Source organism: Juglans regia, chromosome 2 (assembly GCF_001411555.2).
Source record: "Juglans regia cultivar Chandler chromosome 2, Walnut 2.0, whole genome shotgun sequence".
Classification (NCBI taxonomy): Eukaryota; Viridiplantae; Streptophyta; class Magnoliopsida; order Fagales; family Juglandaceae; genus Juglans; species Juglans regia.
The window spans coordinates 10,265,370-10,337,458 of record NC_049902.1 but is presented as its reverse complement, the minus strand read 5'-3'; the positions used below and the strand labels follow the sequence as shown (position 1 = coordinate 10,337,458).

Genomic DNA, 72,089 nt, shown 5'->3' with positions numbered 1-72,089 from the left:
ACAGCCACAAATATATAACTCAAAATAATTTAAAAAAAAACATGTACTTACTTAAAAATTGCATACCTGTAAAATGACAATCTGTGACCAGGCACTAACATAGACTCTATAAAAACTGTAGGCCACTCGTGATGTTGTTATCTTCCGTTTGTTTCTTTGTCTACATTTGAATATATACATTTTCTTAAAAATCAAATTAAAAACTTGACATATTAAATACAAATGAGAAATACCATTGAAAGAAAAAAAAATATAAGAATGGAATACATTTCTTCTCTTTCTATTGCCACCAGCATCAAATTGGTTATTTTTAGTACGTTGCTTTCTCATAATCTTCTCAATTGGACGTGCTCTTCTCTTCGATGGGAGGTCTCCCTTTGCCTTTAACAACTCAAGGACTCAAAACAATTTTTGCACTTCCAACCTCAACATCATGTCCCTCAGTACTAGCTTGCGCAAGTACGTGTTGGGTCTTCATTTTTGTGTACTGCAAATTCAATGCTCATAACTTTTGTACCATATCCGTTGCATTATCATTACATTATGTTGCATTTGTAGCGACTTCATAGCATAGCTTAATCAACATAGAGTACATGCTAGCAGCTGATTTACCACTCAAATCATCGTAACTACTCCGAATGAGAGCATACCTACGATTAATGTCCTCCCTCCATCTGTCCATAATGTATTTTGAAGGCAACACTCGGACATCCCGCACTGAGAAAATTACAAGAATGTGCCTACATAAAATGCTTCTCATCTCAAATAGGCCACACATGCACTTCGCCTCACATTCATCCTCATTGAAGTATACCTGATATGTAACCTGCTTAATGCAGTCCTCAACTTGCAGCTGGTCATTAACTTGATATGTCGAAATTGCCCCTTCTGTCTTGATGAGAATACAAGACAGAATTTGGGACTGTACTTCCTTAAACTTAGAATTTGTATACAATTCTTGAATTTGCTTCTCCACAAGTAAATGGGTTATAGACAGAATTGTGCAGTTAAATGAATAAAATTTTGCTACCATCTCATTCTCTACTTTCTTCCTCAATGCATTGTCAAACTGACCAACAAACTCTTTCAACGTTGTTCCCAAATGCACAAATCCATCAAAGAATGCATTCATGCTTTCACTCCTTTGAGTTGTGCTCATCTCAGCCCAAAATTTGTCTTTTAGATACACATGAATCCAATACATTCGCTCACAATACAGATTTTGAAGCCATACATGCTCGTGCAAGTTGTAAATATCAAGAAACACCTCCCAAAAAGCTTCAAACTCGTCAAGAGTCTGGCAATCATAAACACATTTGTGCAGGGCATTCCCAATACCACAGTTGTATTGGAAATGTGAATCCAACTTCTCAGGTAGGTTTTACATCACATGCCACAAACAATATCTGTTTCGGGTGTTTGGAAAAACCATTTCAATAGCATTTTTCATGGCTCTGTCTTGATCAGTGATGATAGCTTTTGGTGCTCTCTTATTCATGCATTTCAACCAAGTTTCAAATAACTAGACAAATTTTTTAGTATTTTCACTTGATATCAAACCTGCATCCAACAATATGGATTGTCCATGATGATTAACACTGACAAAAGGGCAAATGGCATGCCATATTGATTTGTTAAGTACGTGGTATCAAATGTCACAGTGTCCCCAAAATACCTTATGTTACTTTACTCCGTGCATCAGCCCAAAAAATATTTTTTAATCTTCCGTCGTCATCTAAATCCATCAATGAGTAAAAACCTTCATTCTTATACTACATTCTCACGAAATAATCCTTAAATGCTGCAGCACCTCCTTTGTCAAGTCTAAGGTGACGGGCTTTGTCAATAAAATTGTGTGCATCTTTATCAATAAATGGTAGTTTATCGAATCCACCAGCCTTGACAACCAATGCGCTGAAACTTTTAGCCATACCTATGCCTGCCTTGTCATTAATGTCTAGCTACCTCTTGACAGAATCATCAATAGCTCAATTACATCTAAAGAATCTTGCCTTTCTTAGTCTTAAGAGTCATGTTTGTGTGCATTTTCAACGATATTTATGGGCAACAACCCACCAACCAAAATTGCATTAATTCTCATCTTACAATTAGTCTTGGTTGTCGGACGTGGTTTAGCTAGATACTACGATTCCTTGCCTTCCTACCATGCGCACAGCCAAGTGTTACATATCTAACACTCTCATCTTGATCCATTTTACTTCGTTGGGTCATTATTTCAAACCCAACATGTTTCCCATATTTCTTATAGTACTCAATGAGTTCCACCTCAATTTTAAAAACCATCCCAATCGTTGGTTCTGAAACCTCCTCATCATCATTATAGCCTGATGTTGGCTTTAACACCCCTTCATCAGCATTAGAGCTCGACGTTGGCTCTGAAACATTCTCAACAACATTACATCCCGGTGTTGGCTCTAACACCTCATCTTCAGTATTAGAGCCCATCTTCGATACTAAAAACTCATATTCAAAAAATAACGATCACTGAATATATGAGGTGGGTTCAACTTGATTACTTTTGCTACTTTCTTCCATCCTGTTCATGACTACAATATTTGATTGAAACATTTAGAAGTGCATTAAAATAATATAAACATGAGGATTAGGAAGAGCATGATTGCAAGAACAACAAATTAAAGTAACAATGTTGATCATGAATATTTAAGCATACAAAATATATATATATATATATATATATGAAGCTAGCTTGATATAATACTCAGGTTCTTCTGATGATCTCTAAGGTTGTAACGCCAACATAAACAGGAGGATATGAAGTTAGTTGTTAGATAAGATCCTTATTGTTTTTTTTAATTTATTTCTCATTTTCAAATATTATTTTCATCAAATCCCTCGTATAGTAAATGGAATTAGAAATCAAAATGTAATCAGAATGAATTAAAAGAAACAACGTTTTTCAAGAATCTAGATTCTCCCCCAAATCATTGAAAGCTCTAGAATCTGGGTGTGGAAGGCTGGGTTCGGATTGGCTATTACACTATTTTTTCAAAGTTGAAGACTACTTCATAGAGAACAAATAGCATAGCTTAATCACAATGCCTATAAATCTGCCAAATACAATAAATCTAAGAAAAAGTTGATTAAAAAAAACTTGGTTTGTTCAAAGGGTTTACGTTGCCGGCGGCCAAAGATGTTGGAGGAGAAGCTGACGTCAACTTTGGCGCATGGAGCTCGAAGGTGGCCAACAGCATTGGAGTTGGCTCTGTAAATGGAGGCATTTGAGATATCTATCGGGAGAGATAATTGTTGGAGGGAAAATATGATAGGGGTAGTTTTGATATTTCACCACAATTAGAGATGTAAATGACTGAAAACCCCATTCGTCCGCATGCAGTTCCCCCAACATGGATTGTACGTATCAGTGCTCTTTATTAAAACATACCTAAGCTTCTGTCACATTTTCCTAGGCCATGTCTGTCATGATGATTCATCCTCATTTCATTCCTGGGTGGGCACATAAAGTCAAAATGAGTAGAATACTCGGTTAGCATTACTTCATAATGTAAAAATATACTAACATAGGTTTTTATTCATTTAATTATCATTCATCTACATACTTTACATAAAACATTTTCTTTAATTGAAAACATTACAAGGTGTGATTTTTCTTTAAAAACGTTTTCCTTGCTCATAAAAACATTTTCTACACTTTCCAATGACCAATACACACTATTACACGATATGTGTTAGGGATAGTGGTCTTTTGGACTCGGATTCTGTCTATTGCCACAGGTTGAGAATTATTTCAGCCAATGAGCAGCAAAGGGTGCACTACCGGTATTATTTACTTGGCATTGCAATCTGTCTATTTCATTGGTACCATCATTTCTTTAGTCATGGCCGTTACAAACCTTGACACATTAAAACATTTATTTGTTTCCATTCCTTTCAAACTTTTCATTTTCATTCATTTTGTTTATCAATCTATTTCATTTCATAAAATATTATTTCATAACATAAAGTATAAACATCATCATTTCATTTCATGGAACATAAAAATAATAAGTATTTCATATAACATTCATTTCACATGCATACAATTATTCTTGAGGTGAATAAAAATGAGATCTCAAAGAGCGTTATTACATACATATACTTTAAAACATTAATATCATAGCATACTTTCATAAAACATATTTTCATTTCTAAGAAAACATTTCATTTTATTTTCATAAAGAGAAACATTTCATTTTCATTTTCATATCATTTAGAAAACTCTAAAATAATATGAACATAATACTTACTTACACTCCATGCCATTCTCATTTTATCTAGTCCATTCGAGTGCATGTCATATGACAACTTACATTCATACATAGCTTTATGTCATATCCTTTTCATTCACAAATGCAATTTAAACTTAGAACTTGCATAATAAAAATACTTTTAGCACTTAGAGCCTTCTCTTCCACATGGTCTTAATCTTTAATTGATGTTTTACTTAAACCTCCTTCACTTGGACCCATTATTATCCAATTACTTTCATTCAACTATCCACTTGTATAATTCTTCATAACATTCCTAATTGTACAAATTTACACCTATATGTATTCACAACACTCCTTTAATTTCACTTATACAAGCCACCATTCAATTCTTAAAGCATAATCATTTTCATAAATCCTAAGCCTAAATCATGAACCTAAAAGCGTAACTTCATTTCTAACTAATGATCTTACCATGTTCTAGTCCTAAATCTGCTTCCCTTCCTTAACTTGAGTTCCATTCATTTCCTTACATCCAATTGTATAACACAAACTAAACCAAGGTACATATACAACCAACCAAAAATACACATTGACATGACTTTCCAAATTTCATCCATAAATAATACATTCAAAGTATACAAAGTTGTCCAATACATGTAACCAATCAAATTACACATGTATCACGTTTATTTATAACCTAAGATTAACATACAATTAATCAAAGTATCCACTTGTTTTATAAGTTTCATCCACACATACAACACATTTAATTTATACAATTACGTATACCATTTAGAACACAACAAAATCACCATAGTCCACAATCTTTATGCTTTTCAAGTTTATCTCACAACTCTGTTACAATCTCAACCAACACATCACCTTTCTAATTTATCATGTTCAATACATTACATTGTGTAAATCTTTCCATATCATAAACTCTTGCATACGTAACTCAACATACACCAACACAAATACAAAGTTTTAAAAGCTTCATACAAACCAACAACAATCCCAACGAAAATATCACTTCACGTGGCATGCTAAAACTACATAGCTTATCCCAACACTTCACATGGCATCCAACCATTTCACAAACTACACAATCATCACATCACTTCACACAGCACACAACGACATCACAACTACACATTTATCCCACCACTTCACGCAAAACATGGACACATCACAATTACACCATTCACAGTTCACAATAATAGCGCACATTTCATAATTCACACGATAATACAGAGTTTACAATTCCATCAAGAATTATTTTCAAGGTCAGTCTATAGAACCACTTACAATGCAGAGGGGGAAGTCCTGAATGATCGAGGCATTCAGAGCTCTATTGCTAGCCATTGGTGTTCCCTTCAGTGGGTGACGCGATGGTCACACAGCTGGTGGTGTGGGTGACTCAGGCAGAGGATGAGAAACAGTGTGTGTGCATGTAGTGTTCCTTGTGGCTATCCAATGTAGTGGAAAGAGATAGTAATGGAGGGACTATAGTTGGCCATGGACGGTGGTACGGGACTAAGGAGCAGAAGACTTACTCTGTTTAGACAGGGAGAACCAGAGGCAACAGAGGTTACATGAAGATTTGGGCGACTAATTGGCTTCTCGTGTGGCACGGTGGTGGGATTTAGAGCGGTGCTCGATGGAGAGAGAGAGAGAGAGAGAGAGAGAGAGAGGAGATAACTAGAGAGAGAAATGGAGACTCAAGGGCTTACTTGCCTAGTCTCACTGTCTGACAACAACAACAAACGGTGGTGATGGGGTAGGGTATAGGTTACGATAGTGACTTACAAAGAATCGAATAGATGGGGTGGGTTGTTTAGCACAGGGGAAATATGAGAGAGGGAGGCAAAGGTGCTGCTGGCAAGATATTGTGTCCAGGCATGGAGGATAGATGCGACAAAGCGCTAATCGAGGGAGGAAATGGAGGGGAGGGAGAGAGAGAGAGAGATCTGATAGGTGAGGCCAAGTGGGAAGAGAGGGGGTAGTCAGCTGCCAAGGCTTGGAAGTGGCAGTGATACCAAAATAGAGAGAGGGGAGAGAAGAGAGAAAGTGCGAGAAAAGGAGGAGGAACCAAATTGAGATGGAGAGAGAGATATGATAGAGGAGGAAGGGAGAGGGGCAAAGGTTTGAGGCAATGCTAACTAGGGGTGCTACCTGCACCCCCTAGATGGGGAGGGCCCCTGTCCCACCCCACGTCCACACATAGGCTTGGGGGACAGTTTGGGCCCCTTAGTCTTGGCACCATCCCGAATGGGCAAGTGTCCCCATCCACCCACTCCACCCCGCCCACCCCTAGTGTTATCGACAATAACATGGTTGGTTTGCAAAGGAGGCATGCAGGTAGGTCATGGGAGGGAAGGGGAGACAACACCCAAGGGCGGGGGAGAAGAGAGCATAAGAATAAGGAAAAGAAAGAAAGGAGGTTAGGGTTTTGACTTTTAGGGGCAAAATGATGTCGTTTCATGAGGGACTTGGGCTTTTCTCCTAAGGCTTTGGGCCTTATGTGAGCTGGGTTCATAACACATATGGGCTAGTTTTAATCCAGTGGTTAAGATTAGTCATAGAGAAAATAAAATAAACTAAAATCTAACATGTTTTCTTGATCCGAAAATAATATTTTTTTATCATAAAATAAAATTTTGAATTTTGATAAAAATTTTTAAGAGAAATAAATTTATCTAGATAATTAGAGTTTTTAACATAAATAAAATAATTAATCTTAATAAGTATTTCTAAGTGATATAAAATCATTTAAATAAAATGTATTTGTAAAACTATATTATTTTCGAGGCTCCAAAAATAAAGAGGCTAACTTCTAAAAATAGGTTTGACTCAATAACACTAAAAATACCCCATTTAAAAATAATTTTGGACTTGTACTGCCTTCCTTCAGCTTTCAGAGGTAGTGGTTGCATCAATTATCGTCCAGTGAGCTATTTATTGCCACCAATAGCGTTTCACTTGCATGCAAGGTGGCACGCCAGGTATAGCTATCGCCCACGGGTGTAGGAGATGCAATTATGGTACTGGTAGTACTGGACAAGCTCTCAGGGAATAATCTCTTTCCTATTTCTGCCTTTCTTTCCGACTACCCTTAACTAAGTTAAGAAAGAGATGTCTTTCCCTGTTAGGCCCACTAAAATGAACTTGACACACTTTGGCCTAATTAGGGAGTGAGGCCCCTCAATAGTAAGTTGCTGCTACGTTTGTTGTCGTAGGAGGACTAAGGTTGTGTTTGGATGTTGAAGTGAGTTGAGTTGAGATGATAAAATATTGTTAGAATATTATTTTTTAATATTATTATTATTTTGAGATTTGAAAAAGTTGAATTGTTTATGATATTTTGTGTTGGAATTTGAAAAAGTTATAATGATGAGTTGAGATGAGTTGAGAGTAGTTAACTAATCAAACGAAGCCTAAGTGTTATCTTTATTGACAAAGCTGAAAGATAAGATGTGCTACTAATGCATCTTGACCTCTCAACACGCCAATACTCGCAACTAGTCACACTAAGGAACAATGATTACTGACTACTTTGGCTTAAGGCTAGATAACGACATTGGGTGTAATAGACAGTGCAAGCTTGAACAAACAACAATTTATCACTTTTTTAATAGCACGTCTCATTCATGTTCAAAGCAGACTATCTTAGGATCAGTTTACGAATTTATGGCACTGTAGTAGAATCATTACCAATGGCACGTTGTGCGCCTAGGTGTGAAAAGACACTGCAAGCTTTGTTATGTTGAAACCTAAATGTTAAGTCAACAACACTTCCAAATGCCACTTCTTCCTGTTGCATCCGTCTTCAGGACAATCTAATCACAGGTTTTCACTTTCTTTATAGTGTTGCCCGCCCCCTGCTTCATTCATTCATTTAGGCCTGAAATTGACCCACAACACAGAACCCATTTGCTTCACGAGTAGGAAGGCAACAAAGTTCAATTCATGTGACAGCAACGGAGTGGAACAGCCATGACACGAAGTTCCATACCTTAGCTGGATCTCGCTGGTGCCACCTAAACAACAGGTAGGTGATGGATGTGTGACATTTGGAGTTGTTGTTCCCCCAATGGAAGAATGAGTGATATGTTCCTTACATATCATAGCCTTACCACTCAGTCCTTGATGGCCAGTGGGGGATTCCGCTACCCCACCTCAGCAGCTGGGACTGGAACTGCTTTCGCATCTGGCATTCCCCAATCTCTTCTGTCTATCTTTATAAGTAGGGCGAGTGTCTAAAGACCGGGTTATCTCTCTGAATCAGGTTATTTACTGGACTATTAAGCCATTGAGTATTCAAGGGTTGATCAACCTTTTTCAATAAAATTTATCCAAGATTCTAGATCTCATTAATTCTAAGAAGGAGCCCATTCCATAAGGAAGATGAGAGGCCACGATAATTGAAGGCATACATGGTTGGCTGGTTATATGTCTTTCTCATCCCTGCTGCTACTGCAAATGCTCGAAATTCATGGATTCTCTAGTAAAGGGGAGTCAAGGTGGAATTCTTTGGTGGGCTGGCTTAAAAGAAGTCTCAATTGCAGTATGAACTTAAAAATACTTGAAAGATTTTAAAATACTTGACTCGATTTAAAAATCATCCGTTAGATTTAAAATAAATATGTGATATATAAAACATTTAGCCAAAAATTGTGACCAACCTAATAGGAATTCAGAGCAGTTAGTTACAGGAACTCATAGTTTTGTTAAGTTTTATCAATACTTGTCTTTTAGTCAATGCATTGTTTTTTTGGAACAACACTTAAGATCTGAAAAGTGGATTGTATGAGGCTTGTACTTGTGGATGGTAAACAAAAAAAGTAGATTGTAGGAGATTTGTGGTTGTGAGCACAAAAATATTCATAAGCTATGTGTTGTTGGAACACATAACTTTGTTTAAGTTTTATCAATGCTTGTCTTCTAATCAAAGCATTGTTTTGACTTTGTTTCACTCTAATCTCACTCTATTCATGAGCTATAAATGTTGTTGGAACAACACAACTTTGTTTGATGATTAAAAGGCAAGTGAGACTAGACTGTTCAGATAAATATGAATAATAAAATCTACCACCTTGATAAGTGGGCCACACTCTCCTTTGAAATTACACTGCTAAAGGGTTGTCAAAACAGTGCAACAAATTGGCAACATTGTTTAGATGTTGAAGGAAAAAGTCCAAAAAAAGTGGATTGTTGGAGGCTTGAACTTGTGAGGACAAAAATATTCATAAGTTATGTATTATTGGAGTACATAGTTTTATTTAAGTTTTATCAATACTTGTCTTTTACTCAATGCATTATTTTGACTTTGTTTAAGTATAATCTCACCATATTCATAACTTGTGTGTTGTTGGAATACTTGTCTTGTTTATGATCAAAAGAAAAATGAGATTAGACTAGTAAGAAAAATATAAATGATTAAATCTAATCGTTTGATAAGTGGGCCACACTTCCCCATGAAGTTAAATTGCTATGGGGTTGTCAAATAATGCAGCGCAACATTCGAACAAGAACGGTTAAATATTAAAGAAAAATACCCAAAAAATTGGATTGTAGAGGCTTGAACTTTAGAGGAAAAAAGATATTCATAAGCTATGTGTTGTTGGAACAAATAGTTTTGTTTAATTCTTATCAATGCTTTTCTTTTTGTCAATATAGTGTTTTGATTTTGTTTAAGTCTAATTTTACTATATTCATAAGTTGTGCGAATTGTTGGAATAGTACTACTTTGTTTGATGATCAAAAGAAAAGTGAGATTATACTGTTAATCTAAATATAAATGATTAAATCTGTCTCTTGATAATTGGGCCAGACTACTCTTGAAATTAGATTACTAAAGTGTTACCAAATAGTATAGTGGAACATACGGACAACAATGTTTAAATGGCAAAGAAAAAAACCAAAAATGTAGATTGTATGAGGCTTGAACTTGTGAGCAGAAAAATATTCATAAGCTATGTAATGCTAGAACATATAGCTTTATTTAAGTTTTATCAATACGTGTCTTTAAGTCAATGTATTGTTTGGATTTTTTTTAAGTCTAATCTCAATATATTCATAAATTGTACATGTGTAGCTGGACAAAACTGCTCTATTTGATGATTAAAAGACAAGAGATATTAGACTATCAAGATAAAGTAATTGATTAGATCTACCACCTTAATAAGTGGGCATGACTCTCTCTTGGGATTAGACTACTTAAGGCTTTCATGTAAAAATAGATTGTAGGAGACTTGTGAGGACAAGAATATTCATAAGCTATGTGTTGTTGGAACAAATAGCTTTGTTTAATTTTTATCAATGTTTTTCTTTTAGTCAATATAGTGTTTTGACTTTGTTTAAGTCTAATTTTACTATATTCATAAGTTGTGCTATTGTTGGAATAGCACTGATTTTTTTATGATCAAAAGACAAGCGAAATTATACTGTTAATCTAAATATAAACGATTAAATATGTCTTTTGATAAGTGGGCCAGACTACTCTTGAAATTAAACTACTAAAGTGTTACCAAATAGTCAAATAGTGTAGTGCAACATATGGACAACAATGTTTAAATGGTAAAAAAAAAAAAAAAACCAAAACGGTGGCTTGTATGAGATTTGAACTTGTGAGGACAAGAATATTCATAAGCTATGTGTTCCAGGTTACTAGAACACATAGCTTTGTTTAAATTTTATCAATACTCGTCTTTTTGTCAACACATTGTTTTGACTTTGGTTAAGCCTAATCTCACTCTATTCATGGGCTCTGTATGCATGTTGTTGGAACACTGCTTTGTTTGAATATGAAATGGCAAGTGAGATTAGACTGTTTAGATAAATATTATAAATAATTAAGTATGCCCCTTTGAGAAGTGGGCTAGACTTTCCTTGTAATTAAACTGCTAAAGGATTGTCAAACAAACAGTGTAGTGCAATATAGAGATAACACCATTTAGATGGTAAATATTCATATTCAATGTTATTCAATATTTTGATTTGGTGCAAATTAGTTAATCCAAAATTTAATAAATAGCTATTAAGCTTGGAGCAGAATTAAGTTGGGCAAATACCCGTGACATATATACATCTTATATATACTCTCTCTAAAAATATTTTAGGATCAAATTAGTAATTTCTCCCTTCTGATTCAGATAGATTGGTTATTTTAATAAATAATCCCCTAATAAATAATCTTTCCCATTGTAAAGTAGTTTCAAGCATCCATGTCAATGGCTATGAGAGTACAGGGGCAATGACTATCACCCCCCACTAAACCAAACCAAACTCTATAGGCTTTAGGTAGCCATAGAGGTCTACTTCAAAAATATGGGTATTGTATTTCTACAAGTACAAAGACTTAGGCCTCGTCTCGATAGTAAGATGAGATGAGATTATCTGTGAATAATAATAAAATAGTTTGTGAATAGTAACGAAATTGTTTGAGTTAATATGCTTTATAGGGTTTTGAAAAATGTGAGAGAAAAAATTTAATAAAAATATTATAAAATTAAAATATCATTATAATATAATTTTTTAATATAATTTTTATTTTGAAATTTAAAAAATTTGAATTATTTTTTGTGTTTTGTTTAGAAGTTTGGAAAAGTTGTAATGATTAGGTAATGATCAGATTAAAAAGTTGAAGATTTGAAATTAAAAAGTGTTTGTATTTGTAGTGTTTGGATATTGAAATGAGATAGAATGAGATGAGATGAGTTGAGACGATTTTACTATCCAAACCAGGTCTTAAGGCCCAATACGACGTGACGTATATGCCATGTAAAATGTTACATTAATCAAATCTCTAATGGTTTTTGTAAATGCAAGAGTTTGGTTAGGACTAGTTGACTAAGATGATAAGTTTGGATACGACTATGTGACGAATATGATAGATTTCAACAAATGTTGAGTTTTGTAATTTGGATTATTGTAAAACACTTTGAGTTTATCTAAATTTGTTTTGATATTATCTAAATGAAACTATCACTGTTGAGAAGATAAGTATCAGGCGCCAGCAAACCGTTAGCAGAATCCGTCGGTAGAGTTTCACTGTGACTTGGAAATTGCTTACAAAGATATATTTAAACTATCCTACTGATTAGGCAGTTGAGAGATTCAATTCTGGAGAATTTTTTAGGGCACTTTCCAATACTTGTTTTGGAGAGAAAGATTCCAAGGGAATTTTCATATTATTTCTCTCAAAAAGTGTGATCGTTGAACTAAGATTGAGATAGCGTGGTAGTGATTTAGCCACTAGAGTTCTAAGAGAAAAACCAATATTTGAAAATCAACAGAGGTACTGGTTGCTACTGCGGTAGAGACAAATGGGTCGTATGTCGTGTCAAGTAAGAGAGTCAATTGACAAAGATTTCGTAATTGGGACTTACTTGTACTTGATTTTCAAATAATAAAATTGATTTTTTTGAGTTTGACTGTCCTGTAGGATTTTACCTTTAAAGAGTTCTTTAAAGGGTTTTCCTTCATTACCAATCTTGATGTTATGCAATTGATTTATTTTATATTAATGTTTTCTTATCATATAATTGCATGATTAACGACTAATCAATTTGTTGAGTAAATTGGTAGAACGTTAATATAATTTACATTTAGAGAGGCCCAAATATTTGAGTTTCTGAATGCACAAATTAGTGACCTATATTTTACATTTAGAGAGGCTCATTTATAAACCTTAGTCACAATAAACATTCTCATCCAACCAATAATATTAGAACATTCATAAATCCCAATTAACATTTTCTCGACTTTGTTAGTTGACTATACAAAGTAGGGGTATAAATTTAAACTAGAAAATTGGACCAAACCTGACCGTTTGGATTGGTTTTGAATCGGTCCGGTCCAAGACCGGTTCTTGTAATGTCATGCAAACCAGCCGGAATCGGTCCTGTTCTAGTTTTAGGATTTCCCAGACCGGACCGAACCGGTTGATAAAAAATATATATAAATTAATATTTTATATATAAGTTTTATACAAAATTAAAATTATACAAAATATTATATATATATATATATATAAGTTTTACATATAATCTATAATTATATGTGAAATTTTTATATATAATATATATAATTATATATCATATATGAAATAATTTCATATTATAATATATAAATTATAACATAAAATGTTCATCTTAAATATGAATATTTGTAATTTGTTTGATCATATGCTATTAATATAATTATATATAAGATAATGTTATTATAAAATAAAAGTTTAATTTTAAAAATAAAAATTTAATTGATCATATATTATATAGCTATACTAATATATAGTTTATAACTAATACTAATATATAGTTATACTAATAGTCTAATATTAATACTATTATACAGTCTAATAATTTATATAGCTATACTAATTTATAAGTTTATAACTAATACTAATATATAGTTTATAACTAATATTAATATATAACTATACTAATAGTCTAATATTAATAGTATTATATAGTCTAACATATTATATAGCTATACTAATATATAAGTCTATAACTATTTAACTAATACTAATAGTTTAATATAGACTACAGTTATACTTATACTAAATCACTATAACTAATATTAATATATAACTATACTAATAGTCTGATATTAATACTATTATATAGTCTAATATAATATATAGCTATACTAATATATAAGTCTATAACTATTTAACCAATACTAATAGTCTAATGTAGACTATAGTTATACTTATACTAATATAGTTATACTAAATCACTATAACTGATACTAATATATAACTATACTAATAGTCTAATGTTAATACTATTATAGAGTCTAATATATTATATAACCATATTAATATATAAGTCTATAACTATTTAACGAATACTAATAGTTTAATGTAGACTATAGTTATACTTATACTAATATAGTTATACTAAATCACTATAACTGATACTAATATATAACTATACTAATAGTCTAATATTAATACTATTATATAGTCTAATATATTATATAACCATATTAATATATAAGTCTATAACTATTTAACTAATACTAATAGTCTAATATAGACTATAGTTATATTTATACTAACATAGTTATACTAAATCAATATAACTGATACTAATATATAACTATATTAATAGTCTAATATTAATACTATTATATAGTCTAATATATTATATAGCTATACTAATATACAAGTCTATAACTATTTAACTAATACTAATAGTCTAATGTAGACTATAGTTATACTTATACTAATATAGTTATACTAAATCAGTATAACTGATATTATATATAACTATACTAATAGTCTAATATTAATACTATTATATAGTCTAATATATTATATAACCATATTAATATATATAAGTCTATAACTATTTAACTAATACTAATAGTCTAATGTAGACTATAGTTATACTTATACTAATATAGTTATACTAAATCACTATAATTGATACTAGTATATAACTATACTAATCGTCTAATATATTATATAGCTATACTAATATATAAGTCTATAATTATTTAACTAATACTAATAGTCTAATGTAGACTATAGTTATACTTATCCTAATATAGTTATATTAAATCACTATAACTAATACTAATATATAGCTATACTAACAGTCTAATATTAATACTATCATATAGTCTAATATATTATATAGCTATACTAATATATAACTAATAGTAATAGTCTAATATAAACTATAGTTATACTAATCAGTAATCACTATAACTAAATCATTATTAATCACTATAACCAAGTCACTATAGTCTATAACTATTAACTATGTATTAAAAGTATTACAAATATATATAAATTATAATTATCAATTTCCCAAACCATCAATTTTTTTTAAAAAAATTATCATTTAAAAAAAACAATTGAAAATAGAAATTAAAGGAAACAACGCCGTTTCCTCTCACAATTCCAGTTTATACCATAAGACATAAACCCTAAAACAATTTCAAACGGCGCCCCTCTCCTGATCATTCTCGTCTCTCATCTCTGCCTCTCTAATCTCCCTCTCGTCTCCGTCTCTCTACCTCCCTTCACCGGCCGTCGCACATACCGTGACTCATGGCATCACTATCATCGTTGTCGAACCTCCACACACAGACTTACGGCCTCTCCTCACTCTCATCTCTCGTCTCCGCCTCTCTAGTCTCTGCCTCTACTCTGCCCTCTCGTCTTCGTCTCTCTACCTCCCCTCACTGGCCGTCGCACATACCGTGAGCTCACGAAATCATTGTCTTCGGCGAACCTTCCCGCACGGTATTACGGCCTCACCTCATGTCTCCGGTCTCTATTTCTTCAATTCCTCACGGTAATCTTTTTCCATTATTTTTTCATTTAACTTATTTAAGTTATTTGAAATTAATTCAAGTTATATGAATCATTAGGGTTTTGTGATTGTGTTTGTATTATTAGGATTTTGTGATTGTGATTGTAAAATTACTTGAAAGTACAGTTTATTGTTGATGGGAAGCTTCTGTAATTCCCCTCCATATGCATGAACTAGAAGTCTGTGTTTGTGTATATGGATTAACTTTTTTGAATTTATATGTGTTTTTGTGTGTCTGTGTGTTTGTTTATATGTATATGTTTCTGTGTGTGTGTTAGTGTATTGGAACATTTGAAACTTCCGAAGATAATTGAACATTTGAATTTATATGTGTGTTTGTGTGTGTCAGTGTATATATCTGTGTGTGTGTGTGTGTTTGATAGTTTGTGTATATGGATTGCACTGTAAAACAGATTAGGTGTTTTATATATGTGTTTGATAGTTAGTTTGTGTATATGGATTGCACTGTAAAACAGATTGTGTGTTTTATATGTATATTTGATAGTTTGTATATATGAATTTTTTTATTAAAAAACCAGAAAACCGGACCGGAAATCGGTAAAACTGGAGATACCGGTTTAGGAGGATAATCAGTGCGTAATCAGTTTTGAAAAATACAAAACCGGTACATACCGGTTCAGTCCTAAATTTGGTCTAAAACCGGACCCATTACAACCCCTAATACAAAGTATAGAGAGACACAATTTTAAATATATAGTTATGTGGGGTTTTGTCTAAAAATATTAAAACTGGCAATATTTTATATGCTACAGGGCCCATATAATTTGTGTCTCTAAACTTAAAACCGTACCTTACAACAAATTAGTATATATCAACCCTTGTCAAAACAAGGTGGAGGTTTTTGTTCAATGAACAATGAACATGCACCGTCCGAACAACAACGCGGAAAACCGACCATTTCAAAGACAACAACTTTCACAGCCAAAAAGAAATAGTTGGGTATTGATCATCTTTTCGATGCAATAAAAGATGAAACGTGCAAGATTCGACGACAAATTCTCCAGTCATGGTCATCAAAATGATCGTTACAAAGCAACCATACAAAAACTGTAGCCATTATTTTATGACAGACACTACTATATAGTATATACTCTTCTGAACTTTACTATATATACATATGATTGAAAGACAATTTTCCAAAGTACTCTTTTTTGTTGGTTCCTAAGATACTGATGCATGGAAAGACCATCACAATGGACTGAAGCATATACCTTTTGGGAGTGATGTACAGAAAATACTGTCTTTTACGAGAAACCAAGGCTGGCGGGGCGGTTCACGTACATATCATCAAAAAGCATAAAAATCCAGAATTTCTCAATATTCCTTCCTTGGTGGTAGCTGTCAATGAACAAGGTTTTGGGGCTGTTCCTCATTATTAATACAAAAACATCATGTCCAATTAATAATACAGTGTCCTGATGAGTTCTTCATGTATTCGATATTTAATTTGTTGTTTGTGAAGTTATTTTTGAGTAATTTTTAATAAAAATAAAGAAAATATTTTAGTCACAAAATAATCACGCAAAAGTAAACTCACAAATTTATGTAGTTTAATGTGATACGTCAGATTGTAAAGTTATTTTTATTATAAAATAGACCTAACGAGTTCCATAAACCCACATCAGTTTGTAGGTTTACATTGTACATACGTATAATCTCTTTGCAGTGTCTATACCTATACAATTTTTTTTATATAATTTTTTTTATTTAAATAGAGGATAATTATATAAAATTTAAAATTCGAATAAACCCCAACTAAATGAACTAATTATCAGATAGTTTCAAAATTATTAATATCATTATCATTAAAATCACATATAGGTGTACTGAGTATTACGAAGGAAATAAGCTGATGACAAGTGGCTGTTTGTTATAGATCATTGCTATGATGATAAGTGGCTGAGATTTGTGTGTATACATGCAAACCGAGGCAATAGAATAAAGAATGTAACACTCGATCGATACGTATATACGTGTCCCTCTCTCTCTCTCTCTCTCCCTCTCTCTCCTCTAAGTGGGAGGAAGTTACAAGCTTTGTAGTAGTCTGAGACTGCAGTGGAATACGTGTGTGTCTGTCTATATAAAGGAAGTTTGAGAGGCAAACTATATGTGTGTGAGAGTGAGAGAAGCATAACACTTGTCAATGGAGGAGAAGTGTGGAGTTCAAAGTGATCCAACATGTACTGGAGATTGCAGAAGGGAGACGACGACGATTCTGCAGCCACCGGAAGCCGAAACTGCCAAAGCGTTGAAGCGCCAGAAATCCTCATGGAGACTCGACGTCAAGGAGTTCCAACTGCCCCAGAAAAGAGCCGATGATCATGATCACGATCATACTCCCTCCACTTTCCGACGCCTTCTTCGGAGTAACAGTAAGTCTTCTTTTCTTCTGCGCTTTCGTTACCGACTACGTACGTTTCATGAGGAGGACTGGATTTCATAGAAAATAAACATAGAAGAAAGGAAGTCTTGTGGATTTATCGAGTTTTTTCAATATATTAAATGCTGAACTTTGCCCAAGGCACGCCATTGGAGCAATCTCTTGGAATCCCATACAGCCTTTCCCTGACCATGAATTTGGTTTCTAGAGTTTTAATGACTTTATGATCTAGGGTGAGAGATAAATATATATCATGACTCTATGATATGGATAACTATCTGAATGAACGTTGAATAAGGTTTTGATGGTGAGATGAGATGATCATGATTTTAAATAAAAGTTGAAAGTTAAATAAATATTATTATAAAATTCATAACTATTTGATAACTTAATTGTTTTAGCTTCTTGGTATATGAGGGAAAAAAAAAAGTGTACAGTTGAGATTAGATACATGAATTGCAAGTTTATTTGAAATAAAAATTTTATATACAATTATTTTTGCGTATTATTTGTACACTCTACTAATATGATTGACTGCGTCATTTTTTTTAATATAAAATAACTACTTTGACTAATCAAATCAATAGAATGTACAAAAATGATTATATATAACAGAACTTTATATTAAATGCTTGAATTGCATTATGCATAACTTTTAATATTTTTCTTAATATTGAAATAATCGATTTAAAATTGTTACGAATCACCCGATTCAGTCTTATTCACTGAATCGGTCCATACATACCCGATTCCGAATTCGATCAAGTCTTAATTAGAGGATCAAATTAATTCATGGCCATAGAAGGTGGAGAATGAAACTAAATAATGTTTACGATTCATCACTCCGGATATATGGGACTCATTATAATTGTCATACTCATAATTATAAATAGCAGAACCCGTATGACTACATGCATGGCTACTATCACCAGAAATATTGACCCAAAAACAATAGAAAAATATTATTTTACCCAATCAACTTGCCCCTCATTTTGACATTTCATATATTTTAATTTTTTTTAATTTTTTTTATTTAATAGTTAAGAAAATAATTATTAATGTATTGATATTTTTTTATATTTTAAAAAATGTTTTAAAATAATAAAAAAAATAGAAAATGTCAATTTGGTCTAGCCATATAATAGAGCGGTGCTACTCGGATAGCAAAGTAGCACCGCTCTGAAGATCACTAGAGTCCTTTGATGTATGATCTTTTAAATATTATTTTGAAAAGTCATATTTGTAGGCCATGGGAGGACACGGCTCAATGGTGTTATTAAGCGAGATGATAGTTGAGTTGAGATGAGATAAGAATTGAAAGTTAAATAAAATATTATTTTTAAATATTATTTTTGTTTTAAAATTTGAAAATATTGAATTATTTATTATATTTTGTTTAAAAATTTGAAAAAATTGTAATGACTAAAAGAGATGAATTGAAATAATCTTCGAATCCAAACAACCCAATTTGGAGAAATTTCAAATTAAGCAAAAAATGGAAAGTATTCTCACTCTCAAGGTCTTTTAAATGTCTCCTTTCCGTCGCAAATTTAAATGAGGCAGATAATATTAGATGGACAATGCTACGGTGACTATCAAATGTGCTCACTAAATGTGCACACTAATATAAATGAGTTTTTTCATTTTTTTAATCATTGTTTAAACATTCTTAATCATTAAAAAATAATAATAAAATATATAAATTTACTAATAGTCACTTAACCATTAATAAAAAAAATATATGAGTAGACACATTTGATAGGCATATTTGATAATCATACTACTATTTTCCATGTTGGATAGATCACACGTACACTTACTATTGCCAGTATATGTCGTGGATGATGGTTGTTTAAAGCTGATTTTTCCTTTGGTCCCTGCCGTGGCTGTTATATATTTTTAACTCAACTCTGGACAAGATTGTTCCCCAAAGATTAATCTTCTAATTTTTCTTGTCTTGTTAAGACAGCAGTTTGAAATTCAGTTGCTAATGTGTCTGAAATTCAGATATCTGATTTGATTTATTATATATGTATCCTTGCGCTTTTCTCGCCTGGCTTCCAATTTATTTGTGAACATTGATTGATATACGTTATCATTCTCTTTATCCCAGGGAAACAAACCAAGGTTTCGGGATATTATAGGAAACAAGAAAAGATCCTTGAAGGGTTCAATGAGGTGGAGACCATGAGTGACACAGGTGGTTTTCCAGGAAGTCTCACAAAGGTTGGTTGTTTTGGTATATCATTAACACCTAACCTTTTATTGGTCGATACGTTCCAGTTAGTTTTTAGAGTTTTAGGAAATAAAACATGATTATGTTAGGATTTTGGACAATATGGTGCAGACCTAGCTCAAGTTTGAGAGGGCAAGTATTACGTGATTAGCGAGTAATTCTATATACAACCGTGAAGTGCATAAACACTATAATTGTTTTGAAAAAAAGTGAGAACTACTATTAAAACATTAATTTTTTTCTTTTTTTAAAAGCAATTACGTGATAGTTACAAAATTCACGGTTACAAATATACAATATTTGAATGAAAGTATTATCGTTAATTATTTTATATCTATACAATTCACCCAGAACTGAGTATGAAGATGGTCAATGAGAGAGTTAAATACTATCATTAACCAATTCTTACATTATTCAGGATGAAATGGAGCAGCTTGCCCAGAGTGAGAGGATGGCAGTTAATGTGTCGAACATAGCAAACTTGGTGCTTTTTGCAGCAAAGGTGTTTGCTTCTGTTGAGAGCAGCTCATTGGCGGTTATTGCCTCAACCTTGGATTCTTTCTTGGATCTCTTGTCAGGGTGTATTTTATGGTATACATCATATGCCATGAGGAAGCCAAACCACTATCGCTATCCAATTGGAAAGAATCGGATGCAACCTGTGGTGAGGCATCAAACTTGTGTGGGAAAATTCAGTTCTTGTGCATGTGTTGGAAAACATGTTAAAGTTTTTTCTGAATTGGCCTTTTGATTAGAGAAAGATGGCCGGACAAGTGGCCTTTTAGGGATAAAATTGGAAGCCAGTTAAGTCAGCACTCTGAGGTAGATTAACGATAGATTATTTTCAGACTGTAATTTCAAGAGTGAAAATCGTTTTTGGTATGTGCAACCAAGGCTTGCCAGTAATCCTCAAAAACCATGGTGGAAAAGCTGCATTTGAACAATGCATATTAATATGTCATTGCCTCTTAAAGTTGTCCATAAAGTGATCAGCTTTCTTTTTAGTTACACTAAGTGTATACTAATCAAGCTTGAGCATGCAGGGTATCATTGTTTTTGCATCAGTAATGGCAACTCTTGGATTACAAATATTGCTCGAATCTGCTCGACAAATAATTGCTAAGGTATGTAACTTTAATTTTATTTACTCAAATAATTATGACCTACACAACTAATTAGAGCTGGGTTCAGACTCAGAGTTTGACCCAAAATTGGCATAAAGATTTTCTTGGGCTAATATGTATGATGTTACGAACCCACTAGGTAGAACTCACCATTGAAAACCGGCTTACAAGGGAAGGGTGCCGAGGGGCTTATAAACTACCAACCAATCCCATACTTAGTCGATATGAGATCGTAACATACAACTAGTTTCAGCTCGGTAATAATTTTATCAGTTCTTAGTCATAGCAGGGTGTTTTCATTTCATTTTTCCTTAATCTCAGCATTATCGCATGAGCACATGTGAGCATAATTTGCTATATATACACCTTTATTTAATGATTTTAAATGCTATGTTATCTGGTGGCTGGTTCAATTATATGGTGTAGAGAGTATCCAATACATGTAGCCCTACTCCCTCTACTGCAGTAGTGGTGCTCTATGATATAGAAGTCTTCAATCATCAAAATCATTAACATACAATTATCATGATTAACTGATAGTATTTAGTCAATTTGCTCTGCAGTCATTTAGAGTTTAGAATTTGAACATTTGTTTTCATTCACAATGCCATCTACATCAACAAATTTCTATTTTTATCTGTTAATAATATATTGGATGTAGGAAACTGTTTTATCTTACAAGATGTCTATTTCATTACTAACACTATCATTTTCTTGATTACAGTCTCGCCCTGAAATGGATCATCACCAGGAGAAATGGGTAATTGGGATTATGGTTTCTGTCACGGTGGTGAAGTTTGTGCTCATGGTTTACTGTCGAAGATTTGAAAACGAAATTGTTAGAGCATATGCTCAAGATCATTTTTTCGATGTTATTACCAATTCAGTCGGTTTAGCAGCAGCTGTCCTAGCTGTCAGATATCACTGGTGGATTGATCCTGCTGGAGCCATTATAGTAAGTTCAAATTAAGACATGAATTTCTTTTATTTTCTTTATCTCTACAAAGCATATCAATGTAATGCATAAAAGCCTTTATTTTTCTCCTATTTCCACCACATTTGTCAGCAATCATGTCCTTCATGAGAATAGAAGGAAACTTAATTGGGAAGTAGATGGGAATTTCCCTTCAACCTTAGTTTACAACAATTAATAACTTCTTGAAACTATAATGCAGATAGCATTATATACAATCAATACATGGTCGAGGACAGTGATTGAGAATGTATGGTCTCTGATTGGAAGAACTGCACCACCTGATTTCTTGGCAAAACTTACATATATGATATGGAACCACCATGAAGATATCCAGTATATTGACACAGTTAGAGCATACACCTTTGGCTCTCAGTACTTTGTGGAGGTTGACATTGTCTTGCCAGAAGATATGTATCTGAACCAGGCACATAACATTGGTGAGACACTTCAAGAAAAGCTTGAGCAACTCCCTGAAGTTGAACGAGCCTTTGTGCATATAGATTTTGAGTTTACTCACAGACCAGAACACAAGGCCAGGACTTGAGGGCAATGAATTGCTGGTGCTAGCAATGACCATATTTCGGGTTATCACAGTACCAGAGCCTCAAAAGCCTTTTACTGATTTTCTTTTGTTTACACGTTATGTTAATATCTTTTTTGTATTAAATACCATACGACTGTACTATTGCTATATTACATCTACACTTTGTACTTTTGTTTTGTACCACAATGTATTCTTTATATAAAACTTTCCTTCTTATAATAAGACAGATGTATGAAAGTCAATACTAAAGATGTAGCCTATTAAAATTTATTGGCCATGGATATGGACCTCTCTCTGCTATTGTTATCAAGATTTTTGCTAGAAAAAGTGCACGGGAAATAGATCACCTTCGGCTCCCTGATCCGCAGTCCAACTCTCAGTTTTTCCTATTAAGAAATGATAATTGCAGTCGTGAGTGTGTAAGCAGCGTACAATCACTTTGAAAAAAGTGAATAAATACGACTCACATGAAAAAAATTAATTTTTTAAGAGTGGACCTCACTCTTTTTTAAATTGACTGCACGGCGTTTGCGTACTCCACAACTGCATATAGCATTACTAATGTCGCTTAATGCTCCTTGATTCTCACACTCTGACACCTCATGTCGATATCTTTTATTCCGACTCTTGTTTTTAGCAAACTTAATTAAAATGAATTATCGTAGAAGATCTTTATAAGTCTTAGTAGAGTATCAACAATTTGAAGACCATTCACTATAATGGTATAAGAATTCATAGCATAATAAGCTCCTTATACACTCTCACCCCCCGTGTTCTCACTCTCTCTGCACTTTTCCCTTGAAGTTCCCCATTGTGCCTTCTCAATTTCACTCTCACGCACAGGACCCACACAGTTGAATTAATGAAGCTCAGCAGATCCACCCCTCAAGCCGACATATACGTCTAGGTCGAACATAATTGCTGGCACGGCACCAACTACATCTCAAACCTCTAGCACACTCAAGCCCATCCATTCGACCTCCTTGTCTCTCGGTATTCATCTCACATCACCTCCGTGAGCAATATAGAAGCTAATCAGTAAGCTCCCTTTCTCTTCTTTTCTTATGTTCCTCTTTCTTTTATACTCTCGGCCCTCAGGTCCAAGTCCCTATCACAAACACTATTCTCCTCCTGAATTAAACCACCACAAGCAAATGCCATACTTCACAATGCTACTTGATCTTCTCTAATCCTTACTTAATTGGTAAGGCTTGCCTTGCGACTTGATCTTCTTTAATCCTTGCTAGACTGCGGACTGTTGGGGCTTCAAATTTGCTTGTATGACAAATTGTTATGGATCTAAATATATGATTTGTAAATCGGCAGAATAGGAAAAAGATGGAGGGATTGTCAATACAAAAAAAAAAAAGATGCTTGCAGGTTTTGTATGTGGGAAAATGACAAAGAAAACTCTGGAAATAAAAATGATATTAGGGTTCTTTCGAGGGAATCCCTTAACCTCCTAGCAAAAGTCCAAATTCATGCAATAACACAGTCTGCCCTCTGACACTACAGACCATCCTTCATATCCACGTGGGGATACAATATGAGCAAATAACATAACAACACGTGTTAAAGGAAAATAACTAACTATGGAATGAAAAGAAAACAAGAAGGAAAGAAATAGTCTTCTGGAATCTTCAGCACCCAGATGGACGGTGCGTTTCAGTAACCTTCAGCTGTGCGTTTTGAGTCCCTGACTCCTTACTAGATGGTGCGTTTAATGAGGCAAAAGCTATGCCTTTTGAGTTGCTTAGCGTGTAAGTCCCCCAATCTTCTACTTCAAGTTCAGTTCTCCTATCTCTGGCTTTTGCTTTTCTTCTTCTCCCGTGCAAACCCTCACTCTCTGCTCTTCTCCTTCTTGCCATCGCAGAGGATCATAACAAACCCCCCTATTAAAGAACCTTGCCCACAAGGTTCGGGTAGAGCTCCTTCAACCTCCAAAGTTGTTCCCATCTATTGTTCTTCGAAGAAGCCCCGATCCACTTTACTAAAACCTCCGTGAGAGCCTTGTCTCCTTGCCGTTTAATTCTTCTGTCGATGATGGCCTCTAGTTCGGGTAGAAGTTCCCCTTCGGTGTTGATTGGAGGAAGTGTAGGAAGCGGACAGATTTGGCTTCCGAGCTTGCGTTTCAGACAGAAAACGTGAAAGATCGGGTGGATCCTTGACGATGGTAGCAGATCAAGCTTGTAGGCGACCCTTCCAACCCGTTGCACTATCTGAAATGGCCGGTAAAATTGCGGGGATAGTTTGAGGTTGTGCCGTCCCGAGAGTGAGTTCTGTCTATACAGCTGTAAACGAAGGTAAACACAGTCGCCCTTCATAAAATATCGTTTTGTTCTCCTCCTGTCAACATAAAGTTTCATCCTTTGTTGCGATGCTTCCAAATTCTGCTTGAGCAATGTGTTGATTTGATCTCTTGTGCGTAACTGTTTATCAACTGCATCATTGATGGCTGTGCCTGGTATATATGAACTGAGTTTCGGAGGACAATACCCATAGAGAGCCTCAAATGGGTAAAATTTGGTCGAAGTGTGGTATGAGGTGTTATACCATCATTCAGACAGTGGTAACCACTGCACCTAGCCCTTAGGTTTAGCTCCTGCATAGCAACGTAGGTAACCTTCAAGAGTTTTGTTGAGCGCCTCGATTTGACCATCAGTTTCCGGGTGGTAAGCTGAACTGTAATGTATGGTAGATCCCTACAACTCAAATAAAGCCTTCCAAAAAGTGCTTAGAAATATAGGGTCACGGTCAGAAAGTATGATCTTAGGAAGACCATGTAATTTAAGCACTTCTTTGAGAAATAATTGGGCTACCCCAGTAGCTGTGTATGGGTGTGCCAAGGCCATAAAATGGCCATATTTTGTTAGTCGATCCACAACCACTAATATTAAACTGACCCCTTGGGCTTTAGGCAGTCCCTCAATAAAGTCTAATGAGATTGCTTCCCATGCTTGAGTTGGAATGGGAAGAGGTTGAAGAAGGCCAGGCGGTAAAATGCGTTATGTTTTATTCACCTGACATACATCACACTCTCGTACTAGCTGTTTGATGTCTTTTTTCATTCTCCGCCAAAAGAAATCTCTTTTTGCTCTCTGGTATGTCTTCAAATACCTAGAGTGACCAGCTTGAGGGTCAGAGTGTATAAAATTTAGGACCTTAGCCTTGAATGAGGACTGCGGATCTATGACCAGTCTACACTTCTTCAAGATCAAACCCTGTCTTAGAACGTAACCTTTAGGCCCTTGCTGACTTGTAGTTAGCTGGTGTATGATCTCACTCAACTCAGGTGATGCTACATAAGTCATCTTGAGTTCCTCTATCCAATCTGGTGTGGGGAATGTAAGAAGGCCCAAAAACCCATTTGATGTCAATTCTGGTTCATTTCTTCGCGAAAGGGCATCAACCACTTTATTTTCTTTGCCCTATTTATACTGGATAGAGAAATCATATCCCATCAGTTTCGTGATCCATTTTTGTTGTTTAATCGTGCCCACCTTTTGCTCAAGCAAGTACTTGAGTGACTGCTGGTCTGTTTTCACAATAAAAGTCTGGCTCAATAAATAGGGCCTCCATTTGTGGACTACCGTGACAAGAGCCAACAGTTCTTTTTCATATGTAGAGAGGTCAAGAGCTTTCCCCTTTAATGCCTTACTTAAAAAGGCAATAGGCTATCCTGCTTGCATTAACACTGCCCCAACTCCACATCCACTTGCATCGCACTCAATGGTGAAGTTTTGTGTAAAATCAGACAACCTTAAAACTGGTGGTTGTGAAACAGCAGCTTTAAGTTCCAAAAATGCCTTATGAGCTTTGTCATCCCACTTGAACGAATTTTTCTTTAGTAGATTCGTGAGTGGGGCTGCGATAAGGCCATAACCCTTAATAAACTTCCGCTAATAAACCGTCAAGCCTAGGAAGCCCCTCAAGCTTTTAGTGTTCAATGGAGTAGGCCATTCAATCATTGCTTCTACCTTCTCTGGATCAGCCTTAACACCCTGCCCTGACACAATATGACCCAAATAATCGACCTCATGCACCCCAAATTGACAGTTGGACAGCTTAGCAAACATATGATGCACAGATAGGGTTTTCAGAACCTGTTGTAAACATCCAATATGTTGCTCCATGGTGCTGTTGTACACCAAGATGTCGTCAAAAAATACTAAGACAAACCTCCTCAAATAAGGCCTAAAAATGGTGTTCATTAGCCCTTGAAAGGTGGAGGGGGCGTTGGTAAGCCCAAAAGGCATTACCAAGAACTCATAGTGGTCCTCATGAGTTCGGAAGGCCGTTTTAGGAATATCCTCGGTACTACTCCTATTTGGTGATATCCGGACCTAAGGTCCAGTTTGGAGAATACTGTTGCTTCATGTAATTCATCTAATAATTCGTCAATCACCGGTATGGAAAACTTGTCCTTCACTGTTTCCTTGTTTAAGGCCCTATAGTCGACACATAAGTGCCAACTCCCATCAGCTTTACAGACCAGTAGGACTGGAGATGAAAAAGGACTTGAGCTTGGCCTAATAACCCCTGTTTTAAGAAGATCTGCCACTATTTTTTCAATCTCTGTTTTCTGATAGTAAGGATATCGATAAGGCCTTGTAGAGATAGGGCTTGTGCCTTCCTGCAGCACAATTCTATGGTCGTGAGACCTCACAGGTGGCAACCCAGTTGGCTCCGCAAAAACATTTTGAAAAGCTGTTAAGACTTTTTTTTATTTCAGGATTCTGCACTTCACTAGTTACTAGTGCAGGTTGGGCATTCAGTTGTAATATTAGGCCTTTTCCTTTGTAAAGAGAATTTATAAACATCTTGTGGCAATCACCAAAAGAGGTTTCTTCCAGTTTAAGGCCCTTCAACTCCACTGTTTTTCCGCACCATAGAAACTGCATGTACAAAGCAGAAAAATTCCAAACAATAGATCCAAGGGATTCCAACCACTAAATCCCTAATACAACATCGCAGCCCGCTAAGGGTAACACAAAATAAGAAGGTTTAAAACAAGCCCCTTGGATCTTAGTGACCACCTCACTACAATATCCCAAAGTTTTAACAATATCACCATTTGCTACTTGCACTTTCAGATGCACATCCTCATTAACCTGCAACGTAGTTCTTTTAATTATAGATGGGTCCAGGAAGTTATGAGTACTTCCTGAATCCACTAAAATAATTACAGAAACAGTACCTATATTTCCAAGTAATCTCATAGTTTTGGGACACGGGGTACCTGTTATGGCATTAAGAGAAATGACAGGTCCTTCCTCTGGAGTTGGTTGTGAAGCTGTCTCACCCAAATCTGTTGTGTCATAGAACACCTCTTCTCCTTTGTCTTGGCAAATCTGGTCTGTGGCTTGTAAGAAGTAAATCTTTGGGGCTTTACACACATGATTTGGATTCCATTTTTCATCACAATGGTAACATAAACTACGCTTCCTCATCCATTTGGCTAGAGGAAATCTTCCGTATGGGGGTAGGGGTTCTTGGAGTTTGTGTTGTAGTAGCATTAGGAACTGACCACTGACTTCCAGTGGTATTTTGTTGGTTGTTTTGATCTCCCCATGGTTTGACAAATTTTTTTTTTACTAACGCAATATTCCTCTTGTATTTTTGCGAGGCCATGTGCTGCGTTTAGGCTCACGGGATTCAATAAGCGAAGAGGAAGGTGATGCGTTTAGGCTCACGGGATTCAATAAGCGAAGAGGAAGACGAATCTCATCTTTGAGTCCGCTTAAGAAGCAGCTCAACTTGTGTGTTTCGGACAGTCCTTTGAGTCGGTTTGAGAGAGCCTCAAACTGACCCTTGTAAACAGCCACTGTGGACGTCTGTTTCAGCCTGGTGAGAGCTTCCATCGGGTCATCGTATGCTCTGGGGCCAAAACGCTGTTGCAGGGCTTGAGAAAAAATTTTCCAGCATCTAAACTGCCCTGTGTCAAACGCATCCTTGTACCAAATGAGTGCCTCACCCTCTATGTGATACGAATCCATTATTAATCGCTGCGTAGGAGGTGTTTGATAGCATGTAAAGTAATGAGACACCTTGAACTGCCAAGCTGCTGGGTCTTCTCCATTGAAGTGAGGAAAGTCTAGTTTGACCCCCCTGGGTCTTTGCCTGCAGTGATCCATTTCATACTCTCCTTCCCCATGTTGAACACGCTGATGCTCCTAGGTTTGTTTAGCTAGGATTGTTCTCATCATATCTGTCATTTAGTGCATTTGCTCTCTTAGATATTAGATTGCTTGTTCATGATGAACTAGCATTTCTTGTTGTTGTTGTTTTGTTCTTGGATTTGGATTTTCAGCCATTAGGAACGTATGGCTCTAGATACCACTTGTTATGGATCTAAATATATGATGTGTAAATCGGCGGAATAGAGAAAAGATGGAGGGATTGTCAATACAAAAAAAAAGATGGTTGTAGGTTCTGTATGTGGGAAAATGACAAAGAAAACTCTAGAAATAGAAATGATATTAGGGTTCTTTCGAGGGAATCCCTTAACCTCCTAGCAAAAGTCCAAATTCATGCAATAACACAGTCTGCCCTCTGACACTACAAACCCTCCTTCATATCCACGCAGGAATACAATATGAGCTAATAACATAACAACACGTGTTAAAGGAAAATAACTAACTATGGAATGAAAAGAAAACAACAAGGAAAGAAATAGTCTTCTAGAATCTTCAGCACCCGGATGGACGGTGTGCTTCAGTAACCTTTAGCTATGCATTTTGAGTCCCTGACTCCTTACTAGACGGTGCGTTTAATGAGGCTAAAGCTATGCGTTTTGAGTTGCTTAGCGTGTAAGTCCCCCAATCTTTTACTTCAAGTTCAGTTCTCCTATCTCTGGCTTTTACTTTTCTTCTTCTCCCTTGCGAACCCTCACTCTCTGCTCTTCTCCTTCTTGCCATCGCAGAGGATCATAACACAAATACTGTATGCTGAGAGGAATTGATATACCGGGCAAATATCGTGTGCGAGTATCATGCTGGAGATTGTTAATTCTTGTCCGTTATATCATTAAATCACTATTAACGATGGTTGGATTCAAATTCTACATCAGTGCATTTTGGCGATCATGGCCTTGGTTTCAGCTTGGTAGGCTCATGGCTTTTGGCTTTGGGTCCATGGTCTCTTGTGATGTAGGGTTCAACCCAATTCCTTTGAGGAAATATTTGACCTAGCAGTTGCCCCACAAATTCCTACCGCATGAGTGTGACCAAAATTTATCATTCCTCTCACTTTTTTTGCGTCGCTTCAGTGACCTTTGTGCGCCCAACTTCCACTTGCATTTAATCACCCTAAGTGGCAAGAGTGAGACATTTCAGCTTCTCTACATGTTCCATCTCCACTCGTATTCATTCTCCTTGGTGACACATATAGCCATGTTTACGATAATGTGTGCTGGCTTACCTCCCATGTCCTTTCATGCAGAGCAGATCACGAGATTTGCTCATTTTACCTATGTTAGTAACTCCTGTTGTTTCCTTGTTGGGGGTTGTCCAACCGTTGCTATCATATTTTAAATTCCCTTCTTCACATTTTTTTATTTCCTATCGTTGTACTCTCCTTCAAACCCTAGTTGCTTCCTGTCGTTGCACTCTCCTTCAAACCCTAATTACTTCCTATTGTTGCACTCTCCTTCAAACATTAATCTTCTATCTTTCAAACTTTTTCCTTTCGGTCTGTGTTATCGCCAATGGCTCCCCGTAATACTTCTCACTTTGGCTCTCGCGGTTCACGTTCTTTATGTCCTCAGAGTTCTCCCAACAAATTAGAAGGTGCCAAATCACATCGTTCGAATGACTTTGAGGGACACAATTGGTCCACAACTACTTCTCAAGCATATTTGGACTTGGTGAGGAATCGGTATGAGGTCCCGGATTCTATGAACCTGGATCTTCTTGGGACCCATCGTGGGGCTATTGACTCGAAACGAGTTGCTCTATATACAAGCATGTTCCTGATGCGGCTTCGGCACCCCTATTCTTGCCTTGTTCGTGATGCCTTGAATTTCTTGTGTCTAGCCTCTTCATAGCTTCTTCATAACGCCTCAAGGATTTTGTTATCGTGTTGTGTCATGTGGCATCAAGTTTTAGAACCTGCCGGTGAGGAATATCCTAACTTTACTGCCCTGGAGTTCATCTAAACTCATGTTATTCGACGCATTGATGGGAATCAATGCAGTTTCTGTTTACAGACCAAATACAAGGTGGCGCATTTGGAGTCCCGTTAATCTCATGCCAAAGAGTGGCATAAGAAGTTTTTCTTTGTTTTTTATACTAGTTGGAAGTTTTCGGCAGGCAAAGCCAGCCGCCAGTCATTCCCGAGGATTGTGAGATTAGTATGGTACTTTCTGATAGGGAGAAAGCACACCTTGAACTCGTCTACTCCAAGATTGAACAAAATATTGAGGTTGTTTGGTCTTATGCTCTTCTTACCAGGGCAAACATCGATCGATTTTTAGTATTACCGAACCGTTTCCATGTTGTGGGTTGTAAATTTTTGAGCTGATGTTCCTCACAGACAAAAAAGAACCATTTTTGTTCCGTTGGAGCAAAAAGGGAAGAAGCCTCACTAGGACAGTGACTCAGTTCATGGTGTGGACGAAGCCAGTAGTGATTCAAACTCTGACCATGAGGATTCCAAGCAGAGGTTGACCTGGTGGTGGTTCTGGACGTTGAGTCCCCTGAGCTAGGCGACCGTAGATAGGTTCATCAGCCCTCGCCAACTCTTGATCACTTGGTTGAGACCCTTGATCAAGAGAGGGTGGATATCGACGTGGTACTACACCCTACATTTCTAAAGTCTACACATAGGGTTCTACAGGTCCCCTTCCCAAGATGCCCACTGAAGACTTTGGGGGAATGTCTTTGTTGCCAAGAGATCACATTGGAGCACATGGGGTTGGTGAGGAGGTGTTACCTCAACAAGATTGTGATGCACCTTCGTCGTCTGACCCCCGCTAAGGTCAACACTCGAATAATCATTGCGAGATGATGCTCAAGGATTAAACTGGAAATCGGGAGTTTCTATACCTTCCTTGCCTTTCAGTACTTTGCCTCCTAGGAGAGACTTCAACACAAGTCCTTCCTTCGGGTGATATCAAACAACCTGGGAAGGACACATTTGCAGTTCCGACCAGTGCTACCTTCTTACCACAATCCCCTTAGGCTTTGTCACCTAGTTGCTTTGGGCAGGTGAGCGATTCCAGACCTTATTTAACCGACGGGGAGCTTAACCTTTCAGGGTTACCTATCCCTTCTAGGTCTCATCCCTTGGGGCTTACCTCGCGAGTCGACAATCATATGGAAGAGTTGGTTCACAATATTGCTCGTAAACTTGGAAATTTTTCTATCCTTGGTAGGCTTCCTTATTCTAACCTTCGTATTGCCTTCCTTTTTCATTTCATAATCTCGATTGGGGTCATATCCGAGGGGGTCAATTCGCTTGTTGTGTTAGATTGTTGATAGCCAGGCTCTATCTGGAGGAAGAGGCTTGCTCTTTGCACGCCTTGCTGACAAAGCCAATCGAGTCTTTTCTGAGCAAAGTGCGGTGAGGACAACATCTTTATGCTCTCATTTGGAGGAGGCTTACTCCCACACACTAGAGGAAAATGTTGCCGCCCTTTGAGACGACATGCTTGATCTTCAGTTGGACTTGAAGAAGTCTCAGGAGGAGGTATCGCAGTGCTACTCTAAGCCTAAGGTACTGGAGGAGGAACGTGACACTATGCGAGATATGCTCCAAGGCCTGGACCAAGAATTGGAGGAGACCAAACAACAACATCAAATATGCCAATAGGGCGGCCTAGACGGAGAATGCTCACTACGAGTTAGCTTAAACTTTGACTGTGCTCGTGGCGTGATGGCTAGGATAGAAGCTCGGTTTGAGAAGGCAAAAAAATGAGTTCAAGGAGCATAATAAACTATTGTTGTAGCTAAGCCATGTCACTGAGACCTTGAGGCTCAAATTGGTCTCCTCTGATGAGCAAGTGGCTGAGTTAATAATTAGTAAATTAGATAAATAAAAAATCTAATATTGAATTTGTACAACTAACAAGTAGAACCTCTATTGAATTATAAGATTTTAAAAATTTATAAATAATTAATATGTAGCTAAATGATTAATACATACACATAATATGATAACATATATCTATTTAATATATGATTGCCACATACTAGTAAATGAAATTATTAAATCTTATCAATTAATTATTGTACAAATTATAAAATATATCTATGAAGCATATTCAATATATAGGCATAAGTAATTAGGTTACATATTATATATTTAATTATAAAAATGTTATACTTATATTATTAATTAATACATATATATATATATATATATATGTATATATACATAGGTGTATGTATGTACTTATCATATATGAATGAATATTAATCAAGTCAACTCGGGCATAAATCAGTGGGCCTTAACGAGTCTTAGTCGAGTTGAGTCGAGTCTAGCCGGGTACGTATCATTTACTAATCGAGCAAGTATCTGCTTTCACGGTCAAGTATTTTTTCTATTAGTCGAATTTGATTCGAGTTTAACCAAACGAGTACCAAGCAGACTATCGAACAAACTGGTTTATTTACATCCTTATTACTCATTATTCCACACACCATATATTTTTTAATTTTTTTTAATTTATTCCTGCTAAACTAATTGAATTATTCTACTCATCATCCCTATACCACATACTTGCTAAAGAAAAAAAATAAAAATATAAAAAATCATGTATGATAGAGTTGATAAGTATGATTTTTTTTTTTGCAATTAATTACTTCCTCTTAATAGAAATAATAATGGTATAAGGGCGTCTTGGTAAATTGAGGTGACAGGTAAGATTAGGGTTTCATCTCCGTCTCTCTACTATTTAAATGCGTCAAGAAACCAAAACTCTATCGCAGCTCGATTGAACAAACTTTCTTCCATCCCAGCCGAGAGTTAAGCCTTCAGCTTATTCCACAGGCTCGCTTCCATCACACCTCTCTCTCTCTCTCGTATGTTTTCGACGTTTCTATATTGGCGGTGATGACGATATCTTATACCATCAAACTATGAAAGCTCTCTGGAGCTTGTTGATGTCAAAGTTTTATTCGCTGAGCCTTTATTTCTTCGTATACGTATTTAAATTTTCAGAACATAGTGTTAAATATTGCTATTTAATTTTATTGCAAGTGTATTTTTCCGCGAAATTGATTGGCATTCTGGTATGGATCTGATAATGCTAGCGGCAACAAATTAGAGTCTCTGATGCGTTTTTTTATAGCGTTTTCGGTGCTGTACGTTGCCAAAAGTGATCTGGGAGCTGAGATTCTGGCATTTGCCTCCTATTTTGTTAGGCTTTTTGCATTCAGACGTTCCTATATTCATTTGTTTGAGCCTTAACTATCTACATATGTCAGATTCAGTGTTTGGTCATTGCAATGCTTTAACATAATAGCACACTTGCCAGATGTGTTCAAAAGAAACTTATATAAGAGCAGGATAATTTTTCTTTGGTTTGCCCTTTCTTACCAACTAAACAACCCAAAACAGAGAATTTATAATTTTATTCTTTTCTTTTTTATGTCTGTATAACATAACGTAATTTGATCAATTCATTCTAGGTGTTTAGCTGTCTTGTTAGAAGTTGTAAACTTTGGATCTTAGCTAGTTGTGATATATATGTTGATATGTGCAATTTGTTTATTTCCTTTCAACCTAACCCATTTGGTTATTGTTTAAATTAGATTTAAAACCATGTACTGTCCTATGCAGAAACTCTCTCTGCTCTGTCGGATCTACATGATTATATTATTTTCTAATGGTGGCCTATGATGATTAAATTTGTCCGTACCATCTGAGATATTCTCCACAAAAGATTATCGTTGATGTATCTATATTTGCCATTTCTGAGGCCTCACATATCTAATTTCTTTTCTTTTTCTTTTCAAGCTGTATTAAATTGTTGTTGGGGGAGTTGTGATATCAATCTGCCATTCAACCATGAAATTTTTTTTGAACATTTTGCTCACCATAAATTTTAACGTTGTGGAGAACATGTAACTGTTTGGTATGGGTGTGGTAAATTCGGAAGGCAACAAATTAGAGTCTCTGATGCGCTTTTTCAGTAGTGTTTTCAGTGCTGTACGTTGCCAATAGTGATCTGGAGTTGAGATTCTAGCATTTGCCTCAATTTTTAGTAAGGCTCATGCATTCAGATACTCTACATGTGTTTAACGTCTAGTTTTATTATCTCAAATGTCATCTTGGTATATTATGTAGACAAATATCATGTTGGTAAGTTCACCCCATTAATCTTTTCCTTTTTAGGAACGCGGTTAGGGAGAAACTTTGTGGTTGCGCATGCTGGTGAGTTGCATTATTCATTGCATTGTTATCTGCTTATCTGGTTTTGAAAGCACTACTGATTTTATATTGGATGTTATGAAATTTCTTGTTCTGTTGCATATTTAATTATTTGAAGCTGCTAAACCTTATTTCTGGGATGCCTTTATTTTAAAACAGCATGAATTAGTACTTGCCATTTAATTTTTTTTATCTCAGATCAATCTGTGAAATGAAGTTGTATGTATTTTACTATATCAGGATATGATATAATCCCTGTCTGTACCTGCCATTCATTCTTTGACTGAGTATCGTTGTAGTCTAATTTATTGCTTGCTAACAATTATGGGACTAATTTTGTGTACATATTTTGATGCTGATACATCGGAAGTGATGATAAATGTACAATCCCAGCTCATTATGAGACCTTTTCCAAGGTCTGGGAATGGAATTATCAACGTTTGTCTGATCCCAATACTTCTTTTTTAGCAAAACGGGAGTTGAATGAAGTAGCACGCCATCACAATCGTTTGAAAGAATAAAGTAACACTTAAGGTTGTGTTTGGATGTTGAAGTGAGTTGAGTTGAGTTGAGATGATAAAATATTATTAGAATATTATTTTTTAATATTATTATTATTTTGAGATTTGAAAAAGTTAAATTGTTTATTATATTTTGTGTTGGAATTTAAAAAAGTTGTAATGATGAGTTGAGATGAGTTGAGAGGAGTTCATCAACCAAACGAAGCCTTAATATTAAGTACATTATATTTTCTGATCTTTTTAATTGTTTAAAAGGATATTTTTATTTTTTTTAATAGATATAGAGATTATATTTTATAAATAATAAATTCAAAGTTAAAGTTAGATGTGTCTGAATTAGTCGGACCATGGATAGATGTGTCTGAATTAGATTTATTAATGTTTATATTATGCATGATGTATCTTGATTTATCTAAATCTACTGATTGTTTTGACTTATATAATTTATCTTACTAGGCTGGCCAAAACACTTGACCTTGTGTGTGGCACTTGCTCCATGTCCCCTTGCAGTAAGGGGAGCTGTTGAGATATAGAATTTTAGGGGAGTTGCTGAGATATAGTATTTTGGCATATGATGGTGGACTAAGCTTGAATTCTTCTACATCCATTTTGAAATTGTATTGGTACCATATATTTGAATGGTTATCTGATTAAATTGTTTTGATCTTATTCTGCACTTAAATTTAAGAAAACTCATGTCTTATACAAATGAGATGCATGACATAATACGTACATAATTATAATTTCTAAATCTGAACATGATGCAGAATAACATGATTGTGTGCTATGCTAGATAACATGTTTGCATAATTATGTTATGTGAGATACATAAACATTGGCTTTAATAATAAGTTATCTAAATTGACATGTGATATTTTTAATTCGTGATTAAATTACTTCCGTGTGTTGATTTTTGAATTTTACTTTGTAAGTCATCACCTATACAGCTATATGAAGTATAAAATTTCACTATATCCATGTTGGAAAACATGTTCTAATATCTCACTTAATTAAATTCAGTGTAGAAAATAATCAATAAATGCTTAAATCTTAAATTATTTAAATATTAATAACATTTTAACGTTCAAATTATAATTTAGTAGAATATTCGGACTATAATACTATTAAAATAAGTTTACTTTTTTATAGTTAATATAATTATTCAATCTTACAAGAAATATAATAAATACTAATATCATTTAATTATTCTTGACATATTTCTTTATTTTAAATTTACAACTTTAATTGCATAAAAATATCGAAACTTATTATAATAAATATTTAAAGTGTTTTAAATAATATAAAAGATTAAACACTTATTATTTACTATTCGAATCGAACTATAAAATTAGCAATAAATCAAATAGTTTAATTTTCTTAATTATTTTTTGTAGAAAAAAATAAAGTTATTGGCTAACATAATTATTCAATTAAGATTAAGCCCATCTTAACATATTATTATAGTTTTCTAAAATATATAAAACCAAGCTTAACATAAAATTTAATCCAAGCACAAGATATAAACCTAAATTAATATTTCAAAAAAATCTATTAAAAAAAATATCTAAATTAATATTAAACTTAACTCAAAACATAAATCCAATTTCAAATCAAACGCAGCCCAAGTCCAAAGTAAGCCCAGTCCAACAACAAGGCCCATGTAAAATAAGACAAGCTTAGAACGCATTCTGTCGTGTGCTAGGGCAAAAACGTGATTACCCAAAAGGCTTTTACGGAAGCTGAAGGAAAGGGTTCGAGGGTATTTTAGAAATTACAAAAGGCATGCAGGGACTTTACGGGAAGGCTAAAACCAAAGCAATGAAAAGTGAACTACATTATTAAGTAGAATTATTTCATTAGAAGGATGCTATTCATCATTTTATATCACACACTTTACATATTTTAAAATTATTTTTTATTTTATTTTATTTTTGTTATAGTAATTGAACGATAAACATTTAAACGAGAAGACTTATGGGAAGCCATCACTAAAGAGAATCCGGAAACAAAAATGAGCAATTGAGGACAAAAGAAAACAAAGACGCGAGGGGGCGCATCGAAACGAGAAAAGAGCAGAACAATAGAGTTGGAGATGCACCAGGAATACTAGTTCAAAAAGGACAACACCACTCGAAGCGATGGGATGATAATGACAAAAACATGTTAGACGCAAAAAGGGGAACGTGAAGAAGCGTGAAAACAAAATGAGACTCCACCTCTTTTAATGCATAGAGCTCGAAATGATGGTGGCCAAAGTAACGAGGCAATGTAATGAGTAGAAGTCCCATCACGCCCTCGTGATGAGACTTCACAGGATAACTATAGAGGTTAGAATTCCCTCCTATACAACAAGCCCCCTATACGATCCATCAACCCCCTGGCCCTAGGGAGGTAACTCCCATAGAGCCCCAAACAGAATAAGGGACGTTCACCACTATTCCCTGAGTCTCTATGCCGCCCAAAGATAAGGGACCCAACGGGTCTCATAACGACAAGACGTTTCAGATAAGATCATATAAGAAGGAAAATTCAAATGGCAAAGCAGGAGCCTAATTTTAAATGAGAGATTAGGTTGTTACAAGGCCCGGAACTAGCCCTCTAGCCTCTACATATATCAGCAGATGTTCACCCATCTAGTAAGTGAATACTACCTATATATTTCGCTGTGGATGTCGAGTTACACATCTGGCTTAGGCATTAAAGGCGTTTTAATACTTTTCAGACCTTCTCATTTCTCTTGTTACAGGACCATACAAAGTGCTTAAGGGTGCAAAACACGTCCACAATAGTTTATATCATCAAATATGAAAAATTCGTACTACATATGTAGGGCATGTAGCATAGTTTTTGGGTGACAAATATTTGGACTTGTTGAATAATGAAGAACAAATGAAAGTGGAATTTTGGCAATATGATGACACTCTCGTGAGGGTATTTGTCCCACAAGTTGGTGATGAATAAAGGGAATTTAAGTGCTTTCATTTGTGCACTAATAATCCCTATTTATAGGTCATTATGCACTAGTTGGCAAAAGGCACATCCATTAGTTAACCAATGGTAATCCAAATGTTACAACCTTAAAAAATGACACAACCTATTGGCAAAGGGCACAACAATTGGTAAACCAATAGTAACTCAAAGGTCACAACCTTAAGAAGTGACACAACCTTTTGACAAATCAAAAGGTTGTGTCTCTTGACACTTTACTAGTCACACACAACCTTTTGATTAAATCAAAAAGTTGTGTCTATTGACACTTCCTTAAACATCAGCCCTCATGGAAACCATCACCATGTTAGAGGGTGTCATTCCAAAGAGTACACCGTTTGGTGATCACACCCTTTAGAATAAAAGGACTTAATAAGAGTCTAATTATAAAAGCCACTCTCAGACTTTTTTAATGATATTATCAGGTGTAAGGTTGCTACCTTCCCCATACGTTCAAGTAGCCACCCATGGTGCATTTCGTCCCAATTCATATTTTGTCAAATATAGAAAATGTTCAAACTTTTCATTCAAAATGATCTGAATTTTACACTTAGGGTCGTTACATATATATAGCTACACTAGGCTAGATTCTATATGGAAACTGTGCATATAAGGAAATGATATGCTAATTACAAAAAATATGGAACAATTACAAGGATCAAGGAATTGCTGATTTTGTGCTCTTAATATGGAAAGATTCTGTCAATTCGCCCCCTCAAGTTGGCGCATGGAGATCTGTAATGCCCAACTTGCGGAGAAAATAGTGAAAGAGGTCTCGTCTTAAGGCTTTGGTGAAGATGTTGGCGACTTGCTCATGAGAGGAAGTATGAACAGCTATGAGGAGACCTGATCGGATTTTGTCATGAACAAGGTGACAATCAATCTCAATATATTTTGTGCCTTCATGAAACACAGGATTGTGAGCGATGTGTAGAGCCGATTGATTGTCACAATGTAAGCTGAAAGGCTCGAGATGAGAAATACCAAGATCAATGAGGAGCTGTTTCAGCCAGGTGAGTTCGCAAGTGGTGACGACCATGGCACGATATTCAGCTTTAGCAGAAGAACGTGCCACTGTTGTCTGTTTCTTTGTACGCCAGGAAATAGGGTTAGAACCGAGCTGGATGAAGTAGCCTGTGGTGGAGCGTCGAGTGGTGGGACAATTGGCCCAATCTGAATCAGTATAAGCAGTAATATGTAAACTGCTGGAGGAAGAGAAAAAAATGCCATGCCCTGAACTGCTTTTAATATAACGGAGAACACGAGTGGCGGCTTGCATGTGAGGAGCTCGAGGAGCATGCATAAACTGACTGAGGATGTTCATTGCAAAAACAATATCAGGGCGGGTTATGGTCAAGTAGATGAGATGGCCAACAAGTCGTCGATAGGCACAAGGATCAGGAAGGAGAGTTCCATCATGGTTGGTGAGCTTCAAATTTTGTTCCATGAGAAAGGGAGTGCTTCGGGCACCAAGTTGTCCATTATCAAATAGAATATCAAGAGCATATTTTCGTTGATTGAGAAATATGCCTTGAGGTGAACAAGCAACTTCAAGACCAAGAAAATTTTTGAGAGGACCGAGATCTTTGGTTTTGAAGTGTGTAGAGAGAACATCTTTGAAGATCATAATATGGGTGAGATCATTGCCAGCAGTCAGAATGTTATCAACGTAGACAAGAACAATAGTAATACTGGTGGAAGTGACCAAGGTGAATAAAGAATGATCTGCCTGAGATTAGGAAAAACCTGCATCAAGAAGCACAGTGGTTAGTTTAAAAAACCAGTTGCGAGAGGCTTGTTTAAGGCCGTAGAGGGATTTCCGGAGACGACAGACATGGGTCTCCCCTTTGGGACAGTAACCGGGAGGTGGTGTAATGTAAACTTCCTCATCAAGATCACCATGCAAGAATGCATTGTTGACGTCAAGTTGATGGATGATCCATTGTTGAGTAGCAGCAACGGCCAATAGACACCGAACTGTAGTCATTTTGGCAATAGGAGCAAAGGTCTCATAGTAGTCAAGGCCTTCAACTTGAATATAGCCTTTGGCAACTAACCGTGCTTTGTATCTTTTGACGAAACCATCGGCCTTAAACTTGACTTTAAATACCCATTTACAGCCAATGGGTTTCTTACTAGGAGGTAGTGGCTTAAGAGTCCAAGTGGAATTAGCCTCAAGGGTATTGAGTTCAGCAGGCATAGCTTCACGCCAGTGGGAATGCCGAAGGGCAGTGGAATAGCAGGAAGGTTCAACAGAAGTAGTGAGAGTAGTTATAAAAGTAAGGTGCGAAGGTGAGAAACGAGAATAAAAAAGAAAAACAGATACGGGACGAGCAGTACCTGAGGTCTGTGCAGCAGATGAGATTGTCGTGGGCTCTGTGTGTAGGATTGGACAAACATATTGGAGATATGTGGGTTGGTAGTGGTGCGACGAGGACGAAGGGAAGTGGGAGGAGGAGGTGGATCGGGGGTAGTAATGGAAGGAGTATGAGAAGTGGATGGTAAGATAGGGGACAGGGAGAGGTATGACAGGTGTAGATGTATGAGGAAAGTCAGGAATGTCTTGAAATGTAAATTGGTGTTCATGGAAGGTAACATCTCATGAATAGAAGGTGACTTGGGTGTCGAGATTATAAAGCTTGTAGGCTTTATGATTGCTAGGGTAGCCAAGAAAGACATATTTAGAGGCGCGAGGAGAAAATTTGTCACGGGAAGTATGGAGGGTTTGAGCATAGCAGAGACAGCCGAACACGCAAAGATGATCATAGGTGGGTGGAATATTGAAGAGAATTTCAAAGGGGGATTTATTATCGAGAATACGACTTGGGGTATGATTGATAAGGTAAGTAGCCATGAGGACACATTCACCCCAAAAAGTCAAAGGTAAGTGAGCTTGAAAACGGATACTACGAGCAACATTCAGGAGATGCCGATGTTTACGTTCCACAACACTATTTTGTTGTGGAGTTTCAACACAAGCACGTTCATGAATGATGCCGTGATCATGGAGATAGTTTTGAAATTTGTGGGAAAGAAACTCTTGTCCATTGTCAGTTCTAATTATTTTAATCATGGTGTTGAACTGATTTTGGATAAATGCAAAAAAAATGCATGAGATGAGTGTAAACTTCATATTTGTAACGCATGAGATAGATCCAAGTAGTGCGTGAAAAATCATCAACTATGGTAAGAAAATAATGAGCACCACAAAGTGAAGAAGTATGATATCCACCCCATATATCGCAAAAAATAGGATTAAAAGCAAAAGTACTTTTATTAACTTGAGAAGAAAAAGGGAGTCTAGTGTGCTTAGAACGAGCACAAACATCACAATCAGAATAAACACAAGGATTATTGAAAAGACTAGGAATATTTAAACGGGACGGATGACCTAGGCGTTGGTACCATAAGACTTTATTAGCAGCATTTTGTACAGAGAGGGCCATAATGGGTTGGGGCCGATACACATAAAGCCCATTGCAAAGCTCACCCGCTCCAATCAACCTCGTCGAGTGTGGGTCTTGAAAAAAAACAATTGGTAGAAGAGAAAGAGACAATACAAAAATTATTAGTAGTAAGCTGAGGGACAGAGAGAAGATTAAATTGGAATTGAGGGACATAATAGACTTTGTGCAATAGAAGGGTTTCGGTCAAATAGCAAGTGCCGACACCTTCAATTGGAAGAGTGTGGCCAGTGGGTAATCTCACGAGTTGCTCATGGGAGGGAGGCACCAACTCAGTGAAGAAGCTTCGGTCGTGGCACATGTGGTCACTAGCACCACTATCCACAACCCACGCAAGGTTGTGATCAAAAGAGGGAGAGGTAGAGAAGTTACCGACAAAATTGGCTAATGAGGGTTTCGGACTGAGCAGATCGAGAAGCTTCTGGTACATTTCTAGAGACACACACGGCAACGGCAACGAGGAGGAGGAGAGGGACACTTGGTTGGCCACCGGTGAGAGAGTGGAGGGAGGTTTACCAAGGAGAGAGGGCCTGGCCTGATTTCGTGCATCACGGCCTGGTGGGTATCCCACAATCCGCCAGAAGCGGTCACGCGAGTGGCCTAGTTTGCCAGACTCCGAGCAACGAAGGGGAGGTTTGGTGGAATGAGCGGCGAAGACTGGGAGGTCAGGTGGTGGCCGAATTTGGAGTAGGCGCTGCTGCTCTTCCTGAAACAGAATAGAAAAAAATTTGGTGATGGGAGGAAGGGGATCCATGGCCAAAATTTGTGTTCTTAGTTGGGAGAAGGAATCGTTAAGGCCAAGCAAGAATTGGTAAACCTGTTCATCCTCGGCTTGCTGTTGGAAGTCTTTGAGATCATTGCTCTTTTGTAGATGGTTGAATTCATCCCAAATTTGTTTAATTTGGTTGCAATACTCATGAATAGAATGGGTGGTTTGGTGCAAGGAAGATAGTTCACGTTTGAGGTGGTAGATACGAGCATTGTTCCCATGACAGAAACGGGATTGGAGGTCAAGCCATACCTCGCGAGGATTGGTGTGAAATTCGAGGGAATTTGCTATGGAGGGGCTAATGGAGTTTAGAAGCCAGGTAAGGACCATGTCTTTGGTTTGATTCCATTGAGTATAATTTGTTGAGTTGGTGTTGGGTGGTGAAAGAGAGCCATTAACAAAGCTGAGTTTGTTCTTGGCGTTGAGAGCACGGGTCATGGCTTTTTGCCATTTGGGAAAGTTGTCTCCTGTAAGAAGAGCAGAGACTAGAATAAGGCTAGGAGAATCTGAAGGGTGAATAAGGTAAGGAGAGGAGGAGGGTTGGAGGAAGGAGGGTCGGAGGAAGAAGTTATGGAGAAAGGATCGGTTAGGCTGATACCATGTCAAATATAAAAAATGTTTAAACTTTTCATTCAAGATGATCTGAATTTTACACTGAGGGTCGTTACATATATATAGCTACACTAGGCTAGATTCTATATGGAAACTATGCATGTAAGGAAATGATATGCTAATTACAAAAAATATGAAATAATTACAAGAATCAAGGAATTTCTGATTTTGTGCTCTTAATATGGGAAAGATTCTGTCAATATATTTCGTCTCCATCTGCTTGTGCATAAATTTACATTATCCACCGGCCATCCTGACAATATATTTTTCACAAAAAAAAGTTTAACAAAATTGCATATACATTAGAAAAATTGCACAAATCCAACAAATTTTTTCAACAAATGTAACAAACCTTGAAAAATTCATATCCAAAGATCTGTGCATGGATCTATGGTCCCGGTTGTGGGCAATAAAACTCACAAATCTACACTCATGGTTGCATATCTAAAAGGGTAGTGATACTCCTACCACGCTATACTACCAGTCTGCTCAGATCACACTCTGCCAAAGATTTGACCGAGGCTCATAGAAAAGTGTCAGCTTCTGGCAAAAAAAAAATGAAATTCCTTTATATCAATATTCAAAGGAAAATAGTAGCCCACGAGTTTACTTTCTCATTTTCACCGTTCATCTATTTAATTTTAACTTTTAATTAATTTATTTTTTATTTAAAGATTATGAAAGTGAGTTTTAGTGTATTCATATATTTTTTATTTTTTAAAAATATTTAAAGATATTTAAAAAATATGAAAAAAATAAAAATAAAATAAAATTTAAAATTTATACTAGTGGGCACGCCTAGTCGTCAAAGCTGGCGGCATACTAGCACTATGCATATTCAAACCGGTCTCATTTTCACTCCCGCTCAAAACACCCTACAGTTTTATCCTCCTCGCATTCCCGCCGACGGCCAGCTAGGAGCCCGAACTCTCTCTTCTGCTCCCTCTCTCTTTTACTTTCTCTCTCTTGTTGAGAACGAAAGCTAACAAAAAATTGACAATTCAATTAAGAGTAATGCTATATGCAGTTGCAAAGTGCGTAATTACCGTGCAATCGTTTTGAAAAATAGTGAGATTCATTTTTAAAAAATTAAGTTTTTTATGTAGATTTCATATTTATTCAATTTTTTTCAAAGAGATTGCACAATACTTACGAACTCTATGATACAAATATCATTTATCTTTAATCAAATGTTAGGACAGAAGATAAATATTGTGACTGCAATATGCGAATAATTAATTAGAAAAATAAAATTAGAAAATGGATAATGCTAGTCCTCCCGCTATCGCTTGCAATTTTATTTATTTATTTATTTATTTTTTTGTTTTTTACTTTAGGATTAAGGAAGTATTTTTTAATGATGTTCTGAATTTTTTTTTTTTTAAAAATATATTTAAAAGTGTTAAAAAAATATGTAAAAAAAAAAAAGTAAAAACAAAACAAACTCTAAAATAACTAGTGGAACCCGCTGTGGCTGTTGTGCCACCCCAAATTTAAGGAAAATAATACTTTCGCTATCGGTTCTTACAATTATATATTATTGTTGGAATTTTTATTTTTTTTAAAATTTTTTATTTAATAATTAAGAAAATATCTTTTAATAATATTATGGTTGTTTTATTTTTTTAAATATTTAAAAGTGTAAAAAATACATATAAAAAAAAACAAAAAAAAGAAGTCATGATAAAACTGACAGAAAATTCTGAAGTGAAGGCAATGCTGTTAAATGTCAACTGACAGCATTGCTTTATTTTACTTTACAGTCATTTCGATTCTTTATTATTGCTCACCTTTAATTATTGATCGCCCCCGCATGGCCAGGTGGGGGTCACTCTCTGTGGTCATCTTCACTGTATGTATTTTTTATCGCTCAGGATATATGTAATTTATTAAATATTTTTTTTAAAAAAATCTATAAATATATATTTATTAAAAAAAAAATTCAAAAATATAAAAACTGAAACCTTGGATATCCCTTCTATTCCTTTTGTTTGTGTTTTTAATTTTTTTTATTTATTTAGTAAAATTTTTTAGCTGTTTGAATTACAAGAAAAGATCGTCCATAGATAATTTTTTTTTTTTTAAAATAAAATAAAATTTACAACTTGACAGAATTTAGAAAGAAAAAAACAATCCAAAAGTATTAAAACTAATCAAACATAAATTTTGAAAAAAAGAACAATAAAAATGGCATTTAGAAATAACATGGAATATTTTTTTCCAACAATATCATCAAATTAATAAAATTGTCACTGTATTGCCCATCAATTTAACTTGTAGTTTAACTTATATGTTTTCGCTTTATACCAATAGAGGGGGATTGGTGAGATGTGGGTTGATGAATTCTACCCCAAGAAAGTGTAATTTCCATTGGGAAAAAAATAATAATAAATAAAAATAAATAAATAAAGATTGCGTCTCTTACTTTACAGTCTTTTCTAAAATTTAATTACCAGTTCGTGTTTTTGTTTCATCTTATAGCAATCTCGATGGTGATTGTATTTTATTCTTTAGAATACATCATAAAAATTAATTTTTTTTTAATTTTTTATTTATTTTAGCTAACGAATTTTATAATAAGTAATGTTGAATACAGTCGTAGGATGTGCAAGTCTCGTCCACTCATTTTGACAAAAAATAAGATCTATTATTAAAAAATTAATTTTTTTTATGTAAGTTTTATATTTATCTATTTTTTTCAAAAGGAGTGCATAATACTTTTGCTATATATTATTTTTCTATTTCTTTAAATATTCTTTCTTTATTCATTTTAAATACTTTTCTAACTACCATTAAATTTGTAATATTCTCAAATCTTTTAATATTTCTCATACATTAATTGCCAAAATGACATCAATAGCCCAATAAAATGTTAAAAAAAAAAAGATGAAAAAAACTCATTAATCCTATCTTTTTAACTTTCTATCCTTTTATCATGTTTTGAGGTTTTTTTAACATGACTACTTTTCTTTTTTAAAATAAAATGTTCAAATAATATTAAAATTTTTTCATATTTTATAAATAGAAGGGTAAATGGAAAAATATAAAGAAATATTAGAAAAAAGAAACAAATAATAAAACATGTTTATATAGATGAATAGTACATATGTATTTTATATTAATTTTACAAGCTTTATTTTAACATATTATTCTTTATTCTACAAAAGGTTGCAAAATAGAAAAGCGATTTAGAGTGATCTCAACCATCAAATCTAAAGGCGGATTTAAATCTTAAGTTTATAACTGGCCCTTAAATTATAACTTACCTTCGTAACGTGAGCTTGGGTGCTTGACTGAATAACTGGAGTACATTTGCCTCGTATTAATTAATTTTTTATTATATGAAATCATTTTAAATTTATTTTTTAATAATTAATTTATATCTGCAGCACTATTCATGTAATAATGTAAAGCAGCACTATTCATATAATAATTATTGAAGCAAGTAATGACTTACCAAAAAGCCCTTCATGATTCTGCACTCAAATAACCAACAAGAAAAGAAGCCTCTCGAAGGAATTATCAAAACCATCTCTGCTGAGGTGTACAGTCCAGATTTCATCATTGTATTTTTCTGTTATGCATACTGTCTATAAATACTCAGTGAATGAGTATTCTTTGTATTCAAGGGAAATACTGAAATCAATAGTGCATTTATAGAAGTTTCGTTTCTTTCAGTAATTTCATCAAGCAGTTCTTGAGCAATGTTTTCGGTACCTTTTTACCCACTTGATATGGTATCAAGAGACTGAAAACAGACTCACGTCTGTATCATCCTGTACCTGTCATGGATTCCCAATCACCCACCCCTCCGGAAAAATCCATTTCTTCTTTTCCTTCTTCCCTCTCCACCAATTTGATCACTATCAAACTTAACATTGACAACTATCTACTCTGGAAAGCCCAGATTCAACCATTTCTTATCGGTCATCGTCTTTTTGGTTTTATTGATGGCTCTATCGCTGCACCACCTCCTCTCATTGATGGAGTTGCTAACCCCGATTACAATCAGTGGGTTTTGCAAGATCAACTTATCCTTTCAGCTATCAACTCCTCTCTCACCGATACGGTGCTTGCTCAAGTGCTAGAATGCACTACTTCACGTGATGCCTGGAACACTCTTCATTCTCTCTTCGCAGCACAATCCTCTGCACATATTATGCAGACCAAATTTCAGTTAGCCACTTTAAAGAAAGGATCCGAAACTATCGCTGCCTACTTCAACAAAGCTACTGCTCTTTCCTCTTCTTTAAGTGCCGCTGGTCATCCTCTTTCTCCCTCTGAATTTGTCATTTATCTCTTGGCTGGATTGGGATCTGATTATGAATCCATCGTAACATCGATTACCACCAGACCAGAACCTTTATCCACCTCTCAAATCTTCAGCTATTTACTAAACCATGAGTCCCGTCTTGCACATCAAACTCACTCTCTGCTCTCGGCTAGTCCTATATCTGCCAACTCCACTACCACACCTTCCCAGTCTTCTTCCTCTTCATCTAATAGAGGTCGTGGACGTGGTTCCTACCGAGGTCGTGGTCGTGGCAGGGGTCGTGGATCTTCTTCTCATCCAAATTTCTTTAATTCGTCCTTAGCGTCTCGACCACTCTGCCAGGTGTGTCAAAAGTCTGGTCATACAGCGTTGTCCTGCTATCATCGATTTAATCATACTTATCAGTCTGGTCCTCCATCGACTCTTCAAGCTCATTACACTGCCTTCCCTCAAACTCACCCGAATCCATCCACATCAAACTGGTTTCCTGATACTGCCGCAACCAATCACTTCACAGCTGATTTCTCCAATCTTCACTTAGATCCTACTCCGTATTATGGTGCTGATCAAGTCAGTCTTGGTGATGGTTCCTCTCTCTCCATTCAGAACACTGGCACGGCTCGTATTACTACTCCTTCTCGTCAATATTTACTTAAAAATCTTTTGCATGTTCCTGCCATTACTAGAAACTTGTTATCTGTTAGACAATTCTGTGTTGATAATGCCGTATTTTTTGAGTTTCATTCCTCTGGTTTTTTTGTGAAGGATCTACATACTCGGAAGGTGCTCCTTCAAGGACCTGTTAAAGATGGACTTTATGTATTACATTCTGATGCTGAGGCCGAACACCAGCAAATTCAATCCACCAGATCCTCTCCTTCTTTACAGCCGCAAGCCTTAATTGGTGAAAGAACTTCCACACAGACATGGCACTTCCGTCTAGGACATCCCAATCCTCGTGTTACTTCTTTTACTTTACGTCAGTTCAATTTACCTGTTTTGTCTCCCACCTCTACATTTAAATGTCAAGCTTGTTTGCAAGCTAAATCTCATGTTCTCCCTCATCCTCCTTCCCCTTCTCGTTCTCAATATCCCTTTCAACTTTTATTTTTAGATGTTTGGGGACCAGCACCTGTACTGTCCTCTAAAGGTTGTCGTTTCTATCTTTCCATAGTGGATGATTATACTAAATACATTTGGTTTTTTCCTTTACAAGCCAAATCTGATGTTGTTGCTATTTTCCTTGCCTTTCTTCGGTATGTAAGTAATACATTTTCCTCAAATGTCATTGCAATACAAACCGACTGGGGAGGAGAGTTTCGTCCTCTTCATTCACTACTCAAAACTTTTGGCATCACTCATCGCATTACTTGTCCATACTCTCACCCTCAAAATGGGAGTATTGAAAGACGACATCGACATATTGTTGAGACTGGCCTCTCTCTCTTAGCTCACTCCTCTATGCCAAACAAATATTGGGTAGAAGCTTTTCAAACGGCCACTTTCCTCATTAATTCCATGCCGTCACCAATACTTAACAATGTCTCACCATTTCAAAAGCTATTTCAACAAAATCCTGACTACTCTTTTTTTCGAGTTTTTGGGTCCGCCTGCTGGCCCAATCTTCGGCCCTTCAACAAACATAAAATTGATCTCCGTTCTCAACTCTGTGTTTTTATTGGTTATAGTCCTGATCATAAAGGGTACAATTGTCTTCATATACCCACTGGTCGTGTGTACCTCTCTCGTGATGTCCGATTTGATGAGTCCTTATTTCCTTTTGCTTCCGCTGGGTCCTCGACTTCAATTCATTCTGATTATCTCTCTGGGCCGCCTTCTCCTTTTAATTCTCATTCTCCACCTATTCGGTCCACAGACATAATCGTATCCTCACGGCCCAACTCTGCTGCTCCTTTACACACAGTGTTGCCCCTCTCACAAAATTTATCTCGGCCCATTTCTCCTCCACCCGTAATTGTTCCTTCTCAAACTCTCCCAAGCTCTCCTCAAACCGAACCCAATTCCTCTCCAAATACCAATCTCCAGTTCGACTCATCATCATCAAACCCTAACCATTCTTCGCCCGACTCATCATCAAACCCTAACGATGATCTGCTCCCTTCATCCTCTACCCAACTGCCTTCGGCTTTACCATCTGTTCAATCTCATGGGTCTCATCCCATGATCACCCGATCCAAGGCAAATATTCACTGTCCTCTTCGTCGTACTGACGGAACCGTGCCATGGCCAGCCCCCAAATCAGCCTCCCTCATTACCTCGACTACACCTTCAATCCCTGAAAACCCTACTTCATACACTGAAGCTGCCAAATTCCCTGAATGGCGTGAAGCTATGACCACAGAATTTCACGCCCTACTTCAAACCCGTACATGGGATCTCGTTCCTCCTTCACCCAAACACAATATCCTTGGCTGTAAGTGGATTCTCAAGACCAAAAGGCGTGCTGATGGCACCCTTGAGCGACGCAAAGCCAGATTGGTCGCCAAAGGGTTTCATCAGCAACCCGGTCTTGATTATTCAGAAACCTTCTCTCCCGTCATCAAACCCGTAACCGTCAGACTTCTTCTTTCGATTGCAGTCACCAGGAATTGGCCTCTTCATCAGCTTGATATACAGAATGCCTTCTTGCACGGGGACTTGGAAGAGGATGTATTCATGCATCAACCAATCGGGTTTGTTAATCCTGACTTTCCCAATTATATTTGTAAATTGCGTAAGTCCATTTATGGGTTGAAGCAAGCTCCCAGAGCTTGGTTCTCCAAGTTGAGTTCCAAATTGTTAACTTTAGGATTTCATGCCTCTGTCTCCGATTCCTCTCTTTTTATTTTTTCTGCTAATTCTCATTCCATTTATGTACTTGTTTACGTTGATGATATCATAGTTACTGCTTCCAGTCAATCTCTAATTACTGATTTTATTTCCTCCATTCGTTCTGATTTTCCTGTCAAAGATCTTGGTGTCCTGCATTTTTTTTTGGGTCTTGAAATCTGCCGTAACTCCACTGGTCTATACATGTCGCAGTCTCGTTACATTACTGATCTTCTCCATAGGACAAACATGCAGGCATCGAAACCAGTTTCCACTCCAATGTGTTCCAAAGTTAAACTTTCGGCTCTTGATGGTCCTTCATTTGAAGACCCTCAACTATACCGCAGTGTCGTAGGGAGTCTTCAATACTTAGCATTTACCCGACCAGACTTATCATTTGCAGTGAACAAAGTATGTCAGTTTATGCATTGCCCTCGGGTTCCTCATTGGCAGGCCGTCAAGCGTATCTTACGCTACCTTCGTCTTACCACCAACCTTGGCCTTCACTTTTCCCCATCTTCTTCTCCTCTCAAACTCACTGCATTTTCGGATGCAGATTGGGCGGGTTGCCCTGATGATCGAAAATCAACAGGAGGTTTTTGTGTTTACTTTGGTTCTAATCTGATTTCTTGGGGTTCCAAAAAGCAACCCACTATCGCTCGGTCTTCTACGGAGGCTGAGTACAAAGCTGTGGCTAACACCACATGTGAGCTTTTATGGATTCAATCTTTATTAAAAGAACTGGACATTTTTCTTCCTAATCCACCCACATTATGGTGTGATAATCTTGCTGCCACATACTTATCTGTGAACCCTGTACTACACTCTAGAACTAAACATGTGGAACTTGACTTTTACTTCGTAAGAGACCGTGTAGCTGCCAAGACACTCACTGTCTCCTTTGTTCCGGGTAAAGATCAAGTGGCTGACATCTTCACAAAGCCTCTTTCAACGGTCAGATTCAATCATTTACGCTCCTGCCTTACTATATCTCCGATACCAGTTGGAGCGAGGGGGGCTATTGAAGCAAGTAATGACTTACCAAAAAGCCCTTCATGATTCTGCACTCAAATAACCAACAAGAAAAGAAGCCTCTCGAAGGAATTATCAAAACCATCTCTGCTGAGGTGTACAGTCCAGATTTCATCATTGTATTTTTCTGTTATGCATACTGTCTATAAATACTCAGTGAATGAGTATTCTTTGTATTCAAGGGAAATACTGAAATCAATAGTGCATTTATAGAAGTTTCGTTTCTTTCAGTAATTTCATCAAGCAGTTCTTGAGCAATGTTTTCGGTACCTTTTTACCCACTCGATAATAATGTAAAGAGTTTAGAAGTTTCATATTCTGTACATACTTAAAAATATTTAATTTTATTTTTTTATTCTAATATTTTTTATTTTAAATTTCATAAAATATAATGATAATATGATAAAATTATATATTTTTAAATAATGTTGAAGTGTTAGTGTTATGTGTAAAATCTTTCTAATGTAAATATATATCTTTTAAATTTTTTGCGGTCACTTGTCGGTGACCTTTGCCTTGCGAGGTGCATTGCCATGATCTTGTGAGTTGTAAGGAAGGCCCAAGAAAAAGAAAACAATTTTCGTTTCTACTGGAAGTGGAGTGTGGGCTTCTTGGTCAAGCTTTTTCTGGTGTTTTGATGGCTAGCTCTCTTGCGAAACTGGGGAAGCGTATGGGTTTTTCACGCCCTATCGAAGAGAAGTCGGGAAAGGCAAGAGCCTCATCCCTGCCCGGAGAACTATGCCGCCACTTTTCTCTGGACGAAATCAAAACAGCAACTAATAACTTCAATAAAGAATTAATTGTCGCTAAGGGTGGCTTTGGCAAGGTATACAAGGGTTTCATTGACAAGGGTAACTCCTGGCTGTAAGAACTCTCTTAAGTCTGGATGTATGTAATTAACAGGACTAGAACAATAAGGATGAGATTGATGCTGATGAAAACTTACCTCATAGATTCATACGTATTGGGGTATTTGAGGTCTTCAAATTCCTCCATAAACGAAATACAAGTAAAGATGAAAATGCTCCAGAATGAATCACAGATCCATTCGGCGTGGGACTTAACTGACTCAACAAGACTTTACTCAAATGCCCCTACAATGACTGGTTCCAGGAGAATTACTACACGCACCGTTTTATACTAAACGGAGCACTTCACCCGTAACCCCCCTTACACATTTAAACTACACCGTTTCTTTATTACTTAAAGTGATGTCGTTCTAGCGTTCACTTTGCAGAAGCTACGTCCTTTGGATAACACCCGTAAGCCTTAATTCCCAATTCGCACTCCCGTATCTCCATTTCACGATCTGCTATCAATCCGCCCCTCTTTCAAACCCTAAAGCTTCCTCCTTTACTTCCATGGTTCTTCACACCGTAGCTCCCTTACACTGGCCTGTGGCGATAAAGCGCTTGAGCCCGAATACATGCCAAGGTGTAGAAGAGTTCAGGACGGAGACTCTATTGCTCTGTCAGATTCGCCATGTCCACGTCATTCCATTAATCGGATACTGCAACGATGAGGGCGAGATGATCCTCGTCTACGATTTCATGGCCAACAACATTCTCCGTGAACACCTTTACGACACCGACAAGGCCCCCATTCTGTGGAAACAGAGGCTCCAGATTTGCATCAGAGTGGCGCGTGGCTTGCACTACCTACACACGGGCTTGAAGCACACAGTTATCCACCGTGACGTGAAGACGACCAATATACTTTTGGACGATAAATGGGTAGCCAAGGTTTCAGATTTCGGATTGTCCAAACAGGTTTTGAATTATGACATTAAGTTTAGCAACCTCGTAGTGGACGATGAGGTTACCAGTTGGCCTTTGGATATTGGATTGTCCGAACAGATTCCAAGTAGCACTGCAGCTAGTTACAACGTCTTGAGTGGTAAGAGGGTGCCTTTGGATCTGGATAACATTGGGGTTAGTACGATGGTAAGGGGTACATTTGGATATTTGGATCCGGAATACGCAAGACGCCGACAACTGACTGAAAAATCCGATGTGTACTTCTTCGGCGTGGTGCTCTTGGAAGTATTATGTGCCCGAAAAGCTTTGAATCCCAAACTGCAGGAAGAGCAATGGAATTTGGCCAACTGGGCCCGAAAATGCAACGAGAAGGGGAGCATCGGCAAAATCATAGATCTCTATTTGGAGGGGAAGATAGCTCCGGAATGCTTCAAGGTATACGTGGAGATTGCGATGGCTTGCGTGCAAGATCAGGGGATTCAACGGCCTACGATGGTAGATGTGATGGAAAAGCTCGAACTTGCACTGGAGCTGCAAGAGAAGGCGGATGCCGAGAGACCGGTAGAAAATTATGATCTACAGTGATATAATGAAAGATAAGGAGAACAGCCAAGGAAGTCTACAAATTGATTTGTTTGGAGGTTCAATTTGGTTTATATCACAAAGCTTTTCCGGTTTAGAATATCTTTCCACCGGTCGGTCTGCTATCCCTCTAATAACAACCTTCCAATGAATGATTGCCATTTAAGTTCTTTTATTTCATATCTAATGTGCCTGCCTACGGTCGATAATGCTGTGAAAAAAAGCTCACTCGTCTCTTTTGTGAAATGGCAACCCAACCCCTCTTTCCTTCAATTGTTTTTCCTTCTTTTTATCACAAAATGGAACAACTACCGACACCAATGGCCTTCTCTCAAAGCACCTCCTCCTCCTCACCCCCACAGGGCAAAGACGCAGCCAGCCATACAAGAGAAAGCTGCCTGTCCAACAAGAACTCGTATCCCACTATGAGTCCCAAGGACTCGACTCCCAAGAAGCCTCTACCAAGGTCATAGAGGACCTCTAGAAAGCTCTCTACAGGATCATCTTTCTCCTTGAACGAATGAATATTTTTTGTTATTGTGCTTTGCTTCAGTCTGTTTATTAGGCTTTCATTAAAAAAAAAAAAGAGTTTGAAATGATAGAAAATGGAAAGTGTTGTAATTCATGGCAATGATCCTATTTCTTGAGATTGCTCTAACTCGCAGAAAGATAAGAATGAATAGAGAAGAGTTAGCTAAGAATGCTCATGGCCGACGGAGCTTCGTGGGTTTTGTTGTGCCTAGGGCTCATTGAAACCACCGAAAGAAGAAAGCGAGACCCATTTTTCTTGACATATCTGAGAGCGTAAAATGTTTTAAGAAAACTAAAAAGTAATCTTTGCTTTTAATATAGGTTCTTTTATTTTTTCAGTCATTTCGATTCTTTATTATTGCTCACCTTTAATGATTGATGGCCTGGCCAAGTGGGGGCCACCCTCCACGATCATCCTCTCTGTACGTATTTTTTATCGCTCCAAGAAGAGAGTGAGATTCTCGAGTTATAAAAAGATTATATAAAAATAATTTTATAAATTGACGTGATTTAATATGATTCATAAAATTATAAAATTATTTTTATTAAAATATATATTTAACAGATCAGATAAATCTATATCAATTTATAAAATTTTTTTATAATCCTCTTTTTCTATAGTCTCTCAATATAGTATATCGTGATTCGTAACAACTCGACAAATGTCTCTTGATGATAGATAGTCACAGAATTGCCAAGGTTAAGAAAACACAAATTAAAATAGTATTTTAAAAAAACTTAAATGTGCAAAAAATAAAAGGGTGGTTCTACGCTCACAGTTGGGAGCTCCTTTGTTTTTATTTTTTACATGATTTTTTAATGTTTTTTAATTTTTTTTAAATTTATATGATTATTAAAAAAATATTTACTTATACACGAAATGAAAATTAAAAAAAAAAAAAAACCAGTGTAGTCCCCAACTATAAGCATAGCATTTTTCAAAAATAAAAACTATAAAGAAGAAAACAGAATTTAGAAAGAAAAAAAAATCCAAAAGTATTAAAACTAATCAAACATAAATTTTGAAAAAAAGAACAATAAAAATGGAATTTAGAAATAACATAGAATATTTTTTTTCCAACATTATCATCAAATTAATAAAATCGTCACCATATTGCCCATCAATTAACTTGAAGTTTAACTTATATGTTTTCACTTTATACTAATAGAGGGATTGGTGAGATGTGGGTTGATGGGTCTACCCCCAAGAAAGTGTAATAATTTCCATTAGGATAAAAAAAATGAAAATTTAAAACTTCTTTCACTTTCATAAAATTTCTTATTTTATTTTATTTTAATCTAATTATTATAATTTTTTAAATTTTTATATAAAATAAAATAAACAATTCAATTTTTTTAAATCTTAAAATAAAAATAATATTAAAAAAATATATTCTAATAATATTTTATTTAATTTTTAATTTTTATCTCAACTCATATCATCTAAAAAAAAAAAAAAATTGTCATGTCTCTTACTTTATACATGAACCTCTCCTAAAATTTAATTACCAAGATCATGTTTTTGTTCCATCTTATAGCAATCTCGATGGTGTTTGTATTTTATTCTTTAAAATACATCACAAAAATGTACTCTTTTTATTTTAGCTAACGAATTTTACAATATACTATATATTTATTTATATATTGTTTTTCTAGTTCTTTAAATATTCTTTCCTTATTCATTTTAAATACTTTTCTAACTACCAATAAATTTGTAATATTCTCAAATCACTAAATATTTCTCATACATTAATTGCCAAAATGACATCAATAGCCCAATAAAATGTTAACAAAAAAAGAGAGAGATGGAAAAAAAAATCATTAGTCCTATCTTTTTAACTTTCTATCCTTTTATCAAGTTTTGAAATTTTTTTAACATATTATTCTTTATTTTACAAAAAGTTGCAAAATAGAAAAGCGATTGAGAGTGATCTCAACCATTAAATCTAAAGGCGGATTTAAATTTTAAGTTTATAACTGGCCCTTAAATTATAACTTAGCTTCTAACGTGAGTTTGTTGCTTGACGGAATAAGAGAAGTACTTTGGCCTCATATTAATTATACAAAATTAAATTTATAATGTGATACGTTATATTCTAAAATTATTTTTATTAAAAAATAAGTCTAATAAATTATATGAAATTACTTTATTTTATAAATTTAATTTTTAATAATCCGTTTATATCTATAGCACTATTCATATAATAATGTAAAAATATATCTTTTAAATTTGTTGCGGTCACTTGTCGGTGACCTTTGCCTCACGAGGTGCATTTCCATGAGCTTGTGACTTGTGAGCAAGGCCCAAGATAAAGAAAACAATTTTCATTTCTGCCCGGAGTGTGGGCTTCTTGGGCGAGCTTTTTCTGGTGTTTTGATGGCTAGCGCTCTTGCGAAACTGAGGAAGCGCTAGGGTTTTTCATGCCCTAACGAAGAGAAGTCAGGAAAGACAAGAGCCTCATCCCTGCCCGGAGAACTATGCCGCCACTTTTCTCTGGACGAAATCAAAACAGCAACTGATAACTTCAATAAAGAATTAATTGTCGGTGTGGGTGGCTTTGGCCATGTATATAAGGGTTTCATTGACGAGGGTAACTCCAGGTCTGTGGTGATAAAGCGCTTGTGCGTGGGTTCAAAACAAGGTGTAGAACAGCTCAGGACGGAGACTCTATTGCTCTGTCAGATTCCCCATGTCCACCTCATTCCATTAATCGGATACTGCAACGATGAGGGCGAGATGATCCTCGTCTACGATTTCATGGCCAACAACATTCTCCGCGAACACCTTTACGACACTGACAAGGCCCCCCTTCTGTGGAAACAGAGGCTCCAGATTTGCATCGGAGTGGCGTGTGGCTTGCACTACCTACACACGGGCTTGAAGCACACAGTTATCCACCGTGACGTGAAGACGACCAATATACTTTTGGACGATAAATGGGTAGCCAAGGTTTCAGATTTCGGATCGTCCAAACAGGTTTTGAATTATGACATTAAGTTTAGCAACCTCGTAGTGGACGATGAGGTTACCAGTTGGCCTTTGGATATTGGATTGTCCGAACAGATTCCAAGTAGCACTGCGGCTAGTTACAACTTCTTGAGTGGTAAGAGGGTGCCTTGGGATCTGGATAACATTGGGGTTATTACGATGGTAAGGGGTACGTTTGGATATTTGGATCTGGAATACGCAAGACGCCGACAACTGACTGAAAAATCCGATGTGTACTCCTTCGGCATGGTGCTCTTGGAAGTATTATGTGCCCGAAAAGCTTTGAATCCCAAACTGTAGGAAGTGCAATGGAATTTGGCCAACTGGGCCCGAAAATGCAACGAGAATGGGAGCATCGGCAAAATCATAGATCCCTATCTGGAGGGGAAGATAGCTCCGGAATGCTTCAAGGTATACGTGGAGATTGCGATGGCTTGCGTGCAAGATCAGGGGATCCAACGGCCTACGATGGTAGATGTGATGGAAAAGCTCGAACTTGCATTGGAGCTGCAAGAGAAGGCGGATGCCGAGAGACCGGTAGAAGATTATGATCTGTCGGCCTGGAAGTCAGGCATGTCGTCGGACTCGGGTCGTACGACCTACAGTGATATAATGGAAGATAAGGAGAACAGCCAAGGAAGTCTACAAATTGATTTGTTTGGAGGTTCAATTTAGTTGATATCGCAAAGCTTTTCCGGTTTAGAATATCTTTCCACCGGTCGGTCTGCTGTCCCTCTAATAACAACCTTCCAATGAATGATTGCCATTTAAGTTCTTTTATTTCATATTTAATGTGCCTGCCTATGGTCGATAATGCTGCAAAAAAAAACTCCCTCGTCTCTTTTGTGAAATGGCAACCCAACCCCTCTCTACTTCAATTGGTTTTCCTTGGCTTCGTTTTTATCACAAAATGGAACAACTACTAACACCAATGGCCTTCTCTCAAAGCACCTCCTCCTCCTCATCCCCACAGGGCAAAGACGCAGCCAGCCATACAAGAGAAAGCTACCTGTCCAACAAGAACTCGTATCCCACTATGAGTCCCAAGGGCTCGACTCCCAAGAAGCCTCTACCAAGGTCATAGAGGACCTCTAGAAAGCTCTCTATAGGGTCATCTTCTCCTTGAACGAACAAATATTTTTTGTTATTGTGCTTTGCTTCAGTCTATTTATTAGGCTTTCATTAAAAAAAAAAAAAAAAAAAAGAACTTGAAATGACAAAAAATGGAAAGTGTTGTAATTCATGGCAATGATCCTATTCCTTGAGATTGCTCTAACTCGCAGAAGGATAAGAATGGGTGGAGGAGAGTTAGCTAAGAATGCTCGTGGCCGACGGAGCTTCGTGGGTTTTGTTGTGCCTAGGGCCCATTGAAACCACCGAAAGAAGAAGGCGAGACCCATTTTTCTTGACAGATCTGAAAATTATAGTCCACAAAGTAATGATCATTGGTCGGCTTCCAATTGAATTGAAGTTGGCATTTTCGAAGTAGACAGCCATTTCCCACATTCCAAGAGCAATTACCGTTGTAATGTGGTAGTGCAACTGTGTGACATCCTTCCATAACTGAACAAACCATTAGAAACCAGGTTAGGCCAAGTGCAAGGTAAGCTAAAGACAAAACCATAGAATGTCAACAAAAGAGCCATCTTCCCAGGTAAATAATCATCTGGTTTTCTCCACACAGTCATTCCTTTGACTATTGTGCCCTTGAGTTCTGGATCACACGACATAAAATAGAGGTAGTACATTTCAATACTACTTATTTCCACTTCAGTATTTTTCGTCCCCTCCATCTCAAAAACTCTCCTGCACCTAAACACACATTTGAACAAGGATTGCTTCTCCACATTCTCATCTACCTCGAGAGAGTGCAATCCTTCACCTGTCTGAATAGTATCAACCACTGAATCCCCTTTGTCTTTCTCACAGTCTATATCTTCATCATTCAAATTACAAGTTGACTCAAAAGGCGGTAACACAAGACCATCCATCCAATAATCTAGTCCTTTTCCTCTATCAAAAGGCCAATGAATTAAACTAGAAGGAGCTGAGCTTTTAGATTGTTACCCCTGAAATTCTCAGCAAGGAGGTAAGTATTAGTGTTAAGAGTCATCACCACCAATAACAAGAAGTCCATCCCAATCAAGCTTCAGTGCTATTTCTTCAACTTTCTCAAGCATTTCATCAAACAACTGAGGTGCCATACCTTCCGTATAAATTGCAAGAAGGCCATTGCAAACAATGGAATTCCCAAGAATTCCCAACTTCACAACATGAGTATAAATTTGTTTGGCATAATAGGCATGACTAGACAAGAGACCATCAACAGTTTGGTCTACGTCAAAGGCAATAAATCCAAAGCCACGAGATTGATTAGTAGAATGGTCCCGCATGATTTGGTATTCCTTGACCTCTCCAAATTGTGTAAAGAAGTCCTTGAACTCATCTTTATTCAAGGTGGTAGGGATTTCTGCCATCATTCATTATTTTTGTCCTTCCTCTATCAAAAGGCCACAAGCTTTGTTTCTCTATCGATTGATTTTCCAAAATTTCTTTTCCCTTTCTCTATCCAAAGGCCACAAGAATCGTTGTTCCTCTATCAAACGATTTTCTCCAATTTTGTAGACTAAACCTGTACCATCCAAAAATAGCCCTACTAACTTTGTAAGAAGCTTTAGCTAGGACTTGGATCCGCTAGTTCCCTAGGAAATATATATGTATGAGCATTTCAATATTTGAAGGAATAAGAGCTGCAAATAGGTTGCGCATTGGTTCCATCTCTGTCTTGAAGTCTTGAACTCCTTTTCTCCTTGCTTGGAATCAATTGCAAGAACCTTAACAGCAACAATCTCGCCAGTGGACATCTGAGCCCTGTAAACAGGACCAAATGCACCTTGTCCTCTCAAAGTTGTAAAATTATGGGTTGCTTTCTGCAGATCCCTATAAGAATACTCGAGTATTCCAGATGCAAACACAACATTACTCTTCCCAAATCTGTTAACCAAAGGGACATGCCGTTACGTGCAGACTTTAAAGGTGAGTCCGGACCAACGGTCGAGTCATTTAATATGGTGCAAGCATCAGTACCCTTCGTACGAGTAGGGATCGTCGCTGCCTTACGAGAACTGTTATTCCCTATTTAGGAGCGCTTCTTGTGGTACCCAATACAAAGTAGTGCTAAAATAGCCAAAAGCACTCCAATAACCACCCTTCGTCTTCCAACGCAATACCGAGCTTCAGTTGAGCCAAGAGAGGGAGAGGGAGCTCTGTATCGGCTTTGAGCAGAGAATGAGAAGAAGCTTCCACCCTAGAACTTCCAAAATGCTCAGTCGTGGTGTAAAACCAGATCTGCCCGTCGAAAGTGAGGGGATGGCCAGCGTTGGGTTAGTGAGCGGCGATGGTGGCTCCCATGACTCGTATGCCGTTCCATGCTCTACGGGTTTGAAAGGGGGGTGCCAATGCCAGGATAAAAATCCACAACCCAGAAAATGATACCAGCGTATTCTGGAGTTGCCTAGGCAACTTCACTTGCTTCACTGGGAGGTCTTTCCCAGATTTAGCTCCTTCATTCCCTTCTTGTTCTCTTCCTTCCTCTGTCGACAACTATCCTTATAGCCTTGTAGATTTGACCATGAGTGAGGTGTGGGAAGAGACAGAGATACTAAGGGACGACTCTGTGTTTCGAAGGTTTTCTCTTAGGGAAGACGTAGAGAAATGAGAGAGAGAGAGAGAGAGAGAGAGAGAGATTTGCAGGTTGTAATATAGTCTGACGGGTTTTTTGTGGTGAGGGTGAGAGATTTAAGAGGAGTGAGGGAAGAGGAATTTCTTTGGAATAAGCTTCCGTGGACACTACCACCATTTCCTCCCATCACCCCTGATTGCCACTCCTCACTATCACAGTGCAACCCTCTGATTTGCCATCAACTTTAGCAGCATCTCTGTCAAGCGGTTCAAGTGTTTCTTCATATCTTGAAGACTCTTCTCACGAGAGTCTACCTGCCGCTGTAAAATTTCTTGTTGCTGCTAGAAACGTGTTCCATCTTCCATGGATAGTCGGCTCTAGATACCATTTGTTATGATTCTTCGTCTTCAGAAATGGGTTGTAACCGAGTATTGTAAATCAAAAGGACAATCAACAGGAATGGTAATGGAAATAAAACTTTCATATCTTCATCATAGGCTATAACTACAGTGGGTATTTGAGGAACCCAGACCTGCAGGAAAATTAAACAAATTTCTCGCAGATTCCATAACAAATCCGTTGTGCCCCTAGCTCAGTATGTATACGTATAGTATGAGGTCTCAGCAAGTTGTCCCACATATGAGCCCAAATTAACATCTGAAATGAAGATTACTCTAAACTAGGCCCATTACTAGGTACACTACAAGTCCAATTAAACAGCAAAAGACAAGCTATAAAATGGATTTCATGAAATAACCATATAGTGGCCAATGGGCCCTACTATAAGCTGGGCTTAGTCTTGTAAGCTGGACTGTGACAGTGCACAAAGATGACCAAAAGTCTTAAAAGATAAACTAGGAAAAGGAGGGGAAATCATTATATGCTTTTCACTTCTAGAAAGACAAACTCTCTTCTCTCTAAAAAGGTTATCATCCTCACCGATTAGTGTTTCCATCGAAGAGTCTCTCTCTGTTCATTTTTCAGATCCTGTTTGTGTATAAAATTTGCAACTTGTGTTTTTTAGTGCCTCCTTTCTACCAGCTCAATTTTGGTCAGATCACCGCACTTCAACGACTGATGGCCAGCACGTGCCCCACCACGCACATCCCCATCCGTCGATCTATCGGGACAAAGTAAAACCATTTTGAAAATCCCTGTGCGTGAGTCTCATGCTCGGCTTGTTCTGTGTGTGGCCGCCACGCATCGCTGCGAAAACATGCGTCCGGCGATTACACGCACCACACCCGTAGATTTGCCATCTGAAGGTCTTCTAGATTGACCCACCCCATCTCACAATCACCGGCGCATGGTCCCCACACGCCGCCATTGCAGAGCGTGAAGAAACTCAGTCCAGCTCATTCGATGCCAGTCTCCCTACTATGTTTCCATTTTTATTAATTGATGATGATCTTGAGAAAGGGAATAGAGATATTTTTAGGAAACACCTCAGGACAATAAACTATAGTGCACCTTTAGCATCCACCACCTCTAGCGATGGCATCATAGTTTGCACAATTGTGCGAACTATAAAAAATCGTCATTTACAACGTCTTCTTTTGCAAGGTATGGGTGGGAACCAAGTTTTTGGTCCCAAAACCCGACTTAGAGTTGTAGTTGTTGTAATGGGTGGGAACCAAGTTTTTCAACTTAGAGTTGTAGTTGTTGTAATGGGGTGTTTGTTGGAGAACCCCACTCCCTCCTCACGTATCTAGCTTTCCATTTCTTAATGAAATATTTTCTTGCTTAGAAAAAAAAGTGAAAGAGGCTATGGAACCATTTTTAAAGGAACAATTCAAAGTGGTTGACACATGACAATAAAGATGTTAGGTAAATCCAAAGCTAATGGCCATCAATTAATTATTGAAGTTGCAACCATTGGAAGGATTTACCATGTTAATGTAGTGGAACTCATTGATTTTTGCGTTGAAGATCAAATCCTGCTCTTGTATATATATGAGTTCATCCCTAAAAGGCCTCTCAATAAACACAATTTGATGCAAGGAAGTATCGTCATAAGCTCTGAGAAAATGCATACCATTGCTTTAGGTGTGGCTCGTGGGATTGAATATTTATATCAAGGTTGTGATATACAAATTTTGCATTTTGATATAAAGCCTCACAACAGTTTTCTTGGTTAACATTTTAATCCCAAGGTTTCCGATTTTGGCCTAGCGAAATTGTATTTAGTATATGATAGTATTGTTTCTTTAACGGCTACAAGAGGGACGTACAGATACATGGCTCTTAAGTTGTTCTACAAAAACATTAGCATCATCTCGTGTGAAGCTGATGTTTACAGTTTCATAATGTTATTAATGGAAATGATAGGTAGAAGAAAGAATTTGAATGCATCAGTAGATCATTCGAGCAAAATTTACTTCCCCACTTGACTCTATGACCAATTGCATGACAGAAAAATATAAAAATGGAAGAAGAAGCTGTAGATGAAGAAAATAAAATAGAAAAGAAGGTGATCATAGTTATGTCATGGTGTATCCAAATGAAGCCTAGTGATCATCCTTCAATGAACAAAGCGATAAAAAATACTTGAAGGAGAAATTGAATGCTTACAAAGGACAATGCTAGGGGCTACCCAACATGTATGTACCGTTGGGCGAGCCCTCTAGTGCATTTCAATTGTTTTGTTCTTTTAAATTTTTTAAACATTTATTTTTAACATCCGTAACTGTAAAGGACATGTTTCACACCACCAATCGTACGGATATCTTGTAGTAATGAAGAGATGGCACTGATTAGGACTGCGAACGAACAGAGTTGCTCGTGAACAATTTGAGCTCGACTCGTATAAATTCGATTCGGATTCGGTTCATTTGATAAATGAGTTGTTTGTGATCACTAATATTGGTTCAAATATTAAACGAGCTAAATTCGTGTAATCTCGACTTGACTTGGTGTAGGCTCATGAACAAAATTCGTATAAACTCGACTCAATTCGTTATGGGCTCGTCACAATACTTGTAATATTTCTACATATATATATATATATATATATCCTTACACATATTATTTCATTGTATATATTTTGTGTTATATGTATTATTTTTTATACTTTGTATAAGTAATATATTTTGTTACTTTACAATAATAATGTATTAAGTGATTGAGCTGAATTATTGCATATTTTATATATCTAAAATCAATATATTTCAATTATTTCATGACATTATTATTAGTTTTAGATGTATAAATAGTTAAGAGGCATAAATTCGAGTGCTAAGTTAAATTGGTTGATAGCATGATTTATGCTTAATTTTATAACTTGTGATTTAATTAGGTAATATTTCTTCACATGCACAACACATCTTGAATATTTTATTCTTCCTTTTTATTTTTCTGGTTTTACTCTTTCATATAGGCTAATACTAGTAAGGGCTGCCCAGTTGATCAATTTTATTATGTTTCAAATTTTTAATTATAAACAGACAGAACTTTATCTATATTCTTAGAATTTTTTTCTTGTTTACAACACATATTATACAAACAATCTGCATAATATTTATAACTATAATACAATGATTTACAAGAATTAGGTCACAACTATGTACAAATATTTTTAAATATATATTACAAGAGCGATAAGTTTGAAAGGAAATATTTAAACCATTCAACTTACTGTCTCAAGAGCAGCATTAATAGAGAGTACATTCAACTTGTTTTGGCGCAATTAGCTGTATTCATTTATCAATACACCCAATAGGATCATTCATTCTTTAGTTGAAATTTGAGCAAATAGTATTAGTATAGTGATTATACTAATACTATTATATAGTTATACTAAATTAAAATCACTATAACAAATACAAATATATAGTTATGCTAATCACTATAACTAATACTAATACTAATATAGACTATAGTTATAACTTATACATATACTAAATCTCTATAACTTATACTAATATATTATATAGTTATATTAGGGCAAGTTTGGAGGGTGAGATGATAATTTTATATTTTGTTTTAGTATTTAAAATATTATATTTTAGTATTATTATTGTATTGAGATTTGAAAAAGTTGAATTGAGATTTGAAAAAGATAAATTGTTTATTATATTTTGTATGAGGATTTGAAAAATGTGTAATGATGAGTGAGATGAGATGAGAATTTTGTATCTCATCCCACCTCCCAAACCTGCCCTAAATCACTATAACTAATACTAATATAGTTATACTAATCACTATAACTATATATAGTATTAATATCACTATAGTATTATTGATAATACTATATTATCACTAACATATAGTAATAGTACTATACCAATAGTATTACTATATACTAATACTATTAGTGTATTACTAATATCTATATATATTAATATATATATATCAAGTATAAGAGATTAGAGATTTCACTAACATACTGATAGTATGATACTATAGTATTAGTAATTATACTATAAGATATAGTAATAGACTAATAGTATATTATAGTAATAGTATATTATATATAAAATAGGCCATAATGGTGTGGATTAGTAATAGTATAATTAGTATTAGTAACATTCATATATATTAAAATATATCATAGATTCATAGTATACTATATAAATATCATAGTATAATATACTATATATAGTTTAATACTCTTAAATATATATATTTTTAAGAATCTTCATTTCGGCGCCCTTCTTTTTTAATATTCATATTCATATTCATATATATATATATATCATATATATTTTTTTGAATCTTTATATATATATATATATATATATATACACACACACTAGTAAGGGCACATTGCACGTGTGTCCAATTGCAAAAACATGAAAAATATTCTTAAAACATGAACAAACAATCATAAATGGTATTGACAGATCATATATAATTTTTTTGGATGGTAATTAATTAAATCATTCTGTCTAAAAAAAAAAAACTATGCATTTAATTAAAACATGTGATATTTTAATAATTTTACTTATCAATATAATAAAAAATAATTTAAATACTCCTCATTTTACACTATTTTGATAAGTCCCTCTCCGGATTGATCTATGGCAAGTTGTCTACACTTGCCAAACAGTAGAGTTTTTAATATATATATATATATATATATATATATATATTCTCTATCCATCCATCGAGTGTAGACAAGAGTCAGAAGACAACTATATCTCCTTTTTTTTGGCAACTTTATCTTTATCTCATCACCCATGCCATCATGTAAATTAATTTTTAAGTCAAGCTTTTGATTCTTCGGTTTGAAATTAGACGGAACGCGATGCATGAAAAAATAAAAATGAAGAAGCAAGACGCGGGACCCAGGATGCTTGGTTTTAGCTTTTTTCATTTTGGATGGACTTGAATTTGAGTTTGGGTCTTTTACTCTTTTACGAAGCAAGACGCGAGACACAGTTCCTTGGTGTGACGTTTTCAAACTAAGGGGATGGGTTGCACAAAGAGTCAGAGACTTTGCATTGTTTTTGTTTGGCCTGTGAGCAGAGTGAGAGGATTGAGGAGAGACCGTGAGATTGAAAACTCAAAAGTTCAAAACCCTAATATTTCGAAAGAGGGTCTTCGTCTCAGTGGTGCGTTGTGTTTTTTTTTCATCTCAGGTTTGCTCTAAACTCTGTATTTTTTTCATCTTAGTGGCGCTTTTTATTTTCTTCATTTCAGCACGCTGTGACATGCGAGTATTGTGATTGTCGATCTCCTTCTCTTTTTTTTTTCCCCGTTAGCTTTATTCTCTCAATTTCTCAATTTCTCGTATTTGTTCTTTGTCCAGGTGTGTTGTAGTATGGTTCTTCTCGATTCCCTTTTTGTTCTCTGTGGTGTGGATCTGAGCAACTCTTTAGATTTTTTTTTTATTCTTCTCGATTCCCTTTTTGTTCCCTCTATGGTGTGGATTTGCTGCTATTGGTTGTGCTGGTAGTAGTGTTGTTATTTTTATGTTTATTTTCGTTGTTGATTTTCTGCTAATGTTTTATAATATATAATTTAGTATGTAAAAATGGTTCTTGTTTTCTGTTCATGGCTTACATTCTCTTTAAAAATACTCCTAGATCGATTGAATGCAGCATTTTTCAGTCTTTAGTTTTCTATTAGTGGTTTATATTTGCGTGATTCCTTTGGTTTTACACCTTTTTGTGTGATTCCTTTGACTTGTCATTCATTTTTTGTTAAATTTTTATTCTTTGATTTTTACCATATTACTTGTTATTCAGTTTTCACTTTTTTGTCTAATATTACCACTACATGTCTAAAAATCATTTTTTAGACATGGTTGAACATGTTACAAATATAGAATGCTCATCTGCAAGTCCACTCATGTAAGACGTAGAACGTACACAAGGAGATGATACTACCACAACCTTTATACAGTGTGATAGTAATTATGGGAACCATGAAATTGACGGTATTATTGGTGGAGAAGAAAACCCAAGTGCCCCTAAGGATCCCCAAAAATATGCATACCAGAGGAAGCCTAAGAAGAAAACTTCTACTGTTTGGAATGATTTTAAAATTGTGGTTAAGAATTGTGTAAAGAAAGCTGAATGTAACTTTTGCAAAGACCTATTATCTATTTCTTGATCAGGTTCTACAACTCACTTCCATAGGCACTTGACTAGTTGTCTTCTACACATAGCTACTTCTAAAAAGCAAAAGGTTTTAACTATTGACATGAAGGGTCCTGAATGTGTGAACACAGTGAAAAATTTATCGTATGATATGAAAAAGGTAAGAGAACTTGCTTCTCACATGATACTTTATCACAAGTATTCATTTTTCATGATGGAACATGTTGTGTTTAATAAATTTATGAGAGCTAATACTCCTTATTGGCAAAAGATAAGTCGTACTACAGCAATAAATGATTGTGAATCCACTTATGAAATTGAGAAAAAGAAACTGAAAACAATATTGAGAAGTGTGAATAAAGTTAGCATAACAACAGACATGTGGACTTCAAGTCAAAAGATCTCATATATTGTTGTTACCTGTCATTTTGTTGATCCTGATTGGCATTTACAAAAAATAGTCTTGAATTTTTGTAATGTCCCACCCCCACACAGTGGGGTTATTGTTGCTGATGCACTTCAAAAGTGTTTCATGGATAGGGGAATTGAGAACAAAGTGTCTACAATAACAGTGGATAATGCTAGGTATAATGATGTAGCTTTAAGGGTTCTCAAAGATATTTTCACTTTGAAAAAGAAGTTATCTGTTGGGGGATAGCTTTTTCATGTGTGTTGTTGCACACATATAACAAATGTATTGGTCAAAGATGGACTTAGTGAGATTGGTGAAATTGCCGATTGTGTTTGAGAATGGGTAAATACTTGGTTGCATCAGAAGCTCTTATCAAGCAATTTAGTGACATTACAAAATAGTTGCAATTACCAACAAAGAAACTTTTTTTGGATGTTCCTACTCGATAGAATAGCACTTACCTAATGCTAGCAACAACCTTAGAGTTTAAAGAAGTCTTTCCAATATATGGAGATAGAGATCAAGGTTTTAATTATGTTCCAAGCATTGAAGATTGGATAAAAGTGGAAAATGTGTGTTAAATTTTTGCAGTTTTTAATGAGGTGACAAACATTATCTCAGGGACCGAGTATCCAACTACTAACTTATTCCTTCTTGAGGTATGGAGAATAAAAGATGTTTTGATCAAGAAGTCTCTTGACCAAAATGATTACATACGAGCAATGGTTGTGAAGATGAATACAAAGTTTGAGAAATATTAGGGGGAATGTAACTTGCTTATGGCAGTAGTTGCTGTTTTAGATCCAAGGTTCAAAATGATGCTTGTTCAATTATGTTTTCCAGTAATTTATTTCGAACCTGAAGCTACTAGAAATATAAAACCATCTTGAGAATCTTACATGAGTTGTATGATGAATATGCTGAAAATTATAATTTAGCTAATGTGGAGTCAAGTGGACATGAAAATGCTCGAGATATAGGTTCTTCTTGTGGTAGTTCTGTCAATGCTGTGGGGAAGAATGTGATGAGTGGCAGGTCTATATTTGAATAATTTGTTAGAAGTTTTGATACCATTCGACCAGTGAAATCTGATTTGGATGCTTACTTAGAGGAAGGTGTATATATTTGTAGTGAGGACTCAAATTCACATTTTGATGCCTTGGAGTGGTGGAAGGTCAATGATCTAAAGTACCACATTTTATTTAAAGATGGCATGTGATATTTTGTCAATTCCAATTACTATAGTGGCTTCAGAATCTACATTTAGTGCCGGTGGTAGAGTGATTGATCCTTATCGTGCATCAATGCCTATTGAAACAACATAAATGTTGTTATGTGGAGCTGATTGGGTTCGAGTACTTCATGGTTTGAAAAATCATCGAGTGTAAAAATAATTTTATTTAGTGATTTTTCATTGCCATCTAGAACTTGTTTTAACTTATTGAGAACTTGTCCTAACTATTTTTTCTCTTTCATTTTGTAGAAAGAAGAACCAACTTAAAAAGAGATTTTACGGCCCCGACATGAATTGTTGGCAGGTTGTATATTTTTGCTTTTTGGTATAATGCTATTTATTATTAAATTTTTATTTTGTTATATCATATTGCTAATGATATATTGTGTGTTTTGTATCATAGGTTGATGGAGATTGGCTTCTGGCTGATTTTTTGTTTTGTTTTTGTGAATTGATCTACTAAAAATATTTAAAGGAAGTATGTTTATAGGACATATTGTTTAAGTAGGGATGTAATTATTTTTGTGAAAAAAACTTGTTGACTCGTCGGAGTTGTCCAGCTAGACAAGGTTGCTGGAAATTTGGATTTTTTTTAAAACTTGGACATATAGGTAATTTCATTACTTGAATAGCTAACTTGAATTGCACAAGTATATAGAATGTTGCAAACCACTATTTTTGTACGTGATGAAGAAATATGGATAACATGAAGTAATTTTTTGTAGTGTTTTATTTTTGTACTTGGTGTTGAAAGAAATGGTTTAACATGTTGATATTGCTTTCATGTTTGTTATTCTTGGCTATTATTATTAGGTTGTTTATTACTTTTATTTATTGTTCTATAGGTTATTATTCAATCTATTGTGTTTCATTCATTTTTAGACTAAGTGTTTATTATTAGTGTTTATCATTTTATTAATAAGTTGCTTACTCTTAGTTAAGATTAGTAGATTTATTAGTGTTTATATATTTTTTATTCCCTTTAAACTAAGATAGACTTTTACACACTTATGTAATTGTCAAGTGTAATGTTGGCTCCTATGTCATATGTGCATAAGAAATGGGGCTGAAATGAATAAGAGTTGATGGACTTTTCAGTTTGTAAATCTGAATATGTGATTTAGAAGTTATTATTGTGAATTTGTGATACCTTAAAAGTTAGAATTATTTACCTATTTTTGTTTTTAGCTATATTTTGGCAAGTGATGAATCATTGATTTATTTGCAATAAGAATGTTGTGAATAAACAATGCTATGTAATGTGCTGTTGTGCATCAGAGTGGCTCAAGTGAATAAGAGTTGGAGGACTTTTTTCTACCATTTATTTAGTTTGTTTTCCTAGTTGATGTTATAATTAGTGTTCTACCATTTGAAATTGTAATTTATTGTTATACCTTAGAAGTTGGAATTATGTACCTATTTGTAACTATATTGTGGCAAGTGATGAATCATTGATTTATTTGCAAAAAGATGTTGTTTAAGCAATGCTATGTCATGTGCTGTTGACTGTTGTGCATCAGAAATGGGGCTGATTTGGCTGAAGTCATGAATAAGGGTTGAAGAATATTCTTCTACCCATTTTTTTAGTTTGTTTTCTTAGTTGATGCTATAATTAGTAATCTACCATTTGAAATTTTAATTTATCGTCATGCTTTAGAAGTTGGAATTATTTAGCAATTTGTAAGTTTGTAACTATATTGATTATTGTGAATGTTCTGTATGGTCAATCTTTTCACAGGAAGTAAACGATTAGAAAAAAAGTATTCTCAATCAAATGAATCCAAATCAACCTTTGGATTAAAGTTGAAAAGATTCTATGTAGAAAAGAAAAGATGAAAGGTTGTCATTAGCAGCATTGGTTTCTCAATACTTTCAAAAATATAGCAGATTCTGAATCAATGATTTATTTGCAATAAATATGTTATATAAGTAGTGTATAGTGCAATCTAATATTTATTAATACAATTCTAGTTAAAATCTATTAAGAGAGATAATCTTATTTATGCATCATATTTAACTCAAGCTCGAGCAAGTAGTTCAAGCTCGTATAAGCTTGTTTATTTTTGGTATTCGAGTTCGAGTCGAGCTTGATCTTAATATATGTTACGCGAGTCGAGTTCGATCAGAAATCTCTAATACTTTCAAGCTCGAGTCGAGTTCGAGTATATATATATGCTAATCGAGCTCGTGACCCCTAGTTCGAATTCAATTCGACTCGGTTTGTTTGCAGCCCTAGCGCTGATCACCCCTGGTAGACTCTGATGCTTAAGTCAGTAACAATATAAATATAAGTGTATATAAAATGAAGATGAAAATGTTTGTTACCTCTAGTAGGTTATTTATAGAAGGATGTGGCGTGATAACGACTAACGCTAATCACCAATCCCATGTGCGCATCCTTCATGATCCCTTATTAAATGGAGAAGATGCCTCTTGTTTTGTAGGAGTTATCTCACTTAAGATGATCGTATCCAATTGTAGGTTCTATCTCCAACTCTTTGTGAGTTATCTGTCACATGGTTGTGGTTACGGGCTCTCTAATCGTGGGCCCCCTAATCCTAAGCATTGGGCTAACTTTCTTAGTGATGGGCTCGAAGCCCAGGGGATCCAAATGTCCACTTCAGTTACCCCGCTAATTT

At 35.8% G+C, this 72,089-nt stretch overlaps 3 protein-coding genes, 1 long non-coding RNA gene and 3 other non-coding genes across 7 annotated transcripts; 6 read left to right on the top strand and 1 right to left on the bottom strand.

The window, feature by feature from the left end:
- The first annotated feature begins 17,744 nt into the window (after positions 1-17,744).
- LOC108979853 (metal tolerance protein 9-like) lies at positions 17,745-23,028 on the top strand. The gene is made up of 6 exons (XM_035687668.1): positions 17,745-17,973; positions 20,095-20,207; positions 20,636-20,881; positions 21,261-21,341; positions 22,066-22,296; positions 22,517-23,028. The coding sequence occupies exons 1-6, from the start codon at positions 17,745-17,747 to the stop codon at positions 22,859-22,861; spliced, it is 1,245 nt and encodes a 414-aa protein (XP_035543561.1). The 3' UTR covers positions 22,862-23,028.
- A 10,775-nt stretch (positions 23,029-33,803) lies between these two features.
- Positions 33,804-36,423, top strand: LOC108979852. Its single transcript, XR_001994286.2, has 2 exons — positions 33,804-35,236; positions 36,211-36,423. It is a non-coding gene; the product is annotated as an uncharacterized LOC108979852 (long non-coding RNA).
- Positions 33,906-33,989, top strand: LOC118347848. Its single transcript, XR_004800992.1, has one exon. It is a non-coding gene; the product is annotated as a small nucleolar RNA snoR116 (small nucleolar RNA).
- Positions 34,694-34,785, top strand: LOC118347850. Its single transcript, XR_004800994.1, has one exon. It is a non-coding gene; the product is annotated as a small nucleolar RNA snoR117 (small nucleolar RNA).
- LOC118347840 lies at positions 35,596-35,688 on the top strand. The gene has a single exon (XR_004800985.1). It is a non-coding gene; the product is annotated as a small nucleolar RNA snoR69Y (small nucleolar RNA).
- Positions 36,424-52,358: 15,935 nt separating the features above from the next.
- LOC109018107 (receptor-like protein kinase FERONIA) lies at positions 52,359-58,255 on the top strand. Its single transcript, XM_035687667.1, has 5 exons — positions 52,359-52,572; positions 53,102-53,480; positions 53,625-54,039; positions 57,167-57,742; positions 57,881-58,255. Exons 1-5 carry the CDS (start codon positions 52,359-52,361, stop codon positions 58,253-58,255), a joined length of 1,959 nt encoding a protein of 652 aa, XP_035543560.1.
- A 1,427-nt stretch (positions 58,256-59,682) lies between these two features.
- Positions 59,683-60,057, bottom strand: LOC109018108 (RNA-binding protein Musashi homolog 2-like). Its single transcript, XM_019000296.1, has one exon. It carries the CDS (start codon positions 60,055-60,057, stop codon positions 59,683-59,685), a length of 375 nt encoding a protein of 124 aa, XP_018855841.1.
- Positions 60,058-72,089: the final 12,032 nt, after the last annotated feature.

Excerpts from the sequence above, each read along its gene's own strand:
- LOC109018107 (XM_035687667.1), top strand. The coding sequence starts at position 52,359 with ATGGCTAGCTCTCTTGCGAAACTGGGGAAGCGTATGGGTTTTTCACGC. Across the intron at positions 52,573-53,101 it reads CAAGGGTTTCATTGACAAGG|CTCCCTTACACTGGCCTGTG; the intron begins GTAACTCCTGGC and ends TTCACACCGTAG. Across the intron at positions 57,743-57,880 it reads ACATTGGGGTTATTACGATG|GAAGTGCAATGGAATTTGGC; the intron begins GTAAGGGGTACG and ends CCCAAACTGTAG.
- LOC108979853 (XM_035687668.1), top strand. The coding sequence starts at position 17,745 with ATGGAGGAGAAGTGTGGAGTTCAAAGTGATCCAACATGTACTGGAGAT. Across the intron at positions 20,208-20,635 it reads TTCCAGGAAGTCTCACAAAG|GATGAAATGGAGCAGCTTGC; the intron begins GTTGGTTGTTTT and ends TACATTATTCAG. Across the intron at positions 22,297-22,516 it reads ATCCTGCTGGAGCCATTATA|ATAGCATTATATACAATCAA; the intron begins GTAAGTTCAAAT and ends ACTATAATGCAG.
- LOC109018108 (XM_019000296.1), bottom strand. The coding sequence starts at position 60,057 with ATGGCAGAAATCCCTACCACCTTGAATAAAGATGAGTTCAAGGACTTC.